General features: G+C 40.7%; 3 protein-coding genes across 7 annotated transcripts in view; 2 read left to right on the forward strand and 1 right to left on the reverse strand.

Annotated features, from left to right (window-relative positions):
* Nucleotides 1-336: 336 nt before the first annotated feature.
* LOC121858771 (broad-complex core protein isoforms 1/2/3/4/5-like) lies at nt 337-34,486 on the forward strand. Of its 4 annotated transcripts, none has more exons than XM_042355400.1 (4): nt 337-537; nt 22,893-23,667; nt 23,915-24,020; nt 30,363-34,486. In XM_042355400.1, exons 2-4 carry the CDS (start codon nt 22,918-22,920, stop codon nt 31,163-31,165), a joined length of 1,659 nt encoding a protein of 552 aa, XP_042211334.1. In that variant the 5' UTR covers nt 337-537; nt 22,893-22,917; the 3' UTR covers nt 31,166-34,486. The 4 variants fall into 4 exon arrangements, with proteins under 4 accessions (XP_042211334.1, XP_042211335.1, XP_042211333.1 ...); XM_042355401.1 differs by lacking the exon at nt 337-537 and adding an exon at nt 4,527-4,755; XM_042355399.1 differs by lacking the exon at nt 337-537 and adding an exon at nt 19,345-19,412.
* Nucleotides 34,487-35,415: 929 nt separating this feature from the next.
* On the reverse strand, nt 35,416-39,412 carry LOC121858773. The gene is made up of 2 exons (XM_042355402.1): nt 39,241-39,412; nt 35,416-37,143 (listed from the first exon to the last, which is right to left on the reverse strand). The coding sequence occupies exons 1-2, from the start codon at nt 39,394-39,396 to the stop codon at nt 35,860-35,862; spliced, it is 1,440 nt and encodes a 479-aa protein (XP_042211336.1). The 5' UTR covers nt 39,397-39,412; the 3' UTR covers nt 35,416-35,859.
* Nucleotides 39,413-49,505: 10,093 nt separating this feature from the next.
* Nucleotides 49,506-54,798, forward strand: part of LOC121858774 (son of sevenless homolog 2-like) — a 64,985-nt gene continuing 59,692 nt past the window's right edge. For both annotated transcript variants that reach the window (XM_042355404.1, XM_042355405.1), the window contains exon 1: nt 49,506-49,915. In XM_042355404.1, the coding sequence (XP_042211338.1) occupies nt 49,805-49,915 (111 nt within the window). In that variant the 5' untranslated portion in view covers nt 49,506-49,804. The remainder of the gene's footprint in view (nt 49,916-54,798) is intronic.

The raw sequence follows: 54,798 nt of genomic DNA on the forward strand, positions 1-54,798 counted from the left end.
ATTACCCTGACTCCACCAGACACCACGAGTTCTCACGTCCAGCTGGTGACATCTTTACACACACACACACACACACACACACAGGTAATTCAAACATCCTTGAAAATGCACTGGTACAAATGGTATGTTCCCTAATACACTGGTACAATCCCTAATACACTGGTACAATTCCTAAGACACTGGTACAATTCCCCCAAAAATTGATACAATCATTAAAACACTGTGGAATACTCCCCCTGGCCTGGAGTATCATGCCGCCTCCCACAAAATTCACAGGATTCAAGGTCCTCCACGCATGCGTCACCTCCTCAGCAACGCACGACGCACCTCATGCGTAGCACACACCTGGGGCGCCTCTCTCTCTCTCTCGTTCTATATATAACTTCAGTTTTTATTTATCTATAGCATCATATTCGTGTGTGTGTGTGTGTCCAGAGAAAATACGAACATTGTATTTTTTCAAACAGTTCGTAAGTCACCTTCGGGCAGGAGTGACCACTGTATAACTTTAACCTCGCCTTCATACCCCTTCTACAGGTAAGATCAACCAATGTATAATCTAAACACTGCACCTTATATGGGGGGGGGGGGCTGCACACGACGTCACAAATCAGCTGATGGTTTTGTTGTTGTAGATGAAACCCGCCAAAACAGTCTACAGTCAGGGGTAACTAACTGTATACCGTCAATATAACCCACTGTATCAACCTAGTTAAAATTTTATTATCTAATATCAATTATCATCTCCCTGAAGACGATTGTTATTATTACTTTTTGTATTTTTTCCTGAGAGGAGAGGCACGTCGAAATTGTAGTCGCATAGTACACGGCATACTGCTCTCTCTCTCAACACCATTATACAACCAAGACATAATCTCTCTAACTTCAAAACAGTGATATCCGAGTCCTATTAAAATTCCCAATGCCTGATTTTTAAAGTTGTCTCCGAACTCGTAATCGGTTGACTTGAGGAATCGTCATCACCCCCGAGGTAACTGAAGCCAATCCCTAGACCTTGGTGCTGTGTTTCCTGTGTTTCTCAGAAGGTCAGTGAGTTCAATTTTCCTCATACCTGGAGATGTGGCCACTAATGCAACACAAGGAAGGATTTTTCATAGGTTTAATTGTTAATCTGGATAGCCTGAAGATTAGGCACTACTATATTTTACCTGGTGATTGAATTACCCTAAAGCTAACCTAACTCAAACTAACTTCACCTAACCTAACTTAACCTAATTCTAATCTTACCTAAACTACCAACTTAACCAAACCTTAACCCCCATGTGGCGTTGTTGTTAAATCAGCAGGTGAAACAAACTGGGGGTGCTAATCTTCAGGTCATTCATTAGTCCTCCTAACTACAATTGAGACGTCAAACTTGGACAATTAAAACTGTTACACAATGATCAATTCTCATGGCTCATAAGTATAGTAATATTTCCCCTAACTGAAGATAATTCAAGTTAGTGGTGAAAGTGTATCGTGTGGCTGAGAGGTGGAGTCGTCGTCAGTCACTTGGAAGTTCCTGGCCAGTGTCATAGGGGGAAACCCACACTAGGCTCTTAACTTCCTGGAATCATTTGAAGTTTTAGGCACACCTCCGCTCCATACTAGGCTGCTGGCTATGAGGATTTACCTTTAGTTTAGGCACCCCAGCGTTCATTTTCACTCTGTTTAAACACTTAAAGCTAACGTGGCCCAAACCATCTAGGTGGTGTTAGGATGTTTCATCAAGTTAGCTAGGGTGCCTAATCTTCATATCATCCACTTCGTGTTCCTGCTCCCAGCTGTCTTTGATCCACCATGCAGAGGAAACTTTTGTTTTGAGAAATTAGACTAAAAGTATAAGAGGAAGTGGAAAGAATGGGGATGAGACGAGGAAGATGAGGAGCGGAGGTAATGGAGGGAAACACAAACGTATATCGCGGCGATCACCTAACCTTCAACACCTGAAAAAGTTTCCAGTTTTACTTATTCTCTAATCAACATCAACCCTGTGTGTGTCCTACTCAACATCCCTCGCCCCGTTAATATAAAAATAAATAAATAAATAAATAAACAGTTAACTTGTGAACAGTAGACAAGAGGTAAGAGAATGACATTGGTGGGATGGAAGGATTGTGTGTGTGTGTGTTGGGGAGAGACAGCTCTGGCACACATGGCCTTTATCTGCACCCCCTCCCCTCCTCTTCCTGCGTCACGACTCCCCAACCCCTCCTCTCCCTTCCAGGCTTCAATACGAGGCTTCCGACAACCCGTGGGCGGGATGAGGGTAAGTAGGGGGGGGGGGTAGAACAAAATCACACGAACCCAAGCTTCTTTACATCTCGAATATCCTGTAAGGTTAGGTTAGGTTCTATTTGATTAGATTAAATTTAACAAAGTCTTAAGTTAACCTGACAAAATTAGGTTAGGTTAACTCAAACTAATGACATACTCCGCACACGTCCTATAATGCTCATGGTGATCTGCCTTGACCTCGGCAGAAAACCTGGAACAATGACCCACGCTGACCTCCCCTTAACCCTCCCCACCACCCTACCCTTCAAGGTCAGTGACAATGGTTGAGTGGGGCCGCATATATCAAGGTCTTGTCACTATTGTCAATCCTTTTACCTGAACCTACCCTTAGTGTCTCTTGGGACCTGACGCTACTGAACTCCATGAGAGAGAGAGAGAGAGAGAGAGAGAGAGAGAGAGAGAGAACAGTTTAGCATCTCGATAAAAGTACTTAACCATTACCATTGTGACTCCTGCAATAAGACAACTTCGTATCGTATATTCCACTGACTACTAATAATGTTAGCCTAGTCAGCAGTCCCCTCCCCCCACAACAACATTTAACGCTACCATCACTATTTTAGGATCACATGAAGATTAGCCCCAACTTATTTCAACTGTTCCTTTAACACTCTAACGTTCTGTTGAGATATAGGTTAGGTTAGCATTTAGTATTTGGTTGGGTTACGGTGTTAATAAGCCGGTAGGTAATATTCAGGAATATTCTACGTTCTCACATCCATTTTACTATGAGACAAACCTCAAGAAACTGACTAATCACCATCTCGTTTCCACCAATCTCTCTCAACACGCCTCTCACTCACTCAGCAATCATTAAACAAACACCTACTTGATGTCTGGGTCAATATATTACCGGGTGGGTGGTGATCCCGAGGTAGGCAATGTGGGCGAAAGGTCTTCAACAGTGGGCGTTAATCACTAGGCTGTGTGGGCGATAGCTGTTGGAATACACAGTGAGTGGAACTTGGAGTATAGTCAAAGATGAGAATGCGTGGGTGGTGGGGTCTGAGACGGAGTGGACAATGGTCTAAAGTTCGAAGTGTGGGTGAGTCACACGTGGAGTAGGCTGGATCAGTGCCTGCGTCAACACCACCCCATACCGTTTGCCACACACCGTCTGTCACATTCTCTCCTGCCGAATATTGGTTTGTTTTCCTCCAGAGTAGAGTGTCGAGGTGGCGGCTGAGGAGAGCATCAATACTAAGACTGGGGAGGATAATAATGCTTAAAACAATGTAAACTAATATAACCTAACTTAATAAAACCGGACCCGACCTAAACTTTGCTTACCTGACAAGGATTACCTCAAATTACCTAAACTGGCGTGACGTAACCCGTTAACTAACAACCTGTCCGTATCACCCAAATAACTCCGCTTAAACCAAAGAATATAAACTGAACGTAACCAAATCTAACCTTACCTAGACCCCTTAACCCACTCTAACCTAACCGAGACAATGTAACCTTACCAAACGAGCTAACCTAAGCCTAAGAGCATAATATTACTCAGCCTCCGAACTAACCAACCAACCAAACGCAATCAAAACAATATAATTCATACCATACATCGTCACCTAAACTTATCCCACAACTTCAAAGCCAGATGATGTAACCTAGATGGTGGGATACTGTACAATAATGCTAAGGGAAGGTGTCTCCTTGGTGCTGGTGGGGGTGCGGGCCATATGGCGGGCTGGGATAACTAAGATGATGACGCCACTTTGTGTTAGTCAGCAATCTGGCCCTCGCTACCACACCACCTCGCTATTCTTATTAGTATTCTCCTGCTCGCATGTGCTCTTGATGAACGTAACAATAAGTTGTAGGATGAGCTGCATGTGGGAGTTTGTCGAGCTGTTGTTGTTAGCATTATGGACGTGACGTCATGGGGGACACACGTGGCCCGCGCTGGAGGCGGGACTTTTCCTAGTACACACAACACATCGTTATTTAATTTCCAGACCAACGAGTTTATTTTTCTTAAAGTAAAAATGGATAATAGATACAGTGTTTATGCCAAGATGCGCTTATTAATGAAATAATAATCCACACGACGGTTAGTTACATGATAATAAATAAGTAAAGCTATATATGACGCTGTTTTTCATAGGAGAAGCAATGGCCTGGACAGGAGCAAGCTGGCTGGCGCGACCGACCAGATTGTGCCGGCAGCCACTTGCAGCCCAACACCACTTCCGTTCCCTCGTGCCTCGCTTCTCAAACTTCCTCTTCCATTGTCTCCCATCTATTTCCTCCAATATTCAGTGGCCTTGGATCGTGGATTGGCGAATTATAAAGGCTCTACAGACCAGCAGAGTTTGTGAGTGTGTGCCAGGCGACACAGGGAGGCCCCGGGGCACGCTATCCACCACTGTGGCGGGGATGAGGCACCTCGCTCTTTGTTACTACTCCGCTCTCTCAAGGTCCTTCTTCATCTGCCTTCTCTCCCTCTCTGTAAGTGTGTTTTATGCTCACTGTATTCCTGTATACTAGGAGTTGAAGGTGATGACACTTATACAAGTTAATAAACAGCACTGACGGTACCAAACACGACACACTTAAATAACTTTTAATAAAAACCTAAATAATGATCATAATAACATAATCTTCAACATCTGTCAACAATAATAAAAATTATATTACTCATAATAATACCGGCATCTAATAATTACAGATAAAAGGAAAAATTGAGAAAAAGGGGGAGACGGAAAAAATAAAAACTAACAGTCTATCAAAAGTAACCTAGTGTGATGTGTCGTGTTCAACTATTGGTCTTTACTGATGTTCAGGCAAGACAAAAACTCGTTGCTGATGTCTTGAAGGTGAAGGTTAGTTACGCATCAGTTAGTTCAGCAAGACACTTCACTGAACGATCACCACAGCCACAAGTTGTCTAAATGTATCACACCAACTGTTATATATTTCAGTCATTGGATCTCCCAAAGATTAACCCCTCCCTCGGCTTACTTCACCCAAAGATTAACCAACCTAACCTAACCTTGTCGAAACTAACCTAACCTAATCTCAGGTACTCAAACTATCCAACCAGGAGCGAACTCGTAGCAATGGTTTTAAATTAGGCAAATTTAGATTAGGCGCGAGATAGGTAAACATTGGTTTGGAAATAGAGCAGTGGACGAGTGGAACAAGTTACCAAACATCATCGTTAACTCGAATACGCTGGATAGCTTCTAACATAAGTTGGTGGTACAGCGGTAACGCGCATAACTCACCAATATGTCAAGGGTTCGAGCCTCGGCTCAGACACATAAGAACATAAGAAAATAAGGAGTCTGCAATAGGCCGGTTGGCCTGTGCATGGCAGCTCATGTCGAGAGTTATTACCACTCTATCATCCATGAATCTATCCAGCCTCCTCCTGAAACTTTCCAACGTTCCAGCACTTACTACAAAGTTGCTAAGCTTGTTCCACTCGTCCACCACCCTATTTGTGAACCAGTTCCTTCCTATCTCCCTCCCAAACCTAAACTCATCCAACTTAAATCCGTTGCTCCGAGTCCTATCCTGCTCGGATATTATAAGAACTTTATCCATATCCCCTTTATTGATTCCTTTCACCCACTTAAATACTTCTATCATATCTCCCCGCACTCTTCGTCTTTCTAGGGAATACAAGTTTAGTTTCTTTAACCTATCCTGATATGGAAGGTTTCTAAGTCCCGGAATCATTTTCGTCATTCTTCGCTGCACCGACTCTAGTGAATTGATATCCATTCTATAATAAGGGCACCAGAACTGAACCGCATAATGGAGGTACTAGCGCAAGATATAGTTGCAATAAGACCTCTGCACTCTTATTACTTATAGATATAAAACCCAATACTCTGTTTGCCTTATTTCGAACATTGACGCACTGTTTTCCAGGCCGTAGGTCCGGGCTTACAAGTACCCCTAGGTCTCTTTCACAGGTCGACTTCTCTAGGTTGATGTTGTTAAGGCTGTATACATTGACAGTATTTGTTCTTCCAATATTAAGTTCGCTGCACTTGCTGGTGTTGAATTTCATTTGCCATTTTTCAGACCACCCTTGCAGTTTATTTAGATCCTCCTGTAGTGCATTTGCATCCTGCCCTGAATTAATCTGTCGCCCTATTTTGGTGTCATCCGCAAAATTGCTTATGTCACTGCTGATCCCAGTATCTAGATCGTTTATGTAGATTATGAACAAGAGTGGGCCTAGTACTGACCCCTGGGGATCCCCACTGGTTACACGGCCCCACTCAGATTTAACACCATCTACGCTGACCCTCTGCGTTCTATTGGTGAGCCATGATTTTATCCAATTTAAAACTTTCCCCTCGATACCATGAGCCTTAACTTTTCTCAGAAGCCTCTGATGCGGTACTCTGTCAAATGCTTTGCTAAAGTCTAAGTAAATAACATCGTAATTTTCGTCATTATCTACTACCTCGAAGACTTTCCTAAAAAACGTCAGCAGATTTGTTAGACAAGATTTTCCCTTTGTAAACCCATGTTGAGAGTCGTAGATTAATTTGCTTTTCTCTAAATGCGATCGGATGCTATCTGCTATAATTGATTCAAGAAATTTCCCCACTACTGACGTCAAACTGATCGGCCGGTAATTTGACGCTGATGCTCTGTCTCCCTTTTTGAATATGGGTACTACGAGAGAAGGATCCAGTGTGACCCTACCAAACACCACAGGTTTCCTCCTGTACTAACGCTGGATAAACCGCCCAAACGGCTAGTAACCTGATAAGTGGCGAATATGATGAAAAAAATGAGCGATAAGGGTTGGGTATAAACGGGACTGCCCAGTATGGGCCAATTAGACCCGCTGCAGTTTCCTCCACTTGTATGTTCTGATGGACCTAAACTAGCCTAACTTAACCTACAATTCATAAACGCCTTTAGTTTATAATACCAGGATAATTAAACAAGCTTTCCAACAAAACTTAGTAGCAACTTATATTCGATAATACTGAATTGCAGTTCCTTTAAGGTTATTAAATTAAAAAACTTAATACTATTTGATCCATGAATCATATTCGCTGACGATTTACACACGAGAAAATCAGCGGCTGACTGTCTGACACTCCAGTGAATCCATGAGTGAATCGACACCTCCTGGACCCCAATTAGTTCCTGACGTCTCACAAGGGCGGAAATTCCCCTCCAGTGACGACTCGCTCGGATAGGTCTCGGGTGCTCCCCCTGAATCTTGTAATAATGCCACGGTGATTACCCCGGAAGTCCCCAGAGAGTATAAAACACTAGTAGACACGCGACTATCCCCCAAAAGTCACCAGAGATTATAGGACACTCGTAGACAGGCGCCTATCCCCAGAAGCCCCAGATATATTAATAATCCCAGAAACCCTCAGATATATAACTTATCTCCCCCAGATACCCATAATAGGACACTCCTGCCAGAAGCTCGAGATCCCGATAAAAAAACACCCCTCAAGATCCCGAGACTGAAATACGCCCGGAGAACCTTGAGATCCCAAAATAATCAAACCATAAAATGCCCCCCAAGACCCCTGAGATGACAGCAATTAGCCCGCAACAACACCTGGTGTAGTCGAGCTCGGCAATTGACCCCGGTATTGTATGACGTGTGTTTACATGGCGCGTTGAAGAAGACGAGAACGAACCAAAAAGAAAACTAATACCAAATAATAATGAATGAAAATAATGTATAATAAGTCCTGAATTAAATAAAACAGATTGGAATAAATTGGGAATTATATAAATACATTTTAAGAAGAGGAGGTACAGTTGAAGTACTAAGATTCGAATAAAAATGAAATATAGAAAAAAATATATACTTAAGTGGAATAAATAGACTGTAAGAGGAAGGAAGAAAAGAATTAGGTTACATAAACTAGAGATATGCGTTGGTAATAACTGCCAACTCCAAGATGGCAAATTGTACTTAAAATAATGTCAAATTCTCAGGACAATTATAACTGAATGTTACCAAGAAAGACCAAATAATATATATAAAATTAGTTCAGTCAAATAGAAAAAGGATATTTAACTTAAAAATTAAATAATCTGTAAAAACCTGACAGCTACAGAACACTGAAACTAACTACTAAAATTACTGTAGTATCAAAAACACGTACAAGAAATAAGGAAAACAACACGATAAGCGCAGTTTGACTATAAAGACGCTACGAGTATAACATTTTCCTCGCCACTGGATTCGTGGTTTTCCCCGGGGACGGCCATGATGCCACAAGAGACAACGGGGGTTAAACAAGACCGATACGTTCAAGACAATATACCACGTAACCCAACCTTGGTATGATCTAACAAACACTAACTGATCTATTTTAAGTTAACTATTCCAAAATTAACCTCATCCTAATACTATATCCAATTCAAGATACACGAACATTTAATTATTCTAAGCTAAACTAACCTCATTTAATCTAATCTAAGCAAAACTATCCTAAACAAACTATAATTTCAATTAATCCTCATACATAATTTAATTTAACCTTATGCAATGTTGACATAATCTAACTTAACCAAATCCTAACATAATCTATTAATATCCTAACTTATTCCTAATTTAACTCTTTATTGATCTAACCTAACTGACCCTAATCCAGCGTTCAACACATTGCCGTTATTACTGTTATAGGTCAAGTTAGATAATGATGTTCGTGTGTGTGTTGTGTGCGGACTATAAGAACATAAGAATGGTGGAAACTGCAGCGAGCCTATTGGCCCATACTGGTCAGTCCCGTTTACACCCAGCCCCTATTGCTCATATAAGCATCCAACCTATGTTTGAAACTATCCAGCGTATTCGAGTTAATGATGATATTTGGTAACTTGTTCCATTCATCCACAACTCTGTTTCCAAACCAATGTTTACCTATCTCGCGCCTAAATCTCAATTTGTCTAATTTAAAACCATTTTTACGAGTTCGCTCCTGGTTGGATAGTTTGAGTACCTCTGTAATGTCCCATTTGTTTAGCCCTGACTTCCATTTATACACCTCTATCATATCGCTCTACGTCTCTCGAGGGAGTGCAAATTAAGATGTTTTAACTTGTCTCTGTACTCAAGATTCCTAATGCCCGGGATTAGTCTTGTCATTCTCCTCTGAATTCTTTCTAGGGATTCTATATCCATTCTGTAGTACGGTGACCAGAATTGAACTGCGTAATCCAAGTGAAGTCTCACAAGGGCTAGATATAGTTTTAGGATGACCTCGCTGGTCTTGTAACTAACACTCCTTTGTATGAACCCAAGTACTTTATTAGCCTTGTTACGAGCAAAAACACATTGTTTACTTGGCTTAAGATTCCTACTTATCATTACTCCTAAATCTTTCTCACATTCGGATTTCTCTATAAAATCGTTGTTCACCTCAGTATAGGAGATGTAAACAGGGAAACCAGTTACCAGAGGAACAACGATGCCATTATGGAATCCGACTGCGAGAGAGATTTAGGAGTAATGATAAGTAGGAATCTTAAGCCAAGTAAACAATGTGTTTTTGCTCGTAACTAATAAAGTACTTGGGTTCATACAAAGTCAAGACTAGCGAGGTCATCTTAAAATTATATCTAGCCCTTGTGAGACCTGGATACGCAGTTCAGTTCTGGTCACTGTATTACAGAATGGATATAGAATCCTTGGAAAGAATCCAGAGGAGAATGACAAGACTAATCCCGGGCATTTGGAACCTTGAATACAGAGACAGGTTAAAGCATCTTAATTTGCACTCCCTCAAGAGACGTAGAGTGAGGGGCGACATGATAGAGGTGTATAAATGGAAGTCAGGGTTAAACAAAGGGGACATTACAAAGGTACTCAAACTATCCAACCAAGAGCGAACTCGTAACAATGGTTTTAAATTAGACAAATTAAGATTTCGGCGTGAAAAAGGTAAACATTGGTTTGGAAATAGAGTAGTGGATGAATGGAACAAGTTACCAAATACCATCATTAACTCGAATACGCTGGACAGCTTCAAACATAGGTTGGATGCTTATATGAGCAATAGGGGTTGGGTGTAAACGGGACTGCCCAGTATAGGCCCGCTGCAGTTTCCTCCATTCTTATGTTCGTATTGTCGTGCCCCTCTTGCACTGATTCGAAAACTGCTGAAAATATTAATAGGTTAGATAGACATGCACGCTCGCTTGTGAAGCCATGTTGGGAATCATTGATCAGCTTGTGCTTCTCCAGGTGATTTCGAATAGTGTTTGAAATTATTGCATTTCTGGTATTGTTGAAGATCTTCCCCAACACTTGCTCCTCCCCCATAATAACAGGGCAGGTAAGGGACACTAAATTCCCCACCACCTGACATGACAGTTAATGAGACTCCCCGGGTATGATTTGTTCACTTGTGTTATTATTATTATTATTAGTAGTAGTAGTAGTAGTAATTGTAGTAGTATTGTTATTATTTTACTAATATTACTGTAGTAGTTATTATTACATTAATATTAGTATCGTTATCATGAAGGTGTATGACCTCTTATTACCCTGTAACACCTGCCTGGCCTGACCTCGAACAAGAAGGTTAGCGCCACTACCCACAGACCCTTCACCTACAGTAAGACTTGTGATGTTACTCTCGGGTCATGACGTCATAAATAGATCACCTGAAAAACCTTCATCCCTGCTTATTTCATCTAAAGATTACCTAACCTAACCTAACCAAACCATCCTAACGCTAACCTAACCTAAACATAGTAATGCTAACATAATCTAACCTAATCGTGTCCCCCAAAATAGTGTTAGGGTAGTTAATCTTTAGGTGAAGTATAACTATTCCTAAATCATCTCAAATGTAATTAATATGGTTACCTTTTAGTGATTTTATTTATTATAGTATTAAATATATTTATTATATAAATGAGCTTCACTATAAACAAATCAAGTTAAATGTATAATAATGACGAGCGGAGACGATGGGTGTTTAGGCTTAACAGCTTAATTGCGTTTGATAGTTGGTCCGCTATCAAATTATATCAACCGTTGCCACCACCAGAGACGCTACCTAACATTATCGATCTCAGGACCACCCCACCCACCGCCCCCACCCCAGGGAGGGTTTGCACGTCCACCACCACCACGCTCTCATGATGCAATGTGCCCGTATCCCCTCTCACCCTCCCTCACCCATCACCTCCTCACCTGCCCCCTTCTCACTCACCAGCTCGCGTGACCGTCCACCCACTATTACTACTACAAGCCACCTCCTCCCACAACACCTGCTGCTGATGATGTGTTGGTAAATATGTTTCCATCTCTCCCCGGATCACTTGAAGATTAGTTCCTCAAGCTTATTTCACCAGATTAAATATCCTAACGCTACCGGAGGGGTTAGGTTTAGTTAGGGTTAGGTTGGGTTAGCTTTAGGTTAGGTTGGGTTAGCGTTAGGTTAGGTTAGTTTAGTTAGGGTTAGGTTGGGTTAGCGTTAAGATAGGTTAGGTTATCGTTAGTTCAGGTTAAGGTGTTTAATCATCCGGTGAAATAAGATTATCTACATAAAATATGATTCTCTCTCCCAAAGCACTCACCTGAAGATTGTCCCAAGATTAACCCACCTGAAGTTTCACCACCCCAACCCGGTCTTGGGTCAAAGTTAAAAAAATTACAACTGTTTTTTTCCTCATTAACTTTTTGAGAACGATGGGTTAAGCCCTTGGGGGCGATAGTTTAAGACACCTAAAGCCTTATCTGACTTATTAATTTTAACTTAGATATGGGACTGTATAATGACAGTAAGGGAATATATTTAAAAAGTAGGCCCAGAAGGCAGTGTTACCAACACGACATGGCTTGTAACCTGAAACGAGGGACGCGCCACTGTGCTGGTGGCTGGTGAGGCGTAGTGTCATGGTGACAGTTGTCTGGTAACACCGAGGAGCTCCCAGCTGGACACTGCCACACGTCCAGATTATCAAAGAGTCGTACGCTAAACTTTCTTCATAACTAGTCGTAAAAAATATGTCTTAATGACACACTTTTAAACTGGCGTCGCCACCGCCCTGACTTTACATAAGAACATAAGAAAATAAGGAGTCTGCAATAGGCCGGTTGGCCTGTGCATGGCAGCTCCTGTCGAGAGTTACTACCACTCTCCATCATCCATGAATCTATCCAGCCTCCTTTTAAAACTTTCCAGAGTTCCAGCACTTACTACAAAGTTGCTAAGCTTGTTCCACTCGTCCACCACCCTATTTGTGAACCAGTTTCTTCCTATCTCCCTCCTAAACCTAAACTTATCCAACTTGAATCCGTTGCTCCGAGTCCTATCCTGCTCGGATATTATAAGAACTTTATCTATATCCCCTTTATTGATTCCTTTCACCCACTTAAATACTTCTATCATATCTCCCCGCACTCTTCGTCTTTCTAGGGAATGCAAGTTAAGTTTCTTTAACCTATCCTGATATGGAAGGTTTCTAAGTCCCGGAATCATTTTTGTCATTCTTCGCTGCACCGACTCTAGTGAATTTACATCCATTCTATAATAGGGCACCAGAACTGAACCGCATAATCGAGGTGCGGCCTGACTAGCGCAAGATATAGTTGCAATAAGACCTCTGCACTCTTGTTACTTACACTTCTAGATATAAAACCCAATACTCTGTTTGCCTAATTTCGAACATTAACGCACTGTTTTCTAGGCGTAGGTCCGGGCTTACAAGTACCCCTAGGTCTCTTTCACAAGTCGACTTCTCTAGGTTGATGTTGTTAAGGCTGTATACATTATAAGTATTTGTTCTTCCAATATTAAGTACGCTGCACTTGCTGGTGTTGAATTTCATTTGCCATTTTTCAGACCACCCCTGCAGTTTATTTAGGTCCTCCTGTAATGCATTTGCATCCTGCCCTGAATTAATCTGCCGCCCTATTTTGGTGTCATCCGCAAACTTGCTTATGTCACTGCTGATCCCAGTATCTAGATCGTTTATGTAGATTATGAACAAGAGTGGGCCTAGTACTGACCCCTGGGGAACCCCACTGGTTACACGGCCCCACTCAGATTTAACACCATCTACGCTGACCCTCTGCGTTCTATCGGTGAGCCATGATTTTATCCAATTTAAAACTTTCCCCTCGATACCATGAGCCTTTAAATTAACTAGATGTGTTTTCCATCCCTTAGTCGAGAGAAAATTGATCGCAAGGTGTGTCACTCTTCATACCCGGGCTATACAGTACAAATGATGTGCTGCTTACAAGAGACATTTTAAAGCGGAAACGCGCTAAAGAAGATGAATAGATGAGGGTGTGGGAGGGTGGAGGGAGGGGAAGGAACACCTGGCGTGCGAGTAGCGGTTGATGGAGGGCAGGGCGGGGCGGGGCGGGTGCCAGCCAGCTGACCTTCACTGTGGGGGCTCTACCACCACCACCACGCTCTCTTGCCCCACAGTCCTTGTCCTCTACCTCACCGGGACTCCTTGTCCTCCAATAACACTGGGACGCTGGCCCTCTGCTTGCCCCAAAACACATCTCTATACAGTCCACTACATCCCTGCCCCACAACACATCTCTATACAGTCCATTACTTCTCTGCCCCACAACACATCTCTATACAGTCCACTACATCCCTGCCCCACAACACATCTCTATACAGTCCACTACATCCCTGCCCCACTACACATCTCTATACAGTCCACTACATCCCTGCCCCACAACACATCTTTAGTCTCCCACAATACTCATCTGCCCCACATCATATACCCTATATAACCATGTGCCCCACAACACCCTTCTTCCCTTACTGCTCCGGGAACCAACATGAGAATTGGGCAGTGAGACATTATTATTTTCACAACACGTTCCAGGACATTAAATAGTCAAAATACAAACCCACCATAGACTACAAACTGACACGTGAAAATTAAACAGCTATCCTAAAGTTACAGAAGAATACAACTATCCCATTTAGTTGTGTCGGACCCCCGAAGAATCTCCAATCAATCTTTTTTCACCTTGAGGTTTAACCATCTTTACCTAACCCCCCCCCCCCATAGTATACGTTTTAATTTTTAGATGAAAAAAGCTGGGGTGGTAATTCTTCAGGTGATCCGTTTTGTCTGTGTCTTGTTGGGGTTTGCTCTTATCCCAGTTAGCAATTCTTTACTTATTCACAGTGACAAAGAACTAGGAATGCACACTCTACATATATTATAGACATTACAATTTTGTTTAATTTTGTAATCACCGCCACCAACCTGCGGCAAATGGCTCCAGGATTCACCTTTAAGCGTTCTCCTCCTCTTTACTCGAAATATCATCCACATTACCTTCTTCACCAGTGATGTCGTTATATATTTCTGTGCTTAAACGACTGAGGTGTTTATTCACGTACTGTATACTAAGTCAGTTCATATATTAGACACACCGTTCTCTCGCTGGCCACCTCGTGTACCTGATGCATCATGTCACTACCGCGTGTTTTGTCATCAGCTTTATTTATATGATGATTCACTATTGTCCAGGATTTATTAGTTATCGTATATAGTAAATATAACTTTAGACGTTGTTGTTACATTGATGTCATTTATTTGTATCAACAACTAAGTTCTTTGGACAAGTAGACAAAAGTAATATATACACTAAATAACAACGATTTGAAAGTAAGACACTCATAAAATTTGTTGTTTGTTCACAGGTGTTTTCGCATGTCGATTAATATTTGAACATAGCAAGTTTACCATTGATAACTTTTAGATAAAAACATTATTTGGTATTCGTTATAACATACTGTAGGTTCTATTTTCTAATTATGCAATATAGTAGTTAAGAAACACTGTAAAGTCTTTTACTAAAGCCTGTCTTGGTTAAGAAGTATGTGTTAGGCTGTAAGGCAGCTACCCACTCAGGTACAGTACTTCTCGAGCAAAAAATACCAAGTTTAACCTTTCCAGTAGAATTTCTTATGATCGGCAATTCACCACTTTTTATGGGAAATTATTTTAAATCTTACCTACTCTGTTACTAGAGAAGACTAGTCAAAGTTTACCTGTGTAAGCGTTCATTATTGGGAGGTGTGTGTGTGAACAGTGCAACGGTCTTTACGGGTACAGTGCTTAACGATAAAGGTTTTAAGAATTCTGAAGCAGATCGTGGGTAATCGTGTTATATCGCCTTGAGTGTGTAGTGGTAAGTACAGTATCTGCGTAGAGTGAGTGTATTTGTGTTTGTGCATGAGTGTGTGTGTGTGTTGTGAGGGTGAAGATGAGCGTGGAAGGTGTGTGATGACTGTGTGTGTGAGGTGAAGGGGTGTGTGGTGATGTTTGCGGTTGTGGGTGTGTGTGGTGGCGGGGAGCCAGGCAGGCAGGCAGGTAGGGTCTTTGTGACGGGCGGGTCCGGCTGGCTCTGCTACCTGGGGTCCCGGGGGACAGCCTAGCCTAGTGGGTGCCGCCTCGACCATCCCGCGCTGCCAACACTACCACAACACTCCCCTGTTCTCACCTCACTGTCTCCATTCCATCACTGATTAACGAAAATTTATGTAAATCTACAACAGCTATACAATTCTGGTGAACTTACTCAAGAAGATGCATCAAGTAAGGAAAAATTACCATAAACGGCAGTGTGCCATGGTGGAGGGATATTTATACCTAAAAAGTGCGAAAGAGCATTATGGTACGGTAGTATCTGCCGAGTTTACAATAGCATTATTTAATAGCTTTAGAGATGTAGATAGAGGGCGAGAGGCTGGGTAAGACGATCGGGGGTTTAGAGTGGTATAAATGAGGTGAAGGAGTCGGGGTAGTGTAGTGGACCCGTCCCTTGTGTGTCTTCCCTGGGTGACTCTCCTACCCCCCCTCCTTCCCTCTCTCCATCTTCCCTGCCTCTCCCCATCACCTTCCTCCCCCTCGTCCAGGTAATTACGCCCGCGGGGGTGACCTCTCTCTACTTTACTTTCTCCCAAGGGGACTAAATCGCCATCTCGAGGCACCTCAACGCCTGCTAGGCTGGCCCACCATACGACACACCAACCTTATCCCGCCAAGTTATTTCTCTCTTGACAAAATCCATCACCAAGACAACAGAGTGAGCTAATTATTACCAGTTTCTTAAATTCCGATTACTGTGTTAGATTAAGTGAGGTTAAATAAGGTTAACTTAGGTGAGCTTGTGTCCTGCACCGAGTGTCTTGGTCGACAGTTAACGCCTCTTTGCCTCCTCTTAACAGGTATTTAGTCCTTTGTTGTGTCTCTTCAAAAACCTCGCCAAAACAGTTAGACTCAAATGGTGGGAGATTTTGTTATAATATAACGAATCTGGTGTTATTCATTAACATACGGTTCTCTCTCTCTCGTGACTGGTTACATACCTACACCTTAAGTATACTGTACAGAAGGTGTAGTGGAGTGAGAGTGCGCGTGGCTCAGCGTCGGCGCCTCCAGCAGCAGCAGCGGCGGCGGCCACACACCTGTCGCCAAGGGGATGTTGAGCCAGGTCGCTTCCTGTCGTCCGCTGTCGTCCTCGCTCCATTGTCCTGATCACTGGCTTTTCCATTTTCCTTCAGGTTTAAGCTGTGCCAATCAGCAATGTTATTAACACTCACAGGCTGGAGGAGTCTTATTGCCCGTCCACGAGTACCGCTTGTAGTCTCTCAAACTCTCGCTCACTGGCCTTCTTAAACTCAGGAAAGACAATTGAGGTTATAAGGTAAAATACCACCACTATTAATACTTTAAATCAGATGTAGATGTTCTGTATAACACTATTACTTATGAAACAAAATACCTTACAAGTTTGTGGCGGTTATTCTTCGACGTTAGTTTGAAGACATTATTATTCCTAAATAACCTCCATCAACAGACCAGTAATATAAATAATTAACAGCAGATATAAACGACTTAATTAGAAAATGACATAAGTATATATGAAATAAAATACAGGAGAGATTTTAGAGACGCGTCGCTGTGAAGACATCAATTAGTGTAAGTAGTGATCCAGGAAGCCTGGCTACTCGACACCGCCTCCTGCCTTCACTCACTACCTCCCGCCCTCACTCACTACCTCTCGCCCTCACTCACTACCTCCTACACTCCCTTCCTCACTACCTCCCACACTCCTTCACCAGCCCCATACTACCTCTCACATTCTCCACTACCTCTCACATTCTCCACTACCTCCCACATTCTCCACTACCTCCCATCCTCATTCACAACCTCCCACACTCCTTCGCCACCCTCTCACCACCTCCCGCTCTCTCTCTCACCAACAGGAAGCAATAAACACGACAAAATTATATTTTAAAACACATGTTTCATCCATTAACGTTTAGAAAGCGACGTAAACATGTGCTTCCCTCCGTGCGTAAGTTACTGGGATGAGAGGGGAATATCGATTTTTGCGGCGATGATTTGCATATTCACATCAGGTCGCCCGGGGAGAGCTGGATATGCTTGTGAGAGGATGCGCTAGCTGTGTGGGGTATGAGTAAGTTGTGAGGGTGAGTATTAGTGAGGAAATGAGTGAGCAGTTGATATTAATGAACAGGTTGTAAGGGTTTGTTTCGAGGTGTTGGGCAAGACGTGATTGAGATGAGTAAGTTACGATGATTAATATTGTGAGGGGTTGAATGCATTGCAAGGGAGTGTCATGAGACTAATGTTCTAAAAGGATTAGTAAGCAGTGAGGCCGAGTATCATGAAGATGTGAGTAAGCAGTTGAGGGTCGAGAAAGCAGTGAGGGCGAGTATTATGAGGGATGAGTAAGCAGTGAAGGAGGGAGTGAGGGCATGTTGACATAGTACCAGCGTCGGAATGATCGCTGGTGACGTCCACATCCCTGGGTCGCCTCCCCCGCCACTTCCGTCTTACCACACATCTCCGGTATCCTGTGTCTTCTTCAGGCACGTCCAGAGGGCCCCGCGTGCCTCCTACATGACACTGAAACTTCAACACCAGGCCAACGGAAGCCTCAGCACCTCCCTGTGGGTCATCAGGCCAGGTGGTGAGGAACGTTCATGTTATTGGCCAAGTTGAGAGCCATGCCAAGAGGAGGGCAGACTGCTGCCCAGCAGGCCATGTGGGGATCACAGGATATGAGACAAAGCGAAGCCCTACTCCAGCAGCCTTTGTTTCCAGATGACTATCGATGCGCAGTAGAACATGATCCTGGCACCGACCACCTCCTCCTTCTCTCTCTCACTCCTCTTTGTTGACAGAGGCGAAGACTTGCTTTGTGCTCTGGAATTAGTTAAGGGTTGGTTTATTGTTCTGATATATTAAGAGTGTGGAGGGCAGGAAGGTGTCACGAAGGTGCGTTGTGCCACGTGTGTATGTCCGGCCAGGCAGGTGAGCACCAACGGCCGCGCCCTGTTCTCGCCCGCTGACTTGACTTGGATGCTTTTCAAGATATCTTCCCAGCTGCCTTCGCTTGTCCTGCCATAAATGTTAACGACATTCACATTTTTTTGCATTGTGTATCAAAATATAACATATTTTGAATATATGGTATTAAGTAAATGCATATATCTTTAAAAGTCCATGTAAAATAATGACACAGTATTTGCGAGTGATATCATAAAGTTGTATAAATTCGACATCAGCCACCCTAACGTGTTTCATAGATTAAGAAAAACACATCTTGTTCATCTAGCTTATGTTTGGTGTTGACTGTATATTTTGTTAACTCCACGAAGGAAAGATTTAAGAGTGTATTCAAAGACCACGGGTTTGGGTGAAGTCATCTGGGTGGTAGTGAGAGTAGCCGGGGCGGGCGAGTATCCCTCTCATGCCCGCAGGCCAGGACGCGTCCCCCTCCCCCCTCCCGCGCGCCTCGGGAAGCCATACGCTCTTCCTTAACCTTCGATCATCTCCACATTTTTCGTTCACTGTGTTAAACGTTAAACAGCATAAGCATCTACTAGTTCCTTCTAGAACGATTATTGACATGATATACGTGATACTCGAGTTAAGTCAAATATATAATGTGGTTATATGGTTATAGTGTGAGGGTGTTGGGCGGGTGTTTGGGGGTGTGAAGTGTGGTGATTGTGGGCGGTGTGGGTTGGTTGGTGGGCGGGCAGGACCAGTGCCATGCGTGGCTGCGTGTGCCACCCGCCGCCCTCACTCACACCACGATCACCACTTCTCCTGCAAACACCTCCCTGGTCAGTTCCTTCCAACACATCCTTCAAGTTCAGTTTACTAAGTGTAGTTGTGGTGTATGAGTGTCGGTGTGTACAGGGTGTGGTGGGCGGCAACACCTAGTGACTGTAGGGTGTGGTGAACGTTGCTGTGGTAGACATTATTGGAACCTAGACTTTTGTTTGTGGACACCGGGACCACCACAGCGTCTCAGGTAATTGTGGTTGGGTTTAAATTAATAGACAGAGGTGACTTGTCTGTTTTGTCTCACACAGTTGTAGGAATGAGTGTCGTGAATAGTGTGAAGACTTAGTGACATTAGTAAGAACGAGGAGGAGGCAGTTAGAGGTGTCAGTTCCAGTGACTCGCCATCACCAACAGTTCCAGGTGATTGTTGCCACAGCCGCTGGAAACAAGGACTTAAAACTTAACCACAGTTTTACCGGCGGTTGAGCCAAGGACACCGCCTCAACGAACTATGTAATGAACGACTGGTGTGTGGTAGTAACAGTTGATGTAAAAATTAGTATGAGATTGTTTTATTTAAAGAAGAATGAAGATTTTATTAAGGTGATGTTGGTGCCGTGTGAGGGCCAGGTGGTGGCGGGGGTTGTGGTGGCGTGACTCAGGACATGCTACAAGAAACACTTTGTAAGGTGATGGTGGTGGGTGCCTGCCTGGTGGAGGGCCAGTTGAGAATTATATTGTGGCACAAAAAATACAAATTTGGCGGTAAAGGTTGACCCTGGGCTGATGGTGGTGTGAGTCAGGGCTGGTCACCACAACACAACACCTTTGTTCTATCCTGGATGAGGTGTTTATTAGGTTGTCTGGAAATACTAAACACATCAAACTGTGTGGCTGACAGAGGCTTTCTTGAGTGGTGTGTCTGTGAGTGATTACAAGGTGTTGTGCTACCTGTTGATTATGGCTGTAAGATGCTCACCTGTGTGTGACTATAGTAACACTATCACAGGGACTCACCATTAAGTGTTCAGCTCTATTTTGATGGGTGGATTCTGCAGAAAACCCTTCAGTCTGGTCTAAATTTTGGCAAGGTCTTGTGACTCCCATTTATGATGACATGTACTGTGTTTTGTGTATATTAACGGGAGTGTGAAGTTTACCAAAGGCACCAAATAATTCAGTACATTTGGGAGTTTATTTTTAGAACATTTATTTCATGGATAATTTAGTTTGGACTTTCAATAACACACCTTGATTAGTATTACCTGTCTTAGGTTGAATGGGTTGGGATTTGAAACAGGAATGGCAGGTACAGTATCTCATGTAGTGGCAAGATAGTTTACATAACAGAAGTAAATGCAGTCAAGTAATCTTTAAAACAATCACCAACTTATTTCATGATTTAGCAGGAATGGACCACTGAGCACTAAATTTAAGGTTAGGTTTGGGCGGAAGTATTCAGGGTCTTCTTGTGGCTATGTCAGACATGCAGTATTGTACAGTATACCTCAGTGATGATTTTTTAGAATCTACTCGGAGCAATCTTACTGCTGTGATGTCTGGAAGTTGCTCCTGTGTCATCTGTCCTTGGGTGAATAGACAAAACTTGTTGCTGAACTACATTTGATTTATAGCATGAGTGATACCTCACACTGCATAGTGTTGCCAAACTTTATCCTGTAAATTGCATAACCAGACAGAAGTGAAGTTTGATGATTCTTGTTCATTTGGTGAAGGTGTCAAGGCTACAGCATACTTAACCTTTCCTCAGTTTGGCAAATTATTTTTTTCTCTGGTTTAACATAGGATCCATTAGCTGGAATTATAGCACATTCACATAACTAATTCTTTATTTTATGAACAAAAACTAGAACTGGTGTTAGTGGTGTGCATGTTTTGAAATACAGTACAGTACCCTGTAGTAGATTTTAACTAGGAGTGACCACTACTGAGCGCCACGTCTAATGTTGTGCATTATTATTATTATTATTGTTATTTATTTTTTATTTTTTGTAATTTTATCGGCTTGCTAACCGTTTGGACGGTTAGTCTATCCAGTGTTAGTACAGGAGGAAACCTGACTCTGGAAAACCTGTGATGTTTGGTAGTGAGGGTCACACTGGATAACACCCTTCTGACGTGTGTCTGGGCCAAGCAGGATATGAACCCTTGACATGGTGGTGGTGAAATACGTGCATTACTGCTGTACCACCAACACTTGCTTTGGTTAAAGCATGATTTTGTTTTATACAATACATAGGCTTACTGGTAGCAACTTCTTTAGTACTGTGCTGGTCATCATCTTATGAGAGCTAATGTCTTTCCAGAAAATTCTCAGTTTTTGGTGTTAGTTAAGGTTTTGTCAATACTTTTGTGCTTTATATTTGATGGCAAACCTTTCAGTATTCATCTGGGATCATCAGGTGCTGTTGATCATGTCATGAATGGTGTTACACTTGTTTAGAAATGTGGAGGTGTACAGTAATTGGGTCTTCTGCCAGTCCTCTTCAGTGTAGTGTTAGGTTAATGATTTTGTGAACTGTAGATTGTGTTAAATGGTTTTGTCAACTTGTACAAGGTGAAGGAAGCCTTCATGTCAATTATTGCTTATCATCTTCAGTTCAGAGCTGGTCTGACAAGAGCTGTGCAGGCAAAAACTGGACTATACTGTACTTCTGACAGATAGTGTACAGTGATGTGGTCTGAATTCTCTCTAATGGATTTGTAAGACTGAAATTGTCTGGAACTGACCTTATACTGTACAATACTGGAAATAATAACTTCGTCTCATGCAGTTTATATATATATATATATATATATATATATATATATATATATATATATATATATATATATATATATATATATATGTATGTATGTATACACACACACACACATATACATACAGCTACGACCTACGACCACTTGGACATACGACTGCCTCAGTCGTACCAAAATTTTGTCAAATTATGTATTTTCGAGTCCCAACGTCAGTGATTGCGCTGTGTACTGACAAAATTTTCGTTTGTAATTCACTTTAAAATGGCTGGCAAGTTTAAAAGTGGGAGTTTTGTGGTGCTGAGAAGAAAAAGAGACCCATTTAAAGATTTTCTATGTATTATTTAAGCATTTTCGACTTACGACCATTTCGACTTACAACCTGGATTTGGGTCCCTAACCCCGTCGTAAGTCGGGGTGCAGCTGTATATATAAAAGCGATAATATAATTTTTTACATTCATAAATTTTGAAGCGTAATCCCGAAAGGAAGTTCCTTGCTATTGTCATCCTGGAATCTGAATTCATGTTCAGATATAATTTGCACTAAAAGTACTGTAGGTGTGTAAACTCATGCGTTCACCCATTATGAGGTTCTGTTGGTACAACGGTAATGTAGTTGCCTCTCACTACTGCGTCTTGGGTGTGATTCACCTTTGTGTTGTTGACTGAAATTATCTTTTAGCATTCATGTTTTTGAATTATTAATTGTGAACTGAAAATGCTATATTTATTAAAGGCAATCTATTTTTATTACAGATTATGTGGTGAGGGTTGAGGAAAGATGGATCCTGGGCAACAGTTTTGCTTGCGTTGGAATAATTACCAATCAACACTACAACATGTGTTTTACAAGTTATGGATGGCTGGAACGTTTGTGGATGTTAGCCTGGTAGTAGAAGGTCGAAGGTTGGACTGTCATAAAGTGGTGCTGTCGGCATGTTCGTCATACTTCGAACACATCCTGCGGGATCACAGCAGCCATCCGCATCCTTTAATTCTGCTGCACGATCTACCCTACGCGGCTGTGGAGGCTCTTGTCATGTTTATGTACAGGGGAGAGGTTAATGTGACACAGGAACAGCTGGCAGCTCTTCTAAAAGTTGCAGAAACACTCAGGGTAAAGGGGCTGGCAGATTCAGCAGCCATCAGCAGCTTCACCAAACGTCAGCTGCTGGAACGGTGCATCCCTCTCCTGGAACACGCCCCTTGTAATATCCAAGTGCCTAACACATTACCTGTACCCAACACACTGGGGGCAATAACAGTGCCAACCACAGCTATTGTCCAGCCCAGAATGACGACCAGTAGAGGTGGTCTAAACACTGGAAGAATAGGTTCAGGAATGGTGAAGCATCTACCTACCACCAAGAAGGTGGAGGGAAGCAACACGAGTCCCGGTCCGCAGAGGAAACGACCCAGACACGACGACCACGCGACCTCCATGCCACTGACACCTCCCGCCTCCCTAAACGACACTCCGCCAAATGACACATCTCAACCCTCACCCGCAGTCACAACCATACCACCAGAGGTAAGGACGAGACACAGAGAACACCTGGCTCTGTCATCCTCAATCTGTTCCCACCTGAGAGTGAGATATATGTTGACAAACCTCATAAGCTAACATGATTTATTCTTAAGTCTCAAGAATCCATCAAAAGTATCAACATCACTCATTAAGCTGATAACTTTGTCATTAGTTCTACCTTCTCTCGTGTTTTTATTGCTTACCGAGTTAACGTAAAAGACACTTGCCTGATGGTAATGTTTCATTGCAGACATTTAAACAAGAAGCTGCTGATGAAACAGACGGAGAGCTTCAGATAGATGAGTCCGCTGGCCAGTCACCCGTGAACTCTGCAGAATGTGATTCAAATTCTATAGGTACTGTATTGTTGTTGTTATAGTTCGTGTTGTTCTATTTATAGTGCAGTAATTATGTGTTTCCAGTCACCTGTTAATTTGACAAATACACAAGCAGACCTCTTCATCCTGGACAAGATACGTTCCTGAGGGCTCCATAAGTGATTTTTTAACCCGTTTTAAGAGGTCGTTGTAACATGGGGCCTGTAGAGACGTGTTCCTGGCAGTGTGAGTTATTATCCTCCAGATGCTACCGGAAAGGACAGCTGCCTTAGTTGATAGTAATGGCTCTGTAGATGTAGCTGTGACATTTTATACATAAAATGAAGAACATGAATAAAACATGCAACTAAATTTAACCTACATTCACCAGTCAATTTTGTTGAGGTATTTTAACCCCTTGAGTATGATGACAACCCCTTGAGTATGATGGCAATCCCTTGAGTATGATGATAACCCCTTGAGTATGATGGCAACCCCTTGAGTATGATGGCAACCCCTTGAGGAAGATAGCAACCCCTTGAGTACGATGGCAATCCCATGAGTACGATGGCAACCCCTTGAGTATGGTGCTCTTAACCCTTTGAGTTGCAAGATGACACTGTACTCAATGAGTCATACTTATTGAGCTAATTCATTGTACTCAAAGGATGAAGATATATAAAGAAACATAATTAATACACTCAAAGCGCTAAGTCACTGCTCTCAATGGGGTTAATGGTAGACTAAGCTAAGCCAAGTGACCAGTCCACATCTGGCTGACTCACCTGCCTCAAGACTTCTTTATCACAACTATACTAATGACTTTCCTGGTCACTTTGGCTACTTTACCAACACTCACTCACAGGCCATTGTTTATGTACGATGGGTCTAAAATTTTGGCTTAAAACGTGCAGAAGAACGCAAAGACAACTGGCAAGAGTTAGTGGGCCGAGCGTATTTATTTCACGAGCGCTTATTTGCATTAAAGGATATAAAAAAGATGGCAGCAGACGTGTTCATGGGTTTTTTAGATGGCAGCAGACGTGTTCATGGGTTCTTTTAGATGGCAGCAGACGTGTTCATGGGTTCTTTTAGATGGCAGCAGACGTGTTCATGGGTTCTTTTAGATGGCAGCAGACGTGTTCATGGGTTCTTTTAGATGGCAGCAGACGTGTTCATGGGTTTTTTAGATGGCAGCAGACGTGTTCATAGATTCTTTAACGTCTGATGCAATTTTTTTCATACCCATAAGGAGGAAATACATTAGACGAGTCTCCGTTATATGAGGTCGTGTTGTGTATTGTTGTGTAGAGGTGACAGAGACGACATGGGTTCTTTTAGATGGCAGCAGACGTGTTCATGGGTTCTTTTAGATGGCAGCAGACGTGTTCATGGGTTTTTTAGATGGCAGCAGACGTGTTCATAGATTCTTTAACGTCTGATGCAATTTTTTTCATACCCATAAGGAGGAAATACATTAGACGAGTCTCCGTTATATGAGGTCGTGTTGTGTATTGTTGTGTAGAGGTGACAGAGACGACACTTCTCTTTAACGTGGATGGAACATACAGTACAGGAGGATCAGTAACATTGAGGTCAACAACTGGGTGGGTACACGAGGTTGACAGACACCAGGAAAAAACAGCATGTATAGTTTTAAATAAGACAAGGTAAGAGATATTTATTTTCTTCAGTATGACAACAACTCAGACCAGACATCAATAATCTTACTTGGAAGCATCAGTGTGTGTGTCTCATAATGAACAAATGCACTCAATAATTTTCAGTTGTGCAAATTTGAAATATTATATTTATTCTTTGTTTCACTTCCACACCCACATTAATTTTTTAACCTGGATGTCTTACAAGAGGTGAGGTTGTACATGAACTGAATTTGGAAGAGGCCATTGAGTGTTCTTCCTCTCCTCCCTCACATGATAACTCTCTTTGAATTGACTATTGATGGAGCCCAGCTGTGGTACTGAGCGTCACAGGAGAGGTTACAGGCTTCCCATGATGATCGTCTCGGTACAGGGATCACCTGAAAAATACCCTCCCTAGCTTATTTCACCTGAAGATTAACCACCCTAATGCTAACCTAACTCAACCTCATCCCCCCAAATAGTGTTAGGGTGGGTAATGTTCAGGTGAAATAAGCTGGTATAAAGATTTTAAAAGTGAACCCAATGTATACAGTGGTAATGAAATAAACAGTAGTACTTGATGTCACAGTCGTCTGATAGTGGCCATCAATAATTGCCAGAAGTGGATGTGATGTTAGTAGTCTCAGTGGACAACACAATGAATCTCAACCACCAGCCAGAACTTATGATGACTCACTTGTTGTGGATATATATATATATATATATATATATATATATATATATATATATATATATATATATATATATATATATATATATATATATATATATATATATATATATATATATATATATATATATATAATATATATACAGTTAACCCTCACTTTGCGCGGTTAATGTAACCCGGAGGGTACCGCGGAAAGTGAGGAACGCGTAAAGTGAATAACATAACATATGGGATTAATTGAAATGGAGTCCGGGCCGATCCCCAAACTCCACTTTTTGACGACACACAACTATGTTGTAGTAAAAATTTTATCTTAACTTTATGATGGTATGAAAAAACAAGTAATATAGAAGAGGTTAGGTTAGGAAAGATAAAGGTTAACATAGGAAAAATAAAGGTAAGGTTAGAAAACTAAAAATTAGGTGTAACTTACGGTAGTAGAAGAGATGGGTCGGCATACGGGGATGGAGGCTGGTTCCGAGGCAGAGGGCAGATTACTGGCCCTCAGGTGAATCACCATTACTAGGTGAATCACCATCACTGTCACTTACAGTTGTCAGGGCTTCCCTGACAAATCCCTCAAAGTCATCTTCACTGCACTATCACTGGCTTGGGCTGGCTGTGGTGGGTTGCGGGCGAAGAAATCTGTTATGCTTTGCTGACGGCTGGCGTTGATGTTGTCGTGATACACCTTGATGTACGGCTCCATAGCCTGCACCAGCCGGGTATGGAAGACTTCATAGCGGTCATCGTCATTGTCGCGGGAAAGGAAGGACTTCATCTTCTCTGCACACTCCATGGCACCCTTAATATCACTATGACTTAAATTGTGTTCTTCGGAGACTGACGCACCTTCTTCCTCCTCTTCACTGACGTGTTCTTCTTCCAACATCTCGTCGGCAGTCACTTCAGGATCTCTGATCACCTCCAGGATGTCGTCGTTGGTGGTCTCGGAGAAGCCTGGAACTGTAACAGTCTGCGCAGCTTCTCTGGCAAGGTCCACTACTACTGCAACATTCTGAACCTCACCAGTCACAGATTGACTCCTCCTCTCACCTGGTATTCCATGCAACACATGTCTCCATGCGTGACGAATTGTAGCAATAGACAGCTGATCCCATGACTCCACCAAGAAGTCCACAGCTTTCTTGATGTTAAATACTCTCCAGAATTGTTTGAAGAGTATTTTTTGCTGTTCTAACTGTTGATCCTCATCTTCTTCGCTCTTGCTATCGGTGGTGGTGTCACTCAGGTTACGCAACTCTTCCCTGGTGTTGGTGTAGTCGTTCAGGAGCTGGAATTTTTTTGTTGAGAATGCAGCTTTCACATTGCAAATCAACTCCTGGTCCATGGGCTGGATTAAAGACGTAGTGTTGGGAGGAAGGAAGACCACTTTTACGTTGGGGTGACGATCTAACAGTAGGGGCGAGTGTCCTGGTGCGTTGTCCAGCAGCAACAAAATATTAAATGGGACATTCTGTCGCTCACAGAATTTCTTTACATCGGGAACAAAACAGTCATCAAACCAGGAGAGGGACAGTGTAGAGAACATCCATGCCTTACGTGCGGTCAGCCAGTGGACATTTAGCTTGGTCATGTCCATGCTCTTGTAGGCGTGCGGCTTGCGGGCTGTGTGGATCACCGATAACTTGAGCTTACAGGTACCGGAGGCATTGGTGGTAAACAGGACGGTGATGCGTTCCTTCTGCATTTTCCGGCCCCGAATCCTGCTGGCATTTTTCACAACGAAGGACTTGGAAGGTAGTTTTTTCCAGAAAAGACCAGATTCGTCCATGTTAAACACCTGGTCGTCACTGTACTGTCCTTCCTCCATAATCTCACGTAAAAACGGAGGAAATTCCCGAGCCGCAGCACGATCAGCACTCGCTTCTTCACCACCAATGTTTATATTGGTGATCTTGTTCCGGATCTTAAACCTCTGTAACCACCCAGAGGAAGCATTAAAGGGTTTGGGCTCTGAAGTTCCCATCTTTCGTGCCACTGCCATGTACAGTTCACGTGCGTAGTCCTTAACAGAGCGCGTGTCGACCGCCATGTTCCGTCGCGCCTGACGCACCAAGTACCTCACAAGTAATTTTTCTGTCTTGAGAAGCACCTGGTTGTGAAAATACTTGATCATAGAAGCACCTGTAGACTTTGTGATCTTCATGTGCTCCTTTATCTTGGCTGAATCCTTCTTTATAGTCCGGATCGTAGATTCGTTCACGCCATGCTGGCGCGCCAAATCAACCTGCCTTGTTCCTTTCTCCAACTCTTGGATGATGCTATACTTCACCTCGTAGCTTAAGGAACGTCGTGTCTTCTTTGGTTTAGTGCCGCTGGGTCCAGGTAAGGAAAGGTTTCTCTCTGGGGGTGGTGGTCCGGCGGAAGCCATTTTACGGAACAATGGATGCGCGTTTACACGGAGTGGCCTTGAGGGATGAAACTGCCGCGGCTAGGTCAAGCGTCGTCTTTCCTCCCTCCCTCCCTCCCCCGGGTGGACACGTCATAATACTTTAAGCCAATTACAGCTAGCAGCAGAGGGGGGTAGGGATGCATGGCCAATCACAGGTCTGATACGTCATATGACGTCAGTGATAACGCAACAAAGACACACACTGCGCAACCTTACTGCGCCGCTTGCCCAAGCGGAGGGAGAGGCAGGCAGGCAGGCGGGCGGGTGGGGCGAATCTAAAAATAGCGTCGCACCGAACACTCTCCGCGTAATGGGGTTCACGTACCGCGTAATGTGAGCACGTGAGGTTCTGGCAAGGCACCGCGTTAACGTGGAAACGCGGAATGCGGGACCGCGTAGATTGAGGGTTAACTGTGTATATATATATACATATATATATATATATATATATATATATATATATATATATATACATATATATATATATATATATATATATATATATATATATATATATATATATATATATATATATATATATATATATATATATATATATATATATATATATATATATATATATATATATATACAGTAAACTGATTTAACATTTAATGCACTGCAGTTGTTTTGTTTCTAGACTTTCTTCACTACTTTAACATGAAACTCTCAGTCATGTCCGGTCTTTTACTCACAGCAAGTGGTGTTACAAAGCTCCTCCTGTAGTTGCTGACCATCCACACACAGTCTTACAAATGACCTTCACTTTGTCTTCTGGACCCTTAACCATTTGGGTCTCTCTCTACTGAATAAAATCACATGGCATTAACCAAATAAAATAATAAAATTGGCATTCCATAGTGAAGAGGTTAAGGCCAAATTCTGCCTCCTGTCTAAGTGCCATTTTAGTGCCTGTGTGTTTCATGTTATTGGGCAACATTGATCACATGGCATACTTCTAATGGCCCCAGCACATGTTAGGATACACATTAAGTGGCTCTCACCTGCTAAAGGTCACAATTCCCTCCTCTAAACTAAATATTTTCTTTATTTTAAAATCTTTGATTTGCCACCAGCTTTATGAGTTTCAGAGTTAAGGTCTTCCAAGAATTTTTCACGGTAGTTCTTGAACTGTGGAATGTTTAGAAGTTGCCCCTGACCCTAAAAGTCATGGTGCATTTCTGTTCAATAATTTTCACCTTTTCCTTTTTGCTTACTTCCATCATCTCACTCATTATCTTGAAGGCTTTTCCAGTATTTAACTTATAGTTTCAAAAGTTGTAACTTAATGAGACAGACGCACAGTTGATTACATCAGTATTGAGGAAAACTTACTTCATTTGTGTTTGTCATAAATATTGGAACACGTTTGGTTGAGTGTGCGCGAATTCCTGTAAAATTTGTAATGGAGACCATTGTTATTGGAAGACTGCTGGGAGATGCTGCTCATAATACAGTTCTCTAATAATTGTTCACTCAAAATAAGTTATATCATGATGGAAGTTTTAGTTATGTCAGTTTGGCTATCTTCATTGTTGAGCTTTTTCAAAGACGTAGATGCTTGTTAACTTAAAGGTTTCTGTCAGGAAGAAAGTTGCGAGGGAGACATGAATCTTGTATTTTATTAACAGGTCCTGAGGGCGAGGCTGAAGGTGAGGGAGAGGAATCTCTTCAGTGTGTGTCACATGATGTACAGTCAAGAATGCAACAAGATATACCGTCCACCATTACATCAGACATCAAGCCCTTTGCACAAGAAGTCCGTGACTCTTCTCAACCCTTTCAGCAAATTCATCAGGCCTCCGTGGATAGTTTATCAACCAAGGAGCGAAGTGGCAGCCTTGGTGGAAAGTCTTGTGAGAGAACATATACACACTTGGACCTTGAGGAAGGCATTGAAGCCGTCCTCTTGGGTCAACTAACCCCGGCCAAAGCCATAGCACAATATCGTATCCCCCGCAGGACTTTCTTCCGGAGGCTTTCCGCCGTACGCAAGAGCCGAGGAATTCCGTCCGCCAAGGAAAATGCCGCCGATCACTTTTTAAATGCCACCACTACGGTCGGCGATGCGACCACTCACTTGATACTCCCCGTTGCCGACTCTGACTCTTATGCCGCCACTTTTAAGATCAAATCAGAAAAGCCGGTCCTGATCGCTCCAAAAGATGGGAAAAAAAGCAAAAAAGGTGATGGGGTGATGGCTCCTAACAACAGCTACATCTCCTTACTCAACTTGGCAGCAACAAATAACTACGATGCTTACCTTAACTACCTTAAGCTCGTCACACAACAGGGCGACAACGCCAATCCAGAGGAGGTTCTCGGGGCATTACGAAAAGGACAGGTAAAGGAAGTAAAGCCGGCCGTGGATGATAACAGAAATGTGTCCGAGGCGGCCCTGGCTCTCGTTGCTCACAACGTGTCGGCAGACTAGCTCCCCCTACACGACAAGTGGATGACTCATCGGTTGATCAAAGTGCGAGGGAAAGAACTTCCTCCTTGGGCTTCAGTTAGAGTCCAGTGCCAACTGCAACTAACCATTCCATTCAACATTCCAGTAGGTTTAAGGCTATTTGTATGTAATGTACTTATATTTAAATGGATGGGGACATAGTTGATATCCTTCAGCCAAAGCAAATCTCCCTGATTTTGATACTGCATATTTTTTATGCTAGATAAACAATCTCAGTATTACCTGCTTTCATCTCAAAATATAAGAAAAATTTATTATTAAGAGTACCAACAATCTATTATGATTCTGGATAAATTTCACACAAAATTAAAGACTATTATATGAAGGCTCTGGCCACTAAAAATCCTTCCCGTAAGGTTAAATGCACAAGATTTATATATTTTTGTCGGTCGGTCTTACATTATGATAATTGGTGGTTTATATAGATATGATAATATCAACCTGATTGAACAAAGTTACATGATATTGCCATTTTAAATGTGGGAGGGTTTAAGCATTCTTTTATTTTATTTATTTTATCAACATTGAAGTCTCAAAAGCTGTGATAACATTTGGTACTTATTACTAATAATCATACTCAGTTTGCACATTTTGGCCTTCTCAAGTTGCTCTCTGCTTCTCTTACCTGTAGCCTACCACTGATGGCTCTCTCCGGACACTTGTTATGGTAGTCAGTATTGTAGGAGTCTACTCTACTTGACTACTCAACTCTATTTGCTTTTCTATTTATTTTTCATTCAAGTGGTGATGGACTTAATGTATATAAGTTTCTTAATGGAAGGCAGTTCTGGTTTACTATCTTCTAATCTTCATAGTAATAATACGATGGCTTGTGTACTTCTTGGGGAGTTTCTGGGTGTCTTTCTTCACTCCGGGTCTGTCAGAGGACTCGCGCTTGGGGTTTTCTATTTAATTATTAAAAAGGTGCTTCCAGACTGGGTTCCAGTCCTTGTTGAACTAAGAACTGTCTTAAAGCTCTTTGTCTTGGTTGTGGGTCTCACCTGTACCTGTAGTTGCTCAGCTATCCTTAGATGTAGACAACTAGTGTAACAGTTAGCATTTTGCAGGCATTGTTGGTCAGTGATTACTGTGTCCTATTGATATTTCACGCTGCTGTCGGTGACGTGTGTGACAGTCGGGTTAGTGCCTCAAATTTTGGGTTAAACTTCTCAGTGTAACTTACCCTCCTGACCACTGTGTGCCTCTATTATATGAGCTGTGTGAAGCTCTTGTTCCTATAGTTAATATTATTAAAGTCATTTTTATGTACTGTAATATCCAAGGTACTGTACTGTACAACACTGCTGGTGTGGCCATTACTTACAGCTCTGACCCAGGGAGTATGACATTGGTTTTGTGACCTAAGAGCTGTGACCCAAGGGCTGTGTCATCGCTCTTGTGACCCACGGGTTGTGTCACAGCTGTGACCCAAGGACTGTGCCACAGCTGTGACCCAAGGACTGTGTCATAGCTGTGACCCAAGGACTGTGTCATAGCTCTGTGCCTCATGGGCTGTGTCATAGCTCTGTGCCTCATGGGCTGTGTCATAGCTCTGTGTCTCATGGGCTGTGCCATAGCTCTGTGTGTCATAGCTCTGTGCCTCATGGGCTGTGTCATAGCTCTGTGTCTCATGGGCTGTGTCATAGCTCTGTGTCTCATGGGCTGTGTCATAGGTCTGTGTCTCATGGGCTGTGTCATAGCTCTGTCTCATGGGCTGTGTCATAGCTCTGTGTCTCATGGGCTGTGTCATAGCTCTGTGCCTCATGGGCTGTGTCATAGTTAGGGGAACTGGCAGCTGTGATCCTATATTTCTTCATTCAAGACAGTGTGATGATGCAACTTGATATGGCTGTGATGAATGCATTCAAAATGCTCCATCTCCTGTTCTTTACATGTATTGCTTAGGAAATTTGACGAGTCATTTTCAAATACTAGTTGTGTAGTTGATAGTACCATCGTGTCTTAAGATAGCCACCTTCTGATAGTTAGCCAGTACTGTACTATCAACCTGTAGGGTGATTGTCACATGAATAATATTAATATCTGGAGAATAATGTCAGTTCTACAATATCACAGCACAATGGCTGCATATGTAACAGATATTAATGTTAGTGTTTTAGATGACCTTTACAGGTTGTTACAACTGGAGAGTAAGAAGTGTTGGCCGTGCAAGTACTGTGGCCAGCAGTTATCCCCTTGCTCATCTATGAGGTCCACTCATTAGGTAACAAAATGGCAGCTTTTTTGAGGAAGTGCAAATAACCTCTCATTTTATGTATTAAAAGAATGGCATTACTAAGTTAAGTTACAGGTTAGCGATCTCATGTATTTACATTTTATGCCTAAGAGTACTGTGTGTTAGTGGCATCTGTCTATTGCTTAGCACTATCTTGGTACTGTACCTGTTAATAGCTGGTGGCCATATGTATTGCTAGTTGTCAGTTGTAATTATTATTTTCTGTGTCATTTTTGGGCTGCCAGCTATGTCTGAAAAAATGCAATGTGTATGTTTTGTGCATGTCTTACAAAGGGGCATTGAAAGTTACTGCAATGATATTTGTTTTTATCTTTATTTTTTATTTATTTTTTTGGTAAGTAATATGTCGTGCAGATGTGAACTTCCTGTGCTAAGTTTGCTGCACTGGTCCCTCTCCTGCCTGCCTGGCCGGGATAGTCTTACCCAGAAAACGTGAACCTTTGCTTTGTGTCTGCAAGCGTCAGTATCTCGTGTCATTAAATTAGGAATTAATATGTATTATATTTTGCTTTGTTGCTCTCAGTTGAAAATATTATGATCTGATGTGTACTGTACTTAGAAGATCTGATGAAAACTGTGATAAGAGGTATAGCTTTTCTACGCTTCAACACATTCCATGTTATCCTTTGGGAGAAACAAAATGCACCATTCCACACACCCTGTGATAATACTGTGTCTTGTATTGTATCTGGCATATCCCTACAATTACTATTAGTCTCCTCCCCGAGTCTGACCACTGCAGCAGTCAACAGGTCGGGGGAATTAAGAAGAAAAATATTCTTGACAAAAAATCTATAAGTATATATTTAAATGTATAAGTAGAATTCCCTTGATTTTACACTCCAGATATTGTAAGGCTGTGACAGTGATCAACAGGGGACAAAATGTATGATGTAAAGTTCTCTAAAATATTTTGCCAGAGATGAAGTACTTCCATGTGTCACAGGGAGGATCTGTAGACTCCTAATCTATTGGATCTCTTGTATTTTTCTACAAGTTTCTGAATAAGATTTTTCATTAAAATATTTCACTTTTTTATTTACCCTAATATCACAGAGTAAAGTATTATAAGGATGTTATTAACCCCCATATGAATGGGTCTTTTCTGTGCTGATTAATATCTGGTATTGACCAAATATTAAAAGTGGCATCCATGTTGTGAAGGGGTTAATGTGAAACGATGAGATCATTTTCAATATACTGAAGTATAAAAATAGAAACGCTGTACTGTAGTGTTGTGTTTGATTGTGACTGAAAGGTGAACTCTGCAATATGTTCCAAGTCTACTTTTATTATGGGACTAATTTTATTGTTGAAATTTAGTCCTGGTTTTAAACAGACGGTAAATACTAAAGTCAAAGAACTGTTGGCGTGCCTGGTGAGCTTGAGGTATGTGGTCCACCTCTTAGGTTATAATCCGTAGTGAAAATTAAACCGGTAAAGATGAAGGGAAATGTTGGATGCTGTTGGGATTGGTATCACTGCTATGACTTGCTGTCCAAAGTTCACAGTTACTAATTTAAAACCTGAAAAGCCTTAGATATGTGGCAGAACTGTACCTTGAAGTGACAAGTTTTTTTATATGTATACACAGATGACCTGAAGAAAGGTTCAGTATATTTTTATCGTGGGGTTGTCAAACTAATTTGTTTCCTAAACCGTATCTAGTAGTAGTCTAATGTGCTCATCCTTTCGATATTGGTCACATCTACAGCTCTTATGTGAGGAAGTACTAAGACCTCATGACAGTAACACCAGATGTCATGGCTCTATGCTGCTCAAGACAGCTACACAACAGATGTTTTGTGGATTTATAGCACAACTTACCAGAGCAGGTGGCCATATCTCCAAAGGTGTAAAAGAATTGGACAAACATTGGACAGGGCAATATTGTCCTCCAGAGTACTACAAAGGTAAACGGATTAATCTAGTAATTCTACAATAAAATTAGAAAGAATTTTCCAGGTTTTATGAAGTTGTGATTAACAAAATAAGTACTATTTATAATACAGGGGTACTTAATAATAATGTAATAACCGTACAGTATAAGCATTATGACAAGGATTCCCAGATGGAATTTTGAAACTATATTATGCAGCTGTGTACATAAATTAAGGAAACAAATGTAATCTTATAACACATCATACATCACTAATTTACTGGAAGGGAAACTATGCTGTTTCAAAATAATTAATTTATGGATTGTATCTTAAATGTGTTGACGTCTCTTTAGTAGTTTGGAGTTCTCAAATGCAGTTATGGAACTAAGATGAAATGTAAACATCATGCAAGCAACTGTTGTCTGAGACTCAGAATATGTAACATTTACTGTCCATTGTTCAATTTTAATGTACCTATATTTACATGCCATACCTGGAAATGCCTCTGCAGCACAATTTTAATGAGACTTTGGAAATCTGAACTGATCTTGTGCGTGGTGTTGACTCCTAGCTATTCTGATAGACGGGGAGAACACCAGATCAAAGGGATCAGGGTGAGAGGTACCTACAGGCTGGCTGCCTCTATGGTCACCGGCTGCCACGGTATCTTTATTATCTTGCCCAGAGCGGCGTATCAGACCACGGTGGCCGCCGGGGACGATGCCAACGTTAGGAGCCAAAGAACGTGGAAATTTCACTGTGGGAGACTGAGCTTGGAAACGACTGTTGGAGGGCAGCGACTCCAGCGCCTGCAGCAGAAGGATCAGTTCGTCGTCGTCGTTACTGTCGTGTTTGGGAGTGATGTAGTTTTTGGAGGCTCTGTCTAGTCCTTGTAGGCGTTGAGGTCTGGAGTTTCCATGTTCCAGGTTATCCTCACCTAGAAAACTTGCTAATTTGATTAACTCTGCCAACTCTTGCTGATCAGCTCTCCGTGCTGAAAATGGTTTGACGCCCAAGCCCCCAGGAAGCTGATTTCCCAGACCATTGTTAAGCTGCCCACTAAGCCTGCCCAACCCATTGAGTTCACCTGTGGCACCTAAAAGTCCTTGTCCTCTGAGACCTTGTTGCTGGATGCCAGGATATCCTTGCCCCAGGTCTTGTAACTGAGCTTCTGGAAATCCAAGACCCCGTATCTGGCTGCCTGAAAATCCTTGGCCAAGGCCCTGCAACTGGGAAGCTGTAAGTCCTTGTCTTCTCAGACCTTGTAGTTGTGTGTCTGGGAATCCCTGCCTCGCCAGGGTTTGTAGAAGAGGCTGTTGCAATCCTTGTGCTCCTCCTAGGCCCTGTACCCCACCAGCAAAGGGCTGCTGTAGGCGCGAAAGAAGGGGGTTCTGTCCCAACAATGTCAGCTGTTGGAGGGGGTTTTGGCCTGACAATGCCAGCTGTTGGAGGGGGTATTGGCCTGAAAATGCCAGCTGTTGGAGGGGGTTTTGACCCGATAATGCCAGCTGTTGGAGGGGGTATTGTCCTGACAATGCCAGCTGTTGGAGGGGGTTTTGGCCTGAAAATGCCAGCTGTTGGAGGGGGTTTTGACCCGATAATTCCAGCTGTTGGAGGGGGTTCTGTCCCGACAATGCCAGCTGTTGGAAAGGGTTTTGACCTGATAATGCCAGCTGTTGGAGGGAGTTTTGACCCGATAATGCCAGCTGTTGGAGTGGTGAGACTAGTAGACCCAGAGCTGGATCAGCAAAGCCTTGTCGGGACTCCAAGGTAGAATCTCTTGCCGTTTCCTGGGTTGACATCTGTTGGCATAAAATTAATATAATACAGTACTGTGTTTAACAATGCTGTTTAGTTTGATTAGCATGTGTGTGTGTGTGTGAATATTAGGCTTACTTACTAAAAACCCCTCGAGCCAAAATATTACAACTACAACAGTATTTTAGCACTAAGCATTTGGTTATTCGTCTCTTGGTACAGGTATCTGGACTTACCTCTGACTTGTAGTAGTCATCAACGTTGGATCTCCAAAATTTCTAACCATCTTCTGTGGTTAAAATACAGTAGTCAGATATGAACGAGTTACCTGATATACAATAATGTTGTGTCCAAGAAATAGACAAAACTGCTTCAGTGAGGGGCTGGTCGTATATCTGACAACATTTTATAATGAAATGAACTTGAAAAACTTTCTCACGTGGAATAACATTGCCAGTTAAGTCAGTCAGTCAATAAGGACGAGTGTTGGTGACCAACGAAGTGTACATTTGTTTTTTACTTCATAATATGCACTGTATATAAATGTTAATTCTGTTAAATTGGCATGGATAGCTTCCATTGAGTTTTTTAAGCAAGTACAGTACACGCCTGAACTTCGTTTTCTGCGTCTTTATATATACTGTACACATCAATATACAGTATACATATGTTATAACAGTATGATCAGTTTCAAGTATTGTATATCGATACAGCTTCTCAGGACCTTTTTGTACTTAATAACAAGAGCTTCTGGACAGCATCAATCACCTGGGCCAACCAACACCACATAGTACTGTAGTGGATACTCTTCCCTACCGTTGCTGTTGTCATTTTCAGAGATTGTAAAAATTCCTGATCTATTTTTTTAGAAACTTGGTCACGTGCTCCATTTAATAATAGCCTGGCTGATGAGCGCCCGATAATCCTTGCACACAACTTACACACTTTGACTGGGTGGAGTAGGCTGGTAATGGTGGGTGAGATGTCAGCCTTCAGGTAGACCATCATCTGTCAGTCAACAAATGGCGGCCAACTAGACTAGTTAAGCTGCATCAACTGAACCGTGGTAATTGTCCAACACCAAACGAAGGTCACAAGGTCAGCAGTGTGGCAGCAGACATAAAAATTTAAGTCGAAATGTAAACACTAATATAATTTACCGAGTTACGCAAATGGCTGCCTGGAAGATGGAAAAATAGTGTTTGGGAGTCCAGGGGAGTGGTACCTAACGCACATTATTACTAGTATTTATCATTACACATTCTTGATGTCCAGTACCAAAGCCTACAGGGACTGTCAGTTGGTTGAAAATGTTCAAAGGAGGGCCACCAGACTGGTGCCTGCACTTCGGCATCTCAACTACCCTGAGAGATTGGAGCGCCTGAACTTGCCTAGCTTATACTACCTAACTGAGGCGTATAAGCATCTCAAGGGGCACTACTCAGTCGAGTGTCCTTACTTGGAGCTGGCGGACGCTCGCCCCACAAGGGGTCACAGCTCTAGATTGAAGAAGCCGCAAGTCCAAAAACTGAGGGTAAACTTTTTCGGAGTGAGGGTTGTAAACTCTTGGAACAATCTGCCAGTGAGTGTTGTGACGACACCGAGTGTGAGCTCTTTCAAGACAAGACTTGACCAACACTGGAGCAGGTTCAGGTACATTCAGGAGCCGGTGCGTGCCCAGTACTTGCCAATAGTGCTTAACAGAGACGTGACCGATCGCCTAAGAGGCTAACGAGCCGATCAGTGGTGAAGAGGATAAAAGAAAAGTAAAAACATCACGAGTGGTTTGTTTCTGCTAAAATCAGACAGACTTCAGTGAGGGTTTTTGTCAATTCGCTGAAGCCAGATGCTGTAGTCTCCCATATTTGTTTTCTTCCACAAATTTAAAACCTTTCTGTTGATCCTTTGCCTGGTGGCTTATTATTATTGGCATAGAAAATGCTTTAGTAAAAACCCTGAAGAAAATAAACCCTAAAATACCTTAATATAAGGATAAAATACTGTTATTTGTTCCTGCTTTAATCTTTCTCTTCTTCTAATTTACTTTTAAACCCTTCTAAAATCTGGACAGCTTACTGACACTCACTGTCAAAAGTAAAAGAAAAAAGAGGCGGGTGTGGCCAGTTGTCAGTGTACTTTACCTGCTGAGCGGTGATGGCTGTGACGCCAAGTACCACAAATACGGCGGCCCTCATCCTGGACCCTCGTGCCTCACCACTCTGTTGACGTATTAACGAGGGTGTGATGGAGCTGACGACGGGGAAGACACTGGGAAGGAAGCTAAGAGCCAACATCATCACCACCGCCCCCAAAGACCCAGCTCGGCCTTACCATCGGCCACTTTCACAACCTGTCCATGTCTTCCACTCCCGGCCATTGTTAACGTTTCCCGTTATGGTCTGACTCCTACAGGTATTTACTTACATTCACTTTATCATAACCGTGGCATATTTATTCAAAGAAAGAAGGTATTTATCTATCTTTATACATACCTGTTATCTCGTCCCTTATCCCATTTAAATTTACGGTTGATCAAGGGAAACAAATTCGAGGTAGGGAGACTGGGAGAGGAATGGGACCCAGTTGAACGCCTTTAAGTTTTCAAGAAAGAAAGTGTTTTTCTCTCTGTTTGACTGTTTATTACAGTATTTTCCCTTCGCCCCCCGGATTTTCTTGCAAAGTTGAATATAAATGTATGCAACAACCTCGACGCAAGGAAGAAGCCTGAGTACAGTAATGGCGCCTTTCTTTTTTATTTTATTTTTGCATATTGTATGTTATATGCTGTAATCATTGTTAGCTAAAGCGAGATGGAAGTAAATGATGAAAGTAGAGCAGAATAAATTACACAAACTAAGATCAAAATAAAGTACAGGTACTGTAGTTTGTATTTTCTTACTAGTCCGTTGTGTAATTAGTCATTTATGTTTTTTTCTAGTCAACCATGTGATAAATTAATTATCATTTGTTTAATAAGTTCAGGATTTGTCTTTCTAAATTATGTTCTGTCATTTACTTGTTATTTTTTTTAGGGCCACATTGAGAATTAGTATGTACTTGCAGTACTTTATGATAAGTCATTTTTAATCATGTTCAGTTTTATTGTGCATGTGAAGAATTCCTTATAAAATCACCCATCAAAATTTATCTAGTTAGGTTACGATGTTATGATAAGTTAGGTTACATTAGATAACGGTGTGATAGGTTATGATAGGTTACCGTATGTTAGTCTAGGTTAGGTCAGATCTCAGTTAGGTCATAGTGCCAGTAACACTGCCATCGTTGTCATAGCTTAAGGAGTAGAGTGGGTGTGGGTCATGGGGTGAACAACAAGAGAAAGTGAGAATACTGAACTAAGTTAAGTGTTTTGTGGTGATAATGATCTGTGGCGTGGAACCACAATGAACTTCCCCAGTGAGGTAATATATGCCATTGTGCCGTGTTGGTGCCACCTTTTTATCAAGATTTCTATCAAGTGTGGCACTATTGCAGGTAAACATAAGGGAAATACGTCAAGGGCAGAATATAGGAAGGTGAGGTAGAGAACCTCTCAAGTGACTGTAGGGGTCTAACGTAACATTAATTAACCAGCGCTTAACTAATCTAGACTAACCCCAGTTAACCTAATGTAATCTTTATTAACATAAGCTAATGTAACATTTTCTATCTTTAATTAACCCAACCTTAGCTAAATTAACCAGAGTTGGTGGGGTTTTGTTACATTTATTGTTATTTTGTTGATAAAACTGTTAACTACAGCAATACAGTATTGTTGTTGGTATTGTGACCATTTAACTTATAACACTGTCAGGTGTTTGTGACGGCGGCAGCTTTGTTACGGGTAATATTCTTATACAAAGCTTTGAGATTGTGCACTCATACTAAACTTGTCGATGGACTTTACGTTATATTTTGCATCATGGCGACCTGTGGTATAATGGTCAGCATGTTCGCCTCGCAAGCAGGCGGACCCGGGTTCGATTTCCGGGCAAGGCGAAAGTATAGGCAAGTTTTATGACGCCATTGCCTTTGTCTACCCGTCAGTAATAAAGGCTAGTCTCCTTAACATTATAATTTCCCTTCCTACTTAGCCACATACAGTAAATATAATCTGAAATTAGCATGATCATTGTATTCTTATCCTTATTATCACTACAGTTAATATTAAACATTAGGAAATGCAGAAATAATTTGCCATTGACATTGCGGACTGTATTCAGGAGATTTTTAAACTATTTAACCCTTGAGAATAGGTGATCCCAAGCCAGAAATAAGAACACTTGCACATTCTTCATAAGAAAAGTTTTACTGTGCTATAATTTATAAGCGTGTTAATATTAGGTATTTCTAGGGTGTGTTCCTGGCCTGGTGAAACACAGTTGTCTCTCAGGAATAATACTAGGAATTGTTCAAGTCAAAAGGGAGGAAATAACAAGTGTCTTGGTCAAACTTTACTCAAGGGCCCGAAACAAACCCGTGTTCTACTTATTGTCAGATATACATAGTCACGTTTTCAGTGTCATGAAAGGTTGCATTAATCGGTTGTGACAGTTACTCAGTCAAAACAACATAAACGACATATTAACAATTCTTAGTATTAAACTAAACATGTGTAAATGTTACCTATATATATATATATATATATATATATATATATATATATATATATATATATATATATATATATATATATATATATATATATATATATATATATATATATATAGGTAACATTTACACATATATATATATATATGCACGTACACATAATTCAGACAGTAGATTAATTAATTTCTATTTGTTTATGACGTTCTCTCTCGTTAAGTTACAAGGATAACATGATAGTTCTCACGGTGGGAAAACAACAGTTTATTTTCATCAAGTGTTGAGGTTTTTGGTTTGGATCAGAAGCTGAGATGGACAAAGGATCGGACAGCTTTACCGCGAGCTGTTGTGGTGCGCGAGGCTCACTTGTCTCGCCGCCCCGCCACCTATAGTTCACCACTTAGACGCTGGGTCGCCGCTCACAATCACCTACTCCGGCAGTGTAGCCAACCTGGAGCGGAGTCGTGCGATAATGGCATAAATTTGTTCATCTAGCCACCAGTGCGACACATTGACGTATTTTCTGGTAAGACTGGTGTAAATCATAAATTAAAAAAATTATTATTCAGCACCGTAATGAAGTGTACAAGGCGGTAACTAAGGACCTTACTATTGTGTAGATGTAAGGCACTGCATATATCTTAACCAAGTATATTTAAACACATTATATAGGTACAGTATTAACACAGGACATATCGCCGCCACTTAGTTTCAACAACCATGACGTGATTATAACAAAAAAATTTCCTATACTTCCACATGTTATATAAGAATTATTAAAAAAAATCAAGGAAACTTTTAAGCCCTCGAGTATTTGAATCAATGTAGGGAGTACCGGTACTTGAATTAAAATTATATTAATATAGAAAAAAATGCTGATCTCGGTAATTAAGATACAACGTTATATGACAATGGCCACTATTGGTCCTCTGCTTCCTCTCTCGTATCTCCTCCATAACCCCGGTTCTCTACTTTTAATGTCTCCCCATATCCTTCCATAGGGCTTCTTAATTCACCGTCAAACGTCCTATTTATTACCTCCAATAATCTCTCTCTTAATAACTTACCGGCAGCCTTCATTGAGTTTAATGTATTTCCTTGACATTTTTAAAGTCATTTTCGTTATTATTGAAACTCATTATAATTCATACGAACAAGTTGTATTTGTTTATGAACGAAAATTACTAAGCACAAATTTTTTTTTTATTCAGGAAATCTATGTAAGAATAGGTCATAGCACCTGTGTTAGTGTAGGCAGAACAAGATAACAAACAGTATTCAAAGTGAGAGGAAAATGACGCAGTACAACCAAACACACTTGTCAAGTAATTATTAAGAGCTAAAAAATAACTAATCTTATCATGAGTATGAGACATGAACGCAAGCTTGCTAGTGAAACTGGTCATGGAGACTTGTGTGACAATGAACTTTTATGTGTATGCGTGTAGAGACGTTAATAGTACGTTTATGAACTTGAATGTATGTGTGAAGATGTTCATGATTATACTGATTCTGTAGGCACATAAATTATTGCCGTGTCAATATGTGTTACATATCTCTCAACACACTTATATCATTTATTATACTGTACATGTGTAAGTTTAGGTGTTCAAAGTTAATATGGAGCTGTTTTTAGCCTCCACCCCCCTACACACACACACACACACCTGATAAGTATCAAAGGTACATTAAAATGCTCTTCTAAATGCAGCCGTAAAAATTTAACTGACATGTTCTTTGCTACTCGGATCATGAAATTTTGATGTGAAAGTCGCTCTTCATTTACACGTCTATACCTGTACTCTGTTGCCTATACTGTACCTTTATTGTTATATTTTATATTTTTTGACTTTATCCTCTTCACAACTTGTCAGCCAACTAGATGGTCTCTTCTGTGTCGGGTTAGGTTAGATTAGATTTGGCTTGGTTATGTTATGTTAGCACTAGGTTAGGTTAGATTAAATTTGGTTTGGATAGGTTAGCGTTAGGTTGATTAAATCATAGTGAAATAAGCTGAGGTGGACTAATCTTCAGGTGACCCCATAGTTTGGTTCTATACTTCTCATTCTTCTTCATACTTGTTTCACCTTACCATGACTAGTACTATACAGTACACACCTCCAGTACTACATCAAGGCTCCTATGATCCAAGTATTGTTCTTTGGTGTCTTCTCTCCCTTCCTCCTGTCTCAACTTTTATATTTTTTATTTAAATGTCGCAGGTAAAGACCAGCATCATTCTCATTTTTTTTTTTACTTAGGTGTTTTCTTGTCAATAGATGAAGGTCTTTGATTTAGGGAGGATGATTTGAGACGCTCCGGGCGAGAAGAAGGCGATACCTGCTTAATTAAGATGTGTTTAATATATGCCATTATAATTTTCAAACCCATATACTGTATACTTTAACTGCTTTTGGGTGTTGTATTTTATTTTATTTGTTCGTTTTTTGTGGTTTCTTGACTCTCACCTTGCTGTAGTTCTGATTTCCCCTATATTTTTCATGCTATTTAGAAAAAATTAAATAAACAGCAGACCCCCGCCTCCGCCCCCCCCCCCTCCCCTCCCCTCCGAGTGAGTGAAATATTTATGTATACCTTCATCTTGACTCTGAGGTCTTATGTTCAGACACTTTATTTTAGCTTGAAATATCTAGATTATAGTGTTTTTATACTAGAATTATTAATCACCCCGGTTCAGTTCACCTGAGGAATAAACACCCTACGCTAACCTAAATTTACCTTACCTCACCAAAGTAACAACGTATCCTTTACCTTACTTTAAATAACCTAACCCCTTCAGGTAGCACTAGGGCGAAATAAGCTGGTGATCTGAATTATCTATACCTTATAGTACACAAAACTGACACGAAACAATTTGAATCAGTGTTGAAGTTAAGGTTTCATATTGTGTACTGCGTATGTGAGTTGGGGATGCATGTTGGTATTTCAGTTTGTTATCTGAACACTATCCTGTTGCATCGTACACTTGTCCTGCACTGTTCTCCATTGATCCACCTGACATATACAGTACAGTACAGTAGGATACAACACAAGTGAAGATAACAGATGCATATAATAATATAATTTGTCTCCAGGGCCATAAAAGTTTCAATTAATTAAATTTAGAGCAGTTTATTATTCATTGTTACCGACACACACACACACACACACTCCTGCTTGTAAATGGTTTAGTTATGTTGACTCTTCAGTTAAAGAATATTGATGACATAATTTATTACAAAATATTGTATATGAGCTAGAAAAATAAGTAAATAAAGACATATGTGGTTGAACAAATAAGTAAGACATGTTTGGGAACTTTTCAATATCTACTTAATTTATCTAATGGCGTCCTTTTCAAAAATATAAATGCCTCTGTGAGATCACCCCTATTGTGTCTTGTTCTGAAGAGTTGTTTAGTATTAAGGACTTCATTCTACTTGGTTACTCAAGATGACAGTTCTGGATTCATCTTAGTCGCTCTGTATTACACCGTCTCTAGGGAAGTACGTGTGACTTATGGAGTTGAGGGAGCATTTTCTAATATGTTATTCCCCCATTTTTTTTCTTCACTGCTGCCCCCACTTGTTGCGCCGCCAAGATCTTTCTCCTTATCGACAGTAACTAGGAAAGTGTTATTAACATAATAGTTATGATTGGGATTGTTGTACGTGTAGGGTCTAACATTTCATTTTATTAGAGAGGATTTGCCAATTCTCGAGACCAATTGAACAGCTCACGTAAATCTTTTTGTATTGTTGCAATAGTCTTGGCTTGATACCTTCCCAAATATCTTCGCGTCGTCCACAAACTTGACAATGTGGTTCGATATTTTTATCTATGTAGTTTACGTAGATGACAAACATGATCGGTCCATGGAGAGATCCTCGTGGTACTCTATTGAGAACTTTTTCCCATTCAGAAAGTATTCTGTTTATGACCTCTCTATGTTGTCTGCCTTCGAGCCCGCTGTTAATCATCCACTCAAAATCTTGCTTGTGATCCTTCCTATGTACCCGGTTCTTAGAGTTTAGTGCACGTGGAACTTTGTGAAAAGCCTAAGAAAAATCCACGTTCAGCACATCCACTGGTAAGCCTTGGTTCACGAAGTCTGTTACCGTTTCAAGAAAAGTGAGTTTGTCAAGTAGGAATTTCTTTCCTTGAAACTGTGATGCGTTGATAAGACTGCTTGGTCACGTGTTGGGTGACGGAAAATGAGGGTGGAACATGTAAATACGGAAAATTTATAATTATGGGAAATAAATAAGTATGGACAATATATACAGTAAGTAACATTAGTAGTGGTGCAGGTTGTAGGACAATTTAAAAATATCAAGATGTTGATGGCTGGCCTGTCCCGAAACACCATTTACTGTTTTCCTCCTGACAAGAGACAACGTGACCACACAACATCTCGACTGTGTACCTCATGTCTCTCCTAGCCAGTGTAATCAAACCTATCCTAACCCTATCTAATCTAACGTAACCTAATCCCCCAGGTAGCGTTTGGTTGTTTAATCATCAGGTGTTATAAATAAGCTGGGGTAACTAATCTTCGGATGAGAAGATAAAGTTGTCTGAACACTCATGTGACACCAGCCTAGTGAAGTTATCATCGCGGGGAACCCAAATGAGATAGTAATGGGGTTAATTTTTTGTGAAGATAGATAGTTCGGTATAGCCATCATATGTTTATATCTAGAAAGAGTTGTAACTGAAAGACGTAGACAAGGAAAGGATATAAGTTATGAGGTGAGATGAGACGTTAGAGGAGCTGTCCAGAACACGTGAGATGAAGCAAGAATTGGGACAGTAGAAAGGTAGGTAGGCAGGATATTACCAGCAAAGGAAACGATGGACGCGTGTGGCTGAGAGCGATAAAGACGATGATAAGGTCTGAAGAAAAAAAATGATAATAGGATACAGTTTCTAATTATATAATGACATGAAATTATTATATATAACCATTAAAGCTTAAAATTAAATTATATGTAAATATAGAGATATTAATAAACAAACGGAGAATTAAAGATATATTTATCTGAAATATTTAATGTAGAATGTGAGGAAGATGAGGTGGATCACTGCTCTGGAGGTGACACACCCAAGAGAACATGATACATTATATGTATTCCTAAAATTACAACTACTATACAGAGGACGAGCAAACCCACAACACCTTTTTGTATACCCAGTGGAACCGTGAGGGGAAGAGGTGATGAAGAGTTGAATCTATTAATTTTTAGATGTTGATGACAAGTGTGTGTGTAGTAATCTAGAGTACGCGCTTGACTTGAAGGCAACATAATACAGTATTCGTAGCCTGGAGGCCCAAGAGTGGAGGCAGTCCATTATCTACAAAAGCAGAAGAAACTTAACGTATTGCAAAAACTATAAAAGGTTATCCTTGATGCATGTAGGAAAGTTACATGAGATACTCCTCAAAGGAAAAGTGAGGGAAATGACAACAAATTGGCAGTCAGTCTGGATTTCGGAATAGAATGAACACTGTAGATCACTTGCCTGTCAATTCTTTGCCCGGGTGCCAACTTTCCCGGGGAAGGAAATTGCAACATTTTACTGATTGGCTGAAAATATTAAAAATTATTAAAAACACGTATATATTTCATATCTGAGAGTACCACGTTCGGGTGTACACCCACTAAAAAATTATATTCGGCACCCGTGTTATATTGTATCACGCCGTAAGGGTGCCCCATTAATTTTTTTGTGGGTGTACAATGGTGCGACGCAGATAAACGTAGCGTACCGTGTAAAACACGTCTTATACATTTAAATAACGTTTCAACGGAGCTGAAGCAAAGATTATAATGGAGATAAGGCCTTGTTTATGTGGATGATGTTGCGACTTCGTGTAACAATGTACATGTTTCCTGTAATTATTGATAAAGGTGACAATAAAAGGCACTTCCACCCAAGGTGTTATGAATGTACAATATTTAAAAGTATTTTAAGCGAACGTTATCGTAAGGAAGTGAAACGAGTACTGAATAAAAAGTTAAAAAGTAAACTGCAGGCAGCGGATATGAACGTCCTGAGGCTTATCAGAGGAGTGGCCACAAGATAAACTGACAAAGATGGTTTAGTTCCTTCAAAGAAGAGTTACACCACCAGGAAACATGAAGCTTAGCGGGTGTATTGTATGCCTAAAGGAGAGAGAGAACTCGATGCAAGGAAGGACAACGTCCGGAATATATTGAGTGATGAAGAGCTGCTTTCTAACACAGTACTGTACACTTTTTGTTAAGATCATACTGCCTGGAAGACCTATGGAAGGGCACTCACGATTCTTAAGAGCAAATAGCCTACTCGGGCGTCTGGCGAGGTGAGGGTTATGTATATCCGTCTGTAAGGAGGGAGCGAGAATATTTCGCTAACAATCTTGGTGCTGATGGTGTGTGTGTGTGTGTGTGTCAAATCCAGATTTTTTCCATGGGGATAGCATAGGGAGGAATGGAGGGCGGGGTTGAAGGTAAACTAACGGTAAATTCGATCATTCATTAGAGCGATTTTTCTTTAAAGCTTCGTTATCCTTATCTAATGAAGACATTATCAAAGCATCCAACGGAGGTAGTGGTAAAGGGTAGGGGGTAATCCTCTCCTATAATTCGTCAGTATTAGTTACTTATTTGATAGGCGTGGGGGAGATATTTTAAAGTGAACTACATGATTATATGACAATTCGAAGTTTGTGTGAAGATAATAATTTGTAAGCCATAATAACCCTAAAATCCTACTGTACCCTTTTTGTTATGTCAGGCACCACCAACACCAGGGGACTACTTCAAGTTAACATGCAGAGCGAACATAAGGAAATACTTACGAGGATAGTAAGTCTAAGGAACAGTCTACCAAACCAAACTGTGGAACCGAGAACAGTACTGGATTTCACAATAGCTCCTTGACAAAGCTATTAAGACCATTGGAGGGATCTATGCACATTGTTTGTATGTCTGCACTAGCTATATAGATCGTTTGTGTACTGTACCTGCACTACCTATGCGTACATAGTTTGTATACTAGCACTGTCTATGCTTACATTATTTTTTATACCTGCACTGACTGTCCATGTATACTGTATACCAAATTCTTTTATACATATACATGCTGAATCAGTGTACCTGTAACTTTTATGACCTATTTACTGAATATCAATCCTTTTATTTATGTTTCTTTCTATACTCTACACTTTGAATTACCATTACTTAAATGCTTACTGTACTATTAATATACTTACGTGGTTAATTATAAGTTAATAACTTATTATCTACATGGTCAATTATAATTACTTAGTTTTCGTTTACTTAGTACAAGTTATATAATTGCTCACTGCTTATTTCGATACTTATAATTTCCTCCTCTTTTTGGGGTTGTGCTCACTGACCTAACCTAAATAAAGTTATGAATACAAAAACTACTTAATTGATAGATGAATATATAGTTATTTGGTGGATAGTTGCTGAAGTATATCTCAAATTACTTGATAAATAGGAAATAAAAGTATATTTAAAAAACGTTTGATAGATAGCCAGATAGTGATGCATATAGGTAGTCGCAGAGTGATTGTAGATACAAATGTATAGACAATTCCCTGATATTAACAAATAGTTTGAGGTGTACATGAGTTAACTAAAGGCATAAACAGTAAGAAAAATAGGTATGTATATGGAGTCGTTTAGGGAATAGAGTTAGAAATGTCTGTAAAAAGTAGCCAAAATAGGTAAACGGGGAGAGTGAGTTTGGGTGGCGGGCCGGGGCGAGGTGTAGTTGGTAACAGTGTTGAGTGCAGGATCACCTGTCCTGACGGTTGATGAAGAGGGTTGCACACTGAGCATTTTGCCCACACAAAAATGTAACCTAAATTAACCACAGTGGGAGAAAAGCGATGGTGGTGTGAGTGTAGTGCAGACGTGTTACAAGTGATGTGACAAGTGGGAGGTGTAAGTGTTAAGTGTGGTACAGTGAGTGGGGCCCCCGGGAGGAGGTGTCGTCCCCCAGGCATGGATATGGCCCATTGCGTACTACCATGTTGAGCAGTAAACACTACCCAGTTATTTGCATGTCCACACCACAAGTAGGATGAAAAAAATGTTTCCCGCGACGTCCAACACAGACTCGCAAGTATACAACTTCGACAGTGAGGAAAACTCCCAGAAATGGAAGCGTTTGTTCCTGAGTTCTCTTCAGGAGGTGAGACGTTGAGAGGAGGAGGAGGAGGATGCTTCTCCTGTCACTCCTGTCCTCCCCTAACCCCTGTCTCTATTAATATAACATCTCCACCAACTTATTATTAAACTGACCACAAACTTTCCCTTAAATAAGTTAATGAGAATTGTTTTGAGACCAAAATCATTATTGAAGCAAAGCTTATAAAAAATGAAAAATTGGCATAAGCTGGGCCAGGTTGGTTCTTAGCACTTGCATCTGACTGTAGTTCCCGAGTCTATAAGACATTTGAAGAGAAACACAACAGATATTATCATACAAAGTTATCCAAAACAAACCTGTCAAGTTTTTAATTTTTCTTGTGTTTTGTTTCTTGAAGACTTCTCAACAACTTCATTGACACTAAGTTTGTGGTTTGTGTATTAACAAGGTGTTGGAGCTTCTCTGTAATTATATAAAGCTTTGTGTTAACTTACAGCTAAAATTAACATAAAATACTAAAACTGGCAGATCATAACATGACCACCTGATGTGTTTGATGGTTGACAGATGATGTTCATGTGCCTGTCACTAGTGTTCATTTGTTCCATCTATTGTTTTGCCATGTCATTGTTCACAAACTGTACAGTACTGAGTCACTCCAACAATTTACTAAAACTTTAAAAAAAACTGGAACATTAGGTAATTTTCAGGTTTATTATTGTGGTCAATTTTGTCTCTATTTTTTTTTACACCATAAAATCAGTTTTCTGCTCATGGAGTTCAATCATTCACCTTTCTTAAACTTGAAGATTTTCTAAATTTAATTTTTAATGAAAATTTTAAAAATCTTTAAGAACAGAATACTCACCTGCCTGACCTAACCCCAGCTTACCTAACCAAACATTCCTGGAATATATATTTAAGCTAATGAGTAAATATGAGCGTAGGAGGGCCAGGGGAAGGCCAACACTGGAGCGGGTGATTGAAATTAAAAGCCGTGCTCCTGGTGAGACAAAATCAAGCCAATTAATAAACACAGTGAAAACATTTTGTATACATAACCATTGTCACCAACCCTCAGACACGCAGCTTCAGTGATTGAAGTTTAGTGGCTGTAGTTCTGGTCGTTCAGTTTGCCTGCTTGACACGGTTGCCTCTGAAGATGGAAAAGAGGTTTACTACTGTGTTGTCCTCTACAATTAGCAAACATGATACTGATGTTAACATATTTACTCCTTAATGGTAATGATGGTGCATCTGTCATTCCTGTCTCTATGTTGTTATTGTCTCTCACAGACCTGTACGTTATATTAACTGTAGCCCTGCACAGAACAGCGGCCAGACAAATGTATTATTACAAGTAGTTAAGAAGATCTTATAAACTCTGGAACATAACAACAACATGGACACATTTGTTATGGTGAGATGTCTTTGTTATTAGTTAGCGTAATGAGTTATTAATTACTACTTTACAGTAATTAGCTTTTTGTAACTAAATCATTGGGGGAAGAACTTTGTTAGGAAGCTCATAATTACTTTTATTGTCGCGTTCATATTTAATGGTGACAGTTACAATAAAGGTTGTGGGTATTTGAAGAGTTGTCAGGTCTGTTTTCTTAGATTAATACCAGAAGGAGTTGATAGAATTGGACGAAACTTTACCCACAGCATACAGTAAATATGGTGATGTCTGAACATTTATGAATTTTCAGAAATATAGTGAAGAGGAGGAAGGTAATAGTACCATATAATTTAGTGTACAGTACCATACTTCATGTTAATAGTAGTTTGCATTTTTTCAGAATTTTAACGGAATCATTTATTTTGTAATTTATAAAATACTGTACCGTACAAATCCGGGGGAGAAGCACGGAGAAATAACTTTAAATATAGAGTACTGTACTTATGAAGTGGCAAGAAGCCTCGGACTTCCATGGCTTTGGTGTTTCTCAATTAAAGCAAAACTTAACTGACCTAAGTTGGATCTGATTTTAGACAGCAGACCACTGAGAATCTGAGCAACATAACTACTGTACGTATACAAAACTTTGGCAATAGTTGATGGTTCATATCAGGTGCTGAAGCCAAGTACATACTGTACTTCTTAGCAAATTGCAATTTACTTTTTTCTTGATCTACTACCAATGTTTTGTAGCATAGATTTTGATAGCAAACTATTATTGTCAAGAAGTTATTTACACTACATTACTGTATTTCTAGGACATGTCTGCTCTCAGTTTATTTTTGAGCCAAAGTTAAGGACACAGGTGTCATTTATATCCTAATATTTTTTTAAGAATTTCTTCTTGGATGTTTGTTTTGATTTATAGAATGGAAACCTGGTGAGGGAGATTGGGGGAAATATTTGTGCAGTGGCATTTGTTGTCTGTTTTTCTTGTGTTAGACCTACCAGGATAGTCTCCCTGTGAGTTCATTGTTTACAAAACTTTGACACTTGATGAGAGTGGCTGCTGTAGGCCTGAGTGTCATGTTAGAGGTAGTACTGATAGAGCACACTGTAGACTAAGCACTGCTCTTGACCACCTGTTAAGTTAGGTACTGTACTGGTGGTGCCCCCTAGCACAACTCAGTGGTCCTTAGGTCAGGATTGATTGATTGTGGTAATTACATCCCTGGCGACTCATCCGCGCACCCATAATGGCACTTCATGCGGACTAATTCGTGTTGGTCTTTTCCATTAATAGGTTGATTTTTTCTGCCTCGTGCATACACAAAATAATTCCATAATTATTTCTCATATTCCTTGCCATCAAAATCTACATCTTATGCTGCAATTAACACTGTAGAAATTCAACTTCGAAGTACAGTACCTTACCTAAGGGGCTACAGTATTAGAGGTGCACATAGAATACAGTACCCTACTGTACTGTACGGTATAAACCAAACATAGCCAAAGATCATTAGTTTAGGTTTGGTTTGGATGGTTTGTATTTTGTCACAAGTAAATATTTTATACAAATGACTCGGGTAAAGATAAATTAAGAGCTGGAATTGAATGTGTAGTTACTTCCGTATTATAATTACTGTACAATTATGAACAAACACCTTAAATCAATTTTTACCCGAGAGAAAACTACGGTAATACTGTACCCGGTACAGTACAGATTACAGATGATTATTGTACCTTATCATTACCTTAAAGATGTTGTCACGCATTTATCAAAATCCTGTGGGATTTGGATATAGGTATAGGTTCAGTGCAACTCAGAATTTGTAGTTTGTTTTATTGTACAGTATACAGTAGTTGATTGTACAACATAATTTCAGAAAAATGGTAGCGTCTGTACAGTACAGTATATTACATGTATTACTTATTGGATCATGTGAAGAGTAGGCCTAGCCATCCCAGCTTATTTCATCTTAAGATTAGACAGCCATAAGTTAATCTAAGCTAACATAAGTAATATAATCCTTCAGGTAGCATTACAGTGTTTGATCATGAGGTGAAATAAGCTGGAGGCCAATTTTCACGTGACCGACTTGTTTGACTTTACACCACAAATATAATTTACTGAACCCAACTTCTATTACAACACAGCAGAGAGATTACCTGTATTAGGTTTAGAATAATTTTGGAGATGAACACGACATCAGTTTTCTTCATTGTTATTGAATGACTGAAAGGTATATATGTACGCTGTACTGTACTGTAGCTCGTTGTAATTTTTATATTGAACTGTGGCATGACTATTGAGCTGCACTTATAGTTAATTAGCCTGGTACTGTATACAGATAGCCTATCCTCTGATATACTGTACGTACTGTATGCCGGATAAACAAAAATTGTCTTTAACGAGTTATGTTTTCACACTTTTTTATGAGACGGCAAATATTCATTCTAACGAAAAGCAGTCACATTTTGACACCTCTTTTATTGAATATAAACATTTACGTAAATTAATAAAAATACAAATTTGAAAAAAAAATCTATAAAGAATGCAAAATTTTAGCTGCCATGCAGTCAACTTGGCCACGGGATGGATAGAGTTGCATTTATGCTCTACTGTACCTTTATGATGTTCATTGTTTCAGTGCATTTATAATTTAATAATATTTTTGCAGGATACTGTACCTGTAGTCATGAACTCTACCATTCATTATACATTTTTCAATTAGCAAATGGATTTCCAGGAATACAACTCCTCTGTAAGTTGGAGGATAGCTGCCTGAAGAGTATTATGTACTGTAGCTACCTTAACTATATATTGTACAGTATATGGGCACGGTATAGGAGGTCCCTCACTTACAAACGCCCGCCGATACCAACGGGGTTAAACTTGGGATTTACAGTATTTTATTAACCTGATGACTACTTGTTTACTTTCATTTACTGTATTTTGTCATTTTATTTCTTTTGTCTCAAATTTAGTGATTTTAGATGCATAAAAGGACTTAGGGTATGATATAGTGGGATTTTAAACATTGTTCCGTGTGTACGGTATGCCTGTAGCATGTGTTCAGACTTGCAGACAAATCCGACTTACGAACGTCCTCAGGAACGACACCAGTTCGTAACCCGGGATTCCCTGTACTTACTTCTCGGCTATGGCTACCACTGGCCCACTGCCAACTACAGTAGCTACTGTAGCCAGTTTAAATAAATGGACTATTTTCTTACTAACTATATTACAGTACACCAATATATATATATAAGTCTAGATGGTTAGGTTAGTTACTGTAAAATGTTATACAGTAAGTCCTCGCTTTACGTCATGGTTACGTTCTTGAAAAACACAACGTTAACGGAATCAATTTCCCCCATAAGCAATACTGTAGATGAAATACGGCAGTTACTGTACGTTCCCCAGCCTCCCTTGGCCCCATGAAATACATTACATATACAGAAATTCAGTTGAATATTTATAGAAAATATATATTATACATCCAAAAAGATAAACAAACTA

This window comes from Homarus americanus, unplaced genomic scaffold (genome assembly GCF_018991925.1).
Source record: "Homarus americanus isolate GMGI-L3 unplaced genomic scaffold, GMGI_Hamer_2.0 scaffold39618, whole genome shotgun sequence".
Taxonomy (NCBI): Eukaryota; Metazoa; Arthropoda; class Malacostraca; order Decapoda; family Nephropidae; genus Homarus; species Homarus americanus.

Bases quoted from the DNA above. Each gene is read 5' to 3' on its own strand.
- LOC121858771 (XM_042355400.1), top strand. From the start codon at position 22,918: ATGGATCCTGGGCAACAGTTTTGCTTGCGTTGGAATAATTACCAATCA. The intron at 23,668-23,914 runs GTAAGGACGAGA...GTTTCATTGCAG, and splicing joins TCACAACCATACCACCAGAG to ACATTTAAACAAGAAGCTGC. The intron at 24,021-30,362 runs GTACTGTATTGT...TTTTATTAACAG, and splicing joins ATGTGATTCAAATTCTATAG to GTCCTGAGGGCGAGGCTGAA.
- LOC121858773 (XM_042355402.1), bottom strand. From the start codon at position 39,396: ATGATGTTGGCTCTTAGCTTCCTTCCCAGTGTCTTCCCCGTCGTCAGC. The intron at 37,144-39,240 runs GTAAAGTACACT...TTATGCCAACAG, and splicing joins CAGCCATCACCGCTCAGCAG to ATGTCAACCCAGGAAACGGC.